At 37.5% G+C, this 72,089-nt stretch overlaps 1 pseudogene; it reads right to left on the bottom strand.

Moving 5' to 3' along the window:
* Positions 1-32,421: 32,421 nt before the first annotated feature.
* Positions 32,422-49,103, bottom strand: LOC121210028 (serine/threonine-protein kinase BLUS1-like; annotated as a pseudogene).
* Between the last annotated feature and the right edge of the window lie 22,986 nt (positions 49,104-72,089).

Here is a 72,089-nt window from a genome sequence, read left to right as displayed (position 1 = left end):
ACATAGAGGAGTTCATGGATGAGAACGACCACGACACTCTCTGTCGCCACATCCACTACTCTGCCTCGAAGTGCTGGTACGCTTTGGTCCCTGATTTAGCCACCTACGACCCGAGCCGCTCCAAGGCATCAACTCTCTTTCCCTCTTTGAGGTACCTACACGCCATTTTGGCACACACTTTGATAGGAGGTCGAAAGAGCACCGACGTCTCAACACTCACGACGCGTACTTTCTATAGAGTATGGCGAACGGGCATGTACTCGTCATTCGCCACCAGACAGAGCAACATCAAAGGGGGGTTATCTCCATTGGCCCCTACGTGACTCGACTGGCACGACACTTAGGGCTCCTCAGCACAGCAGCCCAATGATCCTCCCTTACTCTTATTGGCCAGATGTCCCCACAAGGCATCTCAAGCATGCTTAGTATGAGGATGATCGAAAAGCACCGAGGAACCCACCCTCCTCAGTATCGCATCGCCCAATCAGCTAAGGAAGGAGACCCTGAGGACATTACTGATGATGTCCCTCCACGTCATGAGGATCCACCGTCTCAACCACCACCACCCTCCCGTTCAGTTCATGTGGCGACTTCATACGCTGACATCTCTGAGCGCCTCACCCGATTCAAGCAACAGCGTTTTTAGCGCTTCGATAACATTGATGCTACTTTACAGCAGATTTGTCAACCCTTCCACATCTCATCGCCACCCCCACCTCGCAAACCACCTAGCAATGAATATGTTTAAAAACTTTTATTTATAATTTTATGTTTTTATTTTTATTCTATTTTACGACTACTTTTTATTTTTTCTTTAAGCTTATTTCTATTAGATTTTATAATTTTTATTTTACAATTATCAATTTCTGCTATTCCATTACAAGTAATTATGCTTCCTTATATTTCCTAAAAAGTTCCTGATTCTGTCACAGTTATAAAGAGCTCCTCAGCTCATCATCACATAGGAACTAAAAACTACACTGGGAAAGGTTCTCCACGACTACCATGTCCTGCTCGACCACGACCATAGCTACCACCAGATATAATATTCTTTTGGCGCAGAACTTATGGACTAATGAACCTCTACCACCACTGGAGCATCCTCCTCCACTCTCACGCTGATTACTTTCCAAAACTCCAGTTCGAGGAATTCATTCATCATTCAGGAAGTTTCACTTCTCTCCCTATCTTATGATTATATATCTGTCTTTTTCAAATATCAATCTTTGTACATTGAGGGCAATGTACATCTTAAATGTGGGGGGTCTTTTATATCACCATTAGAAACCCCTAAATATTGTATTATTCTCACGTGAATTACTCATATCACTATTAGAATGAATTTTAATGAATTTATGATTTTATTGATATGTCTTGAATTAAAACATAGGCATTTATACGTTGATTTTTTAAACTTTAAGATGTTAGAGAATCAAGCATGATAATTTGATTTTTAAGGAATTAAAAACTTTTAGGTTGTTTCCCTAAGTTTAGGTATAATCTTGAGTTGGAATTCATAAGTTTAAACATTAAAAAGTCATAATTTTTGTGAGATCTTGAGCCTTTAGAGCATCTATTATTTCTTTCATGCTCACTTTCATTATGACCGCATCAGTATTGAATTGTTATTCTAGAACTTGCTTGATTACGCATGTTAAGACCACACCATTTGATTTGATATGTCAAAATGATAAAGGCACTTAGGTTTAACCCACTCACTCCATAAAACCCTACCTGTAATATCCCGAATTAGGGCCTAATCGGAATAGTGGTTTCGTGACCATAAATCTGAGATAGAAATAATTATTTTATAATTATTTTTAGGTTTATGATATGATTTCATGATTGTGTGAAAATTTCGTGATGAAATTCTATGCCTAAAGTGCTTAAATTGAAAGTAGGGACTAAATCGAATAAGTTGCAAAACTTGCATTCTAGAAGTTTTTAGTATGAAATTGTTTTGGAATATTAATGAAGAGGTCTTAAATAGAAATTTGACCAATTTTAAGTTCATGGACAAAATTAGGACATGGAAGGAATTTTTGGAAAGTTTAGTAGTAAGGGTATTTTGGTCATTTAGTTGTTAAAATGAATTAAAAACAAAATTAAAAGCCAATTTTTGTCCATCTTCTTCAATAGGCCGAAATTTCAAGGGTTCTCCATAGCTAGGGTTTGTTTCAAGCTTCCAAGCTCCATAGTAAGTGATTCCAAGCCCCGTTTTTAATGATTTTTACGATTTTGAGATCCCGGTAACTCAATAAAGCTTATGTTAGCAATAATTTAACCTAGGGTTTATATTTGGAAAAATACCCATAGGTGAAATTTGTGTATTTTGATGTTTTATGATAGAATATGAAGTTTTAAATTATGTTAGACAACTTGTACTACTAGATTTTAAGCAAAAACGAGTAAAAGGGCTTAATCGGTAAAAATACCTAATAGTCACAAGTACATGTTAGAGTGAGAATTTGATGTTGCCATAGAAGAGAAAAGTGATCAGCATGTTGTAAAACATAATAATAAGGAATAAATTTTAATCCCGAGCCTAGGGGAAAAAATGTAAATATGCAAAAGTTTAGGGGTAAAATTGTAATTTTGCCAAAATTTGAGTTAAGGATTAATTTGATAATGTGAGTATTAAATAAGCTAAATGTGTTATTTTAGATCAAGAAAGACGTGGAATCGACCTCAATCGAGGAAAAGAAAAGATTGTGGACTAAATTGCAAAATCTTTGTATTTTGGTACCAATGTAAGTTCATGTGTAAATAATGTATCATAATGGTTATTTTTAAGTTATTGATGTTAATTATATGTTATGCTGAATTTTATTATGAAATGTATGCTTTGTGGTTAATTTCAAATAATATGTAAATTATGTGAACTACTTATTAAATATAATTGTTACCGAGTATTGATTTCGGCATTCTACGGAAGACGGCAAGGATAAGTGTTCGAGGAAAAATCCCGTTTGAACCTTAGGAATAGATTAGGATACAAGTGACATGTCACTAGGATGATTGAGCATCCGAACTCGTTGAGTTGAGTCCGAGTTCACTTATGGATGCGAATGTTCGAACTCGTTGAGTTGAGTCCGAGTTCGTGAGATGTAATTAGGCATCCGAACTCGTTGAGTTGAGTCCGAGTTCACTTATGGATGCGAACGCCTGAGCTCGTTGAGTTGAGTACGAGTTCGCTTATGGGCGGGTTACATGATTGCTTGATTGCATATATGGCACTTATGTGCAAGTTATCCATGTATCCGAATTATATTCCGATGTGTTCAACGGGTAAAGTTCTACTCAATGGAGGAATATTCGAGATGTAAAGAGAATTATTGGTGAGTGATGTGAAATGGTTATTTTGGACAGGTATGTATTTAACCCTCGGGTTGAGTATTGATACAACCACGATAAGGTAATAAGATGATGAAAAATGATTAAAAATGTGATATGTGTTTTAGTGATACATGCTAATGTTGATTGGTATGACTGTTTGTTATGTTACTTATTATTTGCATATGAACTTACTAAGCATTTATGCTTACTCCCTCCTTACTCATTGTAGTTTTGGACAAGCCAGCTCAGGAGTCGGGATAGGTCGAAGGCTCAGTCACACTATCCGGAAGACTTTTGGTAATGGCTTGTAAATTTAAGTATGGCATGTATAGCAATATACTTTTTTTTTGTGTAAATGATCTTATGGTATGGTGATGGAATGGTTGAGGAAATGCTTGATAATGATAAATTATGAAAATATTTAGTTTAGCTTATATTTGATGTTAAGGAAAATTATTAAGATACTTAGTGCATAAAAACTCATAAAAGGGATGAAATTTGCCATAAACAGAATACTGCAGCAACACTGACGCGAGTTTAAAAATTTACTAAAAATCATAGAAATTTAACTTGGTGATGGAATACATATCAAATTGAAGCTTATTATGTCTAGTTTCACATGAAACAAATGAAATAGGTAAAGGAATTATATGTTACAAGATATTTGAATTTTTGTGAAGGGTCATAGCAGTTTCTGAATCCCCTGTTCCAAATTTAGAAATTCACCATAAATTGTAAAGATATAATTAGGTAGTGTATTTTATATTCTCAGAATCCTTGTTGAGTCTAGTTTCATTAGAAACAAACCTCATAGTCATATGGATTTTTTACAGAGAGAAATGTGGTTCGTAGTAAACAGAGGTCAGACCAGTCAAGTCCTGAAACAGGGGTAATTTTAACTAATAAACTGTACTAATTGGCCCAACCAAAAAATTCTAGAAAAAAAATTAGTAGATAGGTATATGAGTCTATATTTAGGGAAAATTTACAGATCTTGATTTCGAGATTCGTAACTCGAGATATGATTTTTCTTGTGACTGTGATGCAAGTACCTTAAAAGCTGTGAATGTAGAAATAAATAATCCAAAGTTCTAAATATGTTAAATTAAGCTTAGTAACACCTCATACTCGACTCCGGCGACGGTCTCGGGCGTGGGGGCATTACATTTAGTGGTATCAGAGCAGGTTTAGTTGGTTCTCGAACTACGTGTTGTATGTACGGATTTTGCTATACATGCCATATGTATGAATTGTGATAGTGTGACGACTTCTGACCTTTTTAAATGATTTTTATATAGTAAATGGATCCCGATCCAGCTGTGGCAGATGAAGTAGAGAGTAATGCGCCAGCTCCGGCTGAAGGGGCAACGCCGACTGAAAACCCACCTCCTACTGTTGGTCAGGGAGGAGGAGAAGAGATCGGGAAGCCTTTCTCCAAATGATGAGTGCATGGTACTCTGAGTTCGTTCGTACGAACCCAAATGTACGACCTCCCCCACCTCCCCCAATTCCTCAACCTGTACCCCCGATGCCTCAAGGTATGGATATGATAAAATTTCACAGAACCCCCGTTGACAGAATTCGTAAACAAGGGGCTGAAGAATTTAGAGCAAATATTGATGATGATGCAGAGAAAGCAGAGTTCTGGCTTGAAAATTCTATCCAGGTATTTGATGAATTATCTTGTACACCTGAAGAATGTTTGAAATGTGCTACATCTTTGTTGAGAGATTCAGCCTATAATTGGTGGAAGACTTTGATTTCGGTGGTACCGAAAGAGAGGGTAACCTGGGAATTCTTTCAAGAAGAGTTTCGGAAGAAATATATTAGTGAAAGGTTTATTGATCAGAAATGTAAAGAGTTTCTTGAGCTGAAGCAAGGTAATATGACAGTCTCAGAATATGAAAGAGAGTTTGTTCGATTGAGTAAGTATGCTAGGGAATATGTTCCTACAGAAGCCAAGATGTGCCAACGATTTGAAGACGTGCTCAACAAAGACATTAAAGTATTTGTCGGGATCCTTAAACTAAAAGAATTGGTAGTAGTGGTTGATCGAGCTTGCAAGGCTGAAAAACTACTTAAAGAAAAGAAAAAGGTAGAGGCTGAGACTAGAAATTGGAAGAAAAGACCGATGAGTAGTTCATTTTCACAGCAACCTAGAAAGTCAAGGAATATGAATCCTCGTTCCCAAGCTTCAGCTGGACAATCATATGGGAATTATAAGAAGCAAAATGTGGGTCCTAAATCTCAGATACTTCTGTAGCCAGTGTAGGGAACTCGAGATTTGTTAAACCCGAGTGCCAGTGATGTGGTAGAAATCATTTTGGTCCGTGCAGAGAAAATGAATGTTTTCGATGTGGTTCTCCGGATCATTTTATTAGAGACTGCCCAGAGAGAGCTGAGAAAGAAAAATTTCAGAATGTAAAAGCTAGTGGTGCAGGCTCGAGGGGAAGGTATCCGAGAAAAGTTGAAAGTGAAACAAGCAGTAAGAATATAGCCAGGGATGCACCGGTTAGACTTGAAGGAAGGGCTCCGGCTAGAACTTATGCTATTAAAGCGCGTGAAGATGCTTCCTCACCTGATGTGATTACCGGTACATTTTCTCTCTATAATGTTAATGTTATTGCTTTGATTGATCCCGGTTCTACTCATTCATATGTGTGCATGAAATTGGTGTCTAATATGAATATACCTGTTGAGAACACAGAATTTATGATTAGAGTGTCGAATCCGCTAGGCAAATGTGTGACTGTTGATAAAGTATGTAAGAAATGTCCTTTAATGATTCGGGATCATTACTTTCCGACCGACTTGATGTTGTTGCCGTTTGATGAGTTTGATGTTATTTTGGGTATGGATTGGTTGACATTGCATGATGCTAAAATAAATTGCAAAGAAAAGGTTATAGAATTAAAGTGTGAAAATGGTGAAACTCTGCGGGTTGAATCAGATAAATCAGAGGCATTGTCTAGTGTGATTTCTTCAATGTCGGCTCAAAGATATCTGAGAAAGGGTTATGAAGCTTATTTGGCGTATGTAATTAATACAAAAGAAGTTGAAAAGAAAGTTGAATCAGTGCCGGTTGTGTGTGAATTTGCGGACGTATTTCCAGAAGAATTACCGGGTTTGCCTCCAGTCAGGGAAGTAGAATTTGGTATTGATTTGATATCGGGAACAGCTCCGATTTCGATTGCTCCGTATAGAATGGCACCAGCAGAGTTGAAGGAATTAAAGTCGCAGTTGCAAGAGTTGACTGATAAAGGTTTTGTGAGACCGAGTTTTTCACCTTGGGGTGCTCCCGTGTTATTTGTGAAAAAGAATGATGGTTCTATGAGGTTGTGTGTTGATTATCGATAGTTAAACAAGGTGACAATCAAAAACAAGTATCCGTTGCCAAGAATTGATGATTTGTTTGATCAGCTAAAAGGAGTGACATGGTTTTCAAAGATTGACTTGAGATCTGGGTATTACCAACTGCGGGTAAAGGAGTCGGATGTGCCTAAAACTGCTTTTAGAACAAGGTACGGTCATTATGAATTTTTAGTTATGCTATTCGGGTTGACAAATGCTCCTGCTGTGTTTATGGATTTAATGAATCGCATATTTCGGCCATACTTGGACAGATTTGTTGTGGTGTTTATAGATGATATTTTAATTTATTCAAAAGATGAGACAGAGCATGCTGAGCATTTGAGGATAGTTTTGCAAACTTTGAGAGATAAGCAGCTGTATGCTAAGTTTAGTAAAAGTGAATTTTGGCTCCGGGAAGTTGGATTTTTGGGTCATATTGTTTCAGGTGATGGTATACGGGTTGATCCTAGTAAAATTTCAGCCATTGTTGATTGGAAACCACCGAAAAATGTAACTGAAGTTAGAAGTTTCTTGGGGCTAGCTGGGTATTATCGGCGGTTTGTAAATGGATTTTCTATAATTGCTGCTCCTTTGACTAGACTACTCCGAAAGGATGTTAAATTTGAATGGACGGAAGAATGTCAACAGAGTTTTGAAGAATTGAAAAAGTTATTAACTGAAGCACCAGTGTTGGTACAACCCGAATTAGGTAAAGAATTTGTGGTGTATGTGATGCTTCTCTAAATGGTTTGGGGTGTGTACTCATGCAAGAAGGAAAAGTGGTGGCTTATGCTTCGAGGCAGTTAAAACCTCATGAGAGGAATTATCCTACTCACGATTTGGAATTGGCTGCAATGGTGTTTGCTTTGAAGATTTGGCGACATTATTTGTATGGTGAAAAGTGCCGAGTATATACCGATCACAAAAGTCTTAAATACTTGATGTCACAAAAAGACTTGAATTTGAGACAGCGAAGATGGTTGGAGTTATTGAAAGATTATGAGCTTGTTATTGATTATCATCCGGGAAAAGCGAATGTGGTTGCCGATGCTTTAAGTAGAAAGTTGTTGTTTGCTTTGAGAGTTATGAACACTCAGTTGAAAATGTCAGATGACGGTTCGATTCTAGCAGAGTTAAGAGCAAGACCGATGTTTTTACAAGAGATTTCTGAAACTCAGAAAAATGATCAAGATTTGCTAGCCAAAAGAAAATAGTGTGAAGCTGATACGGGATCAGATTTCAGAATTGGTTCTGATGGGTGCTTAATGTTTAAAGATCGGATTTGTGTACCGAAGAATGAGGAATTGATTCAAAAGATCCTACAGGAAGCACATAGTGGTTATTTCTCGATTCATCCGGGTAGTACGAAAATGTATAATGACTTGAAGAAAATGTATTGGTGGAATGGAATGAAAAGAGATATATCAGAGTTTGTGTCCAAATGCTTAATTTGTCAACAGGTGAAAGCTGAACACCAAGTACCTTCAGGATTACTCCAGCCTATTATGGTTCCTGAATGGAAATGGGATCGGATTACTATGGATTTTGTTTCAGGATTGCCATTGACTCCGGGAAAGAAAGATGCCATCTGGGTAATAGTTGACAGACTAACTAAGTCGGGTCATTTTATCCCGGTACGTACGGATTATTCTATTAACAAGTTGGCTGAACTGTATATTAGAGAAATTGTTAGATTACATGGAATACCATTATCGATTATTTCAGATAGAGATCCAAGGTTTACCTCGCGGTTTTGGCAAAAGTTGCAAGACGCGTTAGGTACGAAGTTAAATTTCAGTACTGCTTTTCATCCACAAACTGATGGACAATCAGAAAGAATAATTCAGATTCTTGAAGATATGCTTAGATGTTGTGTATTGGAATTTCAAGAAAGTTGGGAAAGATACTTACCGTTGGTGGAATTTGCTTACAATAATAGTTATCAGACGAGCTTGAAAATGGCACCTTATGAAGCATTATATGGTCGTAAGTGTCGAACGCCATTGTATTGGACTGAACTCAAGGAAAATCAGATTTATGGAGTTGATCTAATAAAAGAAACTGAAGAAAAAGTGAAGATAATTCGAGATTGTTTGAAAGCTGCTTCAGATAGACAGAAATCTTATGCAGACCTAAAGCGAAAGGACATTGAATTTCAAGTTGGTGATAAAGTATTTTTAAAGGTGACTCCGTGGAAGAAAGTCCTTAGATTTGGACGGAAGGGCAAATTAAGTCCGCGTTTTGTTGGGCCGTATGAAGTAATTGAAAAAGTTGGACCGGTAGCATATCGGCTAGCATTACCACCTGAATTAGAGAAGATTCATGATGTGTTCCACGTATCTATGTTACGTCAGTATCGTTCGGATCCTTCACATGTAGTTTCACCGACAGAAATTGAACTACAACTAGATATGACCTACGAAGAAGAACCGATTAAGATTTTAGCTCGAGAGGTCAAACAACTAAGGAATAAAAATGTTGCACTTGTGAAGGTGTTGTGGCAAAGGCATGGAGTAGAAGAAGCTACATGGGAATCCGAAGAAACTATGAGAAATCAATACCCACATCTATTTACCGGTAAGATTTTCGAGGACGAAAATCCTTAAAGGGGGGGGAGAGTTGTAATATCCTGAATTAGGGCCTAATCGGAATAGTGGTTTCGTGACCATAAATCCGAGATAGAAATAATTATTTTATAATTATTTTTAGGTTTATGATATGATTGCATGATTGTGTGAAATTTTCGTGATGAAATTCTATGCCTAAAGTGCTTAAATTGAAAGTAGGGACTAAATCGAATAAGTTGCAAAACTTGCATTCTAGAAGTTTTTAGTATGAAATTGTTTTGGAATATTAATAAGGAGGTCTTAAATAGAAATTTGACCAATTTTAAGTTCATGGACAAAATTAGGACATGGAAGGAATTTTTGGAAAGTTTAGTAGTAAGGGTATTTTGGTCATTTAGTTATTAAAATGAATTAAAAACAAAATTAAAAGCCAATTTTTGTCCATCTTCTTCATTAGGCCGAAATTTTAAGGGTTCTCCATAGCTAGGGTTTGTTTCAAGCTTCCAAGCTCCATAGTAAGTGATTCCAAGCCCCTTTTTTAATGATTTTTACGATTTTGAGATCCCGGTAACTCGATAAAGCTTATGTTAGCAATAATTTAACCTAGGGTTTATATTTGGAAAAATACCCATAGGTGAAATTTGTGTATTTTGATGTTTTATGATAGAATATGAAGTTTTAAATTATGTTAGACAACTTGTACTACTCGATTTTAAGCAAAAACGAGTAAAAGGGCTTAATCGGTAAAAATACCTAATAGTCACAAGTACATGTTAGAGTGAGAATTTGATGTTGCCATAGAAGAGAAAAGTGATCAGCATGTTGTAAAACATAAGAATAAGGAATAAATTTTAATCCCGAGCCTAGGGGCAAAAATGTAAATATGCAAAAGTTTAGGGGTAAAATTGTAATTTTGCCAAAATTTGAGTTAAGGATTAATTTGATAATGTGAGTATTAAATAAGCTAAATGTGTTATTTTAGATCAAGACGTGGAATCGACCTCAATCGAGGAAAAGAAAAGATTGTGGACTAAATTGCAAAATCTTTGTATTTTGGTACCAAGGTAAGTTCATGTGTAAATAATGTATCATAATGGTTATTTTTAAGTTATTGATGTTAATTATATGTTATGCTGAATTTTATTATGAAATGTATGCTTTGTGGTTAATTTCAAATAATATGTAAATTATGTGAACTACTTGTTAAATATAATTGTTACCGAGTATTGATTTCGGCATTCTACGGAAGACGACAAGGATAAGTGTTCGAGGAAAAATCCCGTTTGAACCTTAGGAATAGATTAGGATACAAGTGACATGTCACTAGGATGATTGAGCATCCGAACTCGTTGAGTTGAGTCCGAGTTCACTTATGGATGAGAATGTCCGAACTCGTTGAGTTGAGTCTGAGTTCGTGAGATGTAACTAGGCATCCGAACTCGTTGAGTTGAGTCCGAGTTCACTTATTGATGCGAACGCCTGAGCTCGTTGAGTTGAGTACGAGTTCGCTTATGGGCGGGTTACATGTTTGCTTGATTGCATATATGGCACTTATGTGCAAGTTATCCATGTATCCGAATTATATTCCGATGTGTTCAACGGGTAAAGTTCTACTCAATGGAGGAATATTCGAGATGTAAAGAGAAGTATTGGTGAGTGATGTGAAATGGTTATTTTGGACAGGTATGTATTTAACCCTCGGGTTGAGTATTGATACAACCACGATAAGGTAATAAGATGATGAAAAATGATTAAAAATGTGATATGTGTTTTAGTGATACATGCTAATGTTGATTGGTATGACTGTTTGTTATGTTACTTATTATTTGCATATGAACTTACTAAGCATTTATGCTTACTCACTCCTTCTTACTCATTGTAGTTTTGGACAAGCCAGCTCAGGAGTCGGGATAGGTCGAAGGCTCAGTCACACTATCCGGAAGACTTTTGGTAATGGCTTGTAAATTTAAGTATGGCATGTATAGCAATATACTTTTTTTTTGTGTAAATGATCTTATGGTATGGTGATGGAATGGTTGAGGAAATGCTTGATAATGATAAATTATGAAAATATTTAGTTTAGCTTATATTTGATGTTAAGGAAAATTATTAAGATACTTAGTACATAAAAACTCATAAAAGGGATGAAATTTGCCATAAACAGAATACTGCAGCAACACTGACGCGAGTTTAAAAATTTACTAAAAATCATAGAAATTTAACTTGGTGATAGAATACATATCAAATTGAATCTTATTATGTCTAGTTTCACATGAAACAAATGAAACAGGTAAAGGAATTATATGTTACAAGATATTTGAATTTTAGTGAAACAGGGTCATAGCAGTTTCTGAATCCCCTGTTCCAACTTTAGAAATTCACCATAAATTGTAAAGATATAATTAGGTATTTTATTTATATTCTCAGAATCCTTATTGAGTCTAGTTTCATTAGAAACAAACCTCATAGTCATATGGACTTTTTATAGAGAGAAATGTGGTTCGTAGTAAACAGAGGTCAGACCAGTCAAGTCCTGAAATAGGGGTAATTTTAACTAATAAACTGTACTAATTGACCCAACCAAAAAATTCTAGAAAACAATTAGTAGATAGGTATATGAGTCTAGATTTAGGGAAAATTTACGGATCTTGATTTCGAGTTTCGTAACTCGAGATATGATTTTTCTTGTGACTGTGATGCAAGTACCTTAAAAGCTGTGAATGTAGAAATAAATAATCCAAAGTTCTAAATATGTTAAATTAAGCTTAGTAACACCTCATACTCGACTCCGGCGACGGTCTTGGGCGTGGGGGCGTTACACTACCTTCACAATTAACCCTTTGTGAACCCCCTTGAGCCTAACAACTCATTCATTAATTTACCCTCAATATTAACCCATAACTCATCATTGTTGAAATCCCCTAAATTATTTTGATCCCTATTTTTGTCGAGATTTGAGTTGGAATAGTTGTTGAGCTATGTTTTATTCTATTTTGTAATTTGACTTGTTCTTACAAAAATATATATATATACACAAATGTATACGTATTAGTAGTAGTGATCTTCTGAGTTAAACAAGTTAAATTCCATTTTCTGAGAAAAAACTCCGTTGTACACAATTGATGACTAGTCATTTTTCTAGTTAGGCAATTTTTTAATTCAATCTCAATTCTAACTCTTTCTTTGAGATTGTGACCACACCCTCTAACCAAAGCCATGTTACAACCCTCTAAAGACCTTTTGCTTGATGTTTCATCTCAATTTATAGGGGTGGAGATTTCATATTCATGCAAGCCTATGGTAATGACTTTTCATTATTAACTATTGAGTGCTTCATTTATTGTCCTTAAACACCTCGAGTGATTTGAGTGAATCTTTAGTGAGGATGTGAAACTCTGTGATATTTTGAATCAAAGGTAATTACTTAGATGAGGGGCGACACCTATGCTTTCATGATAAAATGTTCAACTTGGAATGTTTGAAACTTTGATGTTCTTTTAGTCAAATGTTCAATGTTTGATTACTTATGAATTAGTTTGAGATATTATTCATAAGAATTATATAGTTAAGAAGAATTTATTTTGATTGTGAGTTGAGGGTTTTGCTTGAGGACAAGCAAATGCTTAAGTGTGGGGGTATTTGATAAACTGTAACTTATACATATTTTTACCCCATGCTTAACACATTTTATGGATAATTTTTTTCTTAGATTTGGTGAATTTGATGCTCGTAATGCTTTAATTTCATGTTTTATACTTAGGAGAGCATAGGAGAGCGAAAGGAATGAGAAACGGGCCAAAAATAGAGAAAATGGGCCAACGTACGAAATCAACACGGCCTGGACTTCCTCACACGGGCAGACCACATGGCCGTGTCAATTTGGTAGAATCGAAGCATAACTCACACTGGTAGACCACATGCCCATGCCTATTTAACAGGCTTGACCACGGCCTGAAGTAATCGCACATGGGCGTGTCCCTGTCGAGCCCAAGCAGAGTTCTATTCGAAAAAGGCCATTTTTGAGGGCTCTTAGGCATTCCAAAGCCTATAAATACACTCTAGAAGAGGAGAAGAAGAGGACGTAGAGGAGGAAGCAAGGAATTGCTCAAGGAAAGCGGATCGATCCATCTCAGAAGCCGGATTCACCATCAAGACTGAAGATCTCCCTTCAAATTCCCTCAAGAGTTTTGGGTTTTCTTATGTTTTGTTATTTTTATTCTTTTGAAATGTTTTCTTTCATTAGTATGAACTAAAACCCCTAAATACATAGGAGAATGAAACCTAAGACGGATCTTGTTATTATTATCTAAATTGTATGATAAATATTTAACTTGTTCTTAATTATGTGTTCTTAATTCTTGTTTTGATATTCCAGGATATTGATTCAAGTTAAGCTCTTATTTAGAGGAGGAATAGACCTTGTCTAAGAGTAAATTTTTCATAATTAAGCAGAGTTGATTGCGTGCCTAGAGATAGGGTGACAAGATTTTTTCGGATTAGGGTGAAACCTAATAAGGGGATCCATAGATTGAGTTAATGCAACCCTAGGGTGTTAATTAGAAAGAGATTTCAATTATTCAATCTAGGGTTAGACATTGTTAGTCTCGAGAGAGATAATAATATAACTTAGGGATCTCTACGGAACAAGTTGAATGAATAAATCGTCCGATTTAGAGTCAAATAACAAGTGAAGTCTAGGTGGATTTTTCCTTAGGTATTGTCTTAATCAATCGAGTTTTCCAAAAAGTATTTTCCCCAAATTTCTTTTCTGTGATTTCTTAGTTTAATTAATTAGTTAGATAAACAAAACCCTTTTATTGTTTAGGCTAGATAATAAAAAGAAAGTTGATACTAGTACTTTTAGTTCCTTTGGGTTCGATAATCCGGTCTTGCTAAAGCTATACTACTGTTCGATAGGTGCACTTGCCTTCATCATGATAATAGTTAGCTTCAAGCATGGTTCATTATAAATATTTAAAACCTGTCACGAATATCAAGTATCAATGAACTGAATAAATCGCCTGTGGTGATATCGTCTATGTTGACTGAGAAATATTTGAGAAAAGGATATGAAGCCTATCTCTCTTTTGTGTTGAATACTCAAGTGTCTGAGTTGAAGATAGAATCGGTACCAGTAGTTTGTGAGTTTATAGATGTGTTTTTGGAAGAATTACCTAGACTACCTCCAGTGAGGGAAATTGAGTTTGGAATCGAATTGGCACCGGGCACGACACCCATTTCTATTGCTCCGTATAGAATGGCCCCGACATAATTGTAAGAGTTGAAAGTACAGCTGCAAGAGTTAACAGATAAAGGTTTTGCGAGACCTAGTTATTCACTGTGGGGCGTACCAGTGTTGTTTATGAAAAAGAAAGATGGGTCGATGAGGTTATGTATCGACTATAGACAGCTCAATAAGGTAACTATGAAGAACAAGTATCCTTTTCCAAGGATAAATGATTTATTCGATCAGTTGAAGGGAGCCACGGTGTTCTCCAAGATAGACTTGAGGTCTGGTTATTATTAGTTGAGAGTTAAAGAGAAAGATGTATTGAAGACTACTTTTCAGACGAGGTACGGGCATTATGAGTTCCTCATCATGCCCTTTGGTTTAACTAATGCCCCAGCGGTGTTTATAGATTTGACGAACCGCATTTTCCGGCCATATTTGAATAAGTTCATAGTGGTTTTTATCATGACATATTGATTTACTCGCGTGATGAGGGCGAGCACACGAAGCATTTAAGAACTGTGTTATAGACCTTAAGAGACAAGAAATTATATGCCAAGTTCAGTAAGAGTGAATTTTGGCTTAAGAAGGTCAGATTTTTAAGACATATTGTGTCGGGTGATGGGATTAGAGTTGACCCAAGCAAGATCTCGGCTATTGTTGAGTGGAAAGCACAGAAGAATGTGACTGAGATTCGAAGCTTCTTGGGCTTGGCCGAGTACTATAGAAGGTTTGTTCAAGGGTTTTCTATGATCGCTACTCCAATGACAAGGCTTTTACAGAAAGATGTCAAGTTCGAATGGACAGAAAAGTGCCAACAAAGTTTCAAGAAGTTAAAGGCTTTGTTGACCGAAGCCCCAGTGTTAGTGCAACCGGACTCGAGCAAGGAGTTTGTGATTTACAGCGACGCCTCCTTGAATGGTTTGGAGTGTGTTCTTATGCAAGAAGGTAAGGTTATAGCCTATTCCTCAAGACAACTAAAGCCATATGCGAGAAATTACCAAACCCATGACTTGGAACTAGCGGCTGTAGTGTTCGCGTTGAAGATTTGGAGACACCATTTGTATGGTAAGAAATGCCGAGTATTCACCGATCATAATAGTCTTAAGTACTTGATGACTCAAAAGAAGTTGAACGTATGGCAACAACGATAGTTAGAGCTATTAAAGGATTATGAGTTGATCATTGACTACCACCCAGGAAAGGCGAATGTGGTCGCCGATACATTGAATAGAAAATCATTATTTGTGTTGAGAGCATTGAACGCCAATTTGGCATTGTTAGATGATGGTTCGATTCTGGCTGAGTTGAGAGCTAGACCGATGTTTCTGCAAGAAGTTCGTGAAGCTCAAAACAATGACAAAGATTTGCAGGTTAAGAGAACTCAGTGTGAGTCGGGATTGAATCAAATTTTTGGATTGGCACCAATGGATGTCAAATGTTCAAAGATAGAGTTTATCTCCCCAAAGATAATGAGCTTATTCAGAAGATTCTACGAGAAGCACATAGCGGTTGTTTGTCCGTCCACCCAGGTACTGTGAAAATGTACAACAACATGAAGAAAACGTACTGGTGGTCGGGAATGAAAAGAGACATTTCAGAGTTCGTTTCTAAGTGTCTAGTTTGTCAGCAAGTGAAAGTTAAACATCAAGTACCTTCAGGTGTACTTTAGCCCATCACGGTCCTCGAGTGAAAGTGGGATCGAGTTACGATGGACTTCGTGACAGGTTTGCCATTAACCCTAAAGAAAAAAGGATGTTATTTGGGTTATTTTGGATAGGCTAACAAAGTCGGCACATTTTATTCCAGTGCATACCGACTACTCCCTTGAAAGATTGGCTGACTTGTATATTTCTGAGATCGTGAGGCTACACAGGGTGCCCTTGTCAATTATTTTGAATAGGAACATGAGATTTACCTCGAGGTTTTGGAAAAAGTTACAAGAGGCTTTGGGGACTAAGTTGAGTTTTAGCACGGTATTCACCCGTAAATCGACGATCTATCAAAAAGAGTGATTCAGATTTTAGAAGATATGTTGCAGTGTTGTGTTCTCGAATTTCAAAGTAGTTCAGAAAAGTACTTGCCATTGGTTGAATTTGCTTATAACAACGGTTATCAAGCAAGTTTGAATATGGATCCTTATGAAGCTTTGTATAGGCGAAAGTGTCGAATAACCTTATATTGGACCGAGCTTAGAGAGAGTCAAATTCACAGGGTTGATTTAGTCAAAGAGACTGAAGAGAAAGTTAAAGTGATTCGTGACTGCTTGAAGCCCACCTCGGATAGACAAAAATCCTACGTGGATTTGAAACAAAAGGAAATTGAGTTTCAAGTTGGTGATAAGGTATTTTTAAACATATCTCCATGGAGGAAAGTCCTCAGATTTGGTAGAAAAGGCAAGTTGAGTCCTCGTTTCATAAAACCTTATGTGGTTACCAAGAGAGTAGGGCCAGTTGCCTACCAATTGGATTTGCCACTGGAATTGGAAAAGATTCACAATGTGTTTCATGTGTCCATGCCACGTCCATATAGATCAGAACTTTCGCATGTGATTATGCTGTCAGAGGTTGAATTCATCCGGACATGACTTATGGTGAAGTACCTGTCAAGATTTTAGCTCGAGAAGTCAAACAATTGAGAAATAAGGGCATAGCACTTGTGAAAGTTTTGTGGCATAGACATGGAGTTGAGGAAGCCACATGGGAACCCGAGGAGACTATGAGAGATCAGGACCCAAACTTATTTCCCGATAAGATTTTTGAGGACGAAAATCCCTTAGGGGGAGAAATGTAACAGCCTGATTCTGGGGCTAGTCGAAATAGTGGCATCGGGACCAAAAATCTGAAGTAAGAGAAATTATTTTATTATTGATATAGAGTCGTAGCATGTTTATATTAGTGCATGAAAATTTTGGTAAGCTAATTTTAATGTTTGTGAGCCTAATTGCGAAAATGGACTAAATCGCATAAAGTGCAAAAGTCCTAATTTGATAGCTAAAGTTGTTATTTTATTAGAGAATCAAAATTAAGGGATTTTAAAGGGCAATTAGACCCTTTTAAAGGACCATAGTCGGCCATAGAGTCAAAGAGGAGACAAAATTTAAAAATTTGGTGGGTTAGGTGACTTAATTTGACTAAAATAGAAATAGATAAAAGAAGGATGATATCATCCCTTTTCATTTTCTTCCTCCACCAAAATTTTCAGCAAAGAATAGGGTTGAAGAGCTTGAAATTTCAGCAACTTTAAGCCTTCACAAGTAAGTGATCCTAATGACTTTTCTTAAATATTTTTGTACTTTTGAGATCCTTGAAGCATGATATTTCAAATGAGGGTACTATTTTGCAAAATGATTGAGAGTCTAGGGTTTTTCCATGAAAGGATTTGTGATTTTTGCTAAGTTTTTGTGGAAGAAAATGGGTCTTGGGTGTCTTATAAACAACTTTTGTGAAAGGTGTTAGCATGAAAACACCTAAAAGGACTAACGTGCATAAGTTGTAAAATAGATAATAAATGTGCGAATTATGGGAATTTGGAGTTGCTATAAGAGTCAACGAGGTTTGGCTAGTCTTGAGAAATAAAGAAATTCGATAAAAATCAATTTTTGAGTCGAGGAGTAAAATGGTCATTTTGCAAAAGTCTAGAGGCGAAATGGTAATTTAGCCCAATTGTGAATTGTTGAGTGCTTAGGTTGATAAAGTGACTTAATAAGTGCATTTTGTTATTATAGATCAAGAAATACCGAGTCTAAACCTAGACCAGGGGAAAGCCAAGCAAACTGATTAAATCGGCTAGCCGCCACATTTTGTAATCCGAGGTAAGTTGTATATAAATAATACAAATACATTGTTAATTATATGTGCTTGATTATGAATTTGAGAATGTATAATGATAAATGAGATAGTAGAATTTCCATTGGAACCTTAGGAATTAAATTGGATATTCATGCCATGACATTTGGGTCATTCCTGTGTGAGCTAGTGTAAGACATGTCTAGGACATTCATCGGCCACATTATGAGAGCCAGTGTAAGACCATGTTTGGGACATTGCATTGGCATTGAGACAAGGGCTAGTGTAAGACATGTCTGGGACATGCATCGGGCTCGAGACATAAGTCAGTGTAAGACATGTCTGGGACATGCATCAGCTACGAGATCATAGTCAATGTAAGACCATTCTGGGACATGGCATCGACTTGATATATGAGCTAGTGTAAGACTATGTCTAGGACATGGCATCGGAACCTTACCCTATGCTTGAGGCTTATGTAATATCCGATAGTATTTCGAATGGTTCACCGGTGAAAGTTATGTTCTTAAGCTAATGAGGAAAGTATAACCGTGTTGTGAGTGGTACAGGTACCTAATTGGTACGTATGAGATATGAGCTCAATATATAATGTGTGACTTGTATGGATGGTAATGAGTAAGTTATGCTTATGCCTACCTTGGTCTTATGAGCATGTTGATTATTGATAAATTGTTGTTGTATACTTACTTATATGCAACTTACTAAGATGTTATACTTACTCCCTTCCCTTTTCATTTCCTTACAGTGCCGCCTAACTAGCTCAAGGATCACCGTAAGTCAGAGATATCAATCACACTATCAACCGAAGCATTCGGTATAGTTGGATTTATATTTTTGAATATGGCATGCATAGGACTTAGACATTATTATTTTGTGTCATTGAGGTTTGGCCACATGTATTGGCTTGGGTTGGAAACCCTTCAATTTGTATTAAGCCTTGAATGATAGCTAACATTCATTTTGAATTTATAAAAGATGCATTATCATGGTTGAATGAATGTCTATTGTGGCTGATTTGGTTATAGGAATTATGCTTGTTTTGGTATTGGTTGGTATTTGTATAGAACTGCATATGTAAGGGTGGTAATGGGGCTTGGTAAATAGCCTTATATTGTCCACACGGGTAGGCACACGGGTGTGTGTCTAGGCCATGTGTGAGACACAGCCAGCACCATGGGCGTGTTGTCCAGCCATGTGTAGGGGTGAGCAAAACTCGATTCGACTCAAAAAATAAAAAAAAATTCGAATTTCGAGTTAAACGAATCGAGTTATTCGAGTCATCTCGAATTTTTTTCCGAATTTTGAGTTCGAATCAAGTTGAGTTTTCGAATTCAAATAACTCGAATAATTTGAATAATTTGAATATTAAACTATAGTATTTTACATTTTTACCCCAAACTCCCAAACTTTTTTACTTTTCCCTTAAAACTTTTACTCCTTTCCACTCTCCCCCCAAAACTGTTACTCCCCTTCTATCCCAAACCCCCAATCTACCCAAAATCTATTTTCCACCAAAATTTTATTCTCCCATTTACTTTTTCTCAAAATTTTAATCCCAAAAACCCTCAAAACTTTTTATTTTCCCCCATATTTTTTACTCATTCCCACTTTCCCCTAAAACTTTTACTTCCTTCCAATCCCATCTCTTATCTTCCCCAAATCCATTCCCCCAATTTTTTTTAATATTTTCCCTCCAAAATTTTACTCCCCCTATTTACTTTCCCTCAAACTTTTATCCCCAAAACTTTTTATTTCCCCCCTAAATTTTTACTTCTCACCTTTTACTCTCAAATAAAAAATCAAAATTATCTAAAAAATATCACTAAACATAAATAGTAATAATTTTATTTATATCTACTATTTATATTATTAAATTAAATTTCACATTTTATATTATTTATATTATTAAATTTTTTAGTCATATTGAATACTTATATTAAAATTAAATTATTAATTATGCCATTAAATATTCATGTTAAAATTTTATATTGGTATCAATTTCACATTTTATCTTTAAAATAACTTTTATTAAAAATCACATTTTTACATTTAATATATTTTTTAATTCTAAAATACATAGTGACAAGAATCTAAAGATAATTGAAAAAAACTAAGCAAGCAAACCCGTATATAAAAGATTAACGAATAACTTATGAGGTGATGAAAGTTAATAAAAATTTTGATTAATGTGGACAAATTTATACGATGGGTGACAGTGGTTACAAGAACCAAAAATTATTTTTTTAAAATTTAGCTCGAACAAATATATTCGATTCGATTCGATTCGAATTCCATCTCACTCGACTCGAATCGAGAAAATTTCAAATCAAATTAGGATGACAAAATATGATTCGTCAACTCGATTAACTCGAAATTTTTTCATTTGATTCGATTCGATTCGATCGAATGCTCACCCCTAGCCTTGTGTCCCCTGCACATAAAAATTTGAAGTTAGTATGCATGATAGTAAACACACGGGCAGAGACACGGCCATGTGTCTCAGCCGTGTGAAGGGCACGGTTTAGCACACGGACGTGTACCTTGGCCGTGTGACCCTTATGAAATGCTGACGTTAGAAATAGAATGTCTAGGTTTGTGCACACGGGCTAGGACACGGGCGTGTCATGGCCGTGTAAAGGACACGGGCCAGGGACACGGGCGTGTGCCAGGCCGTGTAAAAACCCCTGCAGGTGTGCATTTAGAATTAATTCCACATGGGTGGAGGACACTGGCATGTCTCTGTTTTGCTTAGGCCATGTGAGACACATGGGCCATTAGCATGGCCATGTTGGAATGGTCACACGGGCGTGTTGCCGCTCCCACACGGCGTGTGCCCATGTGTCAAGTGACATTTCTCTATAGTTGGAAAAAGGACCCGGATTGGTCCCTAATGATTTTTGATGTGTGTTTTGAGCCTCGCAAGCCCATATTAAGAATATATTGATAAGTTTAATAAAGTTTTAAATTTTCCAAGTCGTGAAGAATCGAAATTGGTTCTAAGTATGAGTTCAAGTTAGGTAACTCCTCGTATTCTGCCCCGGCGTAGGATACGATTATGTGGTGTTACATTGAGCATCTGTCTGAGGATGAAACGCGATACTAAAATGCAATCGAGTACCTAGAGCTTCATGTAACTTGCTCCAAAATCGTGACGTAGACTGCAGATCTCTGTCATAAATAATAGGAACTAGTACCCCGTGTAATCTGACAATTTCAGTGACATATAACTCAGCTAATCTTTCAAGAGAATAATCTGTACATACTGGGAAAAAATGTGCAGACGTCATTAGACGATCTACGATAACCCAAATTGCATCTTTCTTTCTCGGAGACAAAGGCAATCTTGACACAAAACCGTGACACGCTCCAATTTCCACTTCGGAATCATAACTGGCTGTAACAAACCAGAATGTATCTGATGTTCAGCTTTAACTTGCTGACATACTAAAAATCTCAATATGAATTAAAAAATCTCTCGTTTCATACTCGACTACTGGTACATTTGCTTCAAATAAATATACATCTCATTGCTACTAGGATGAATAGATAAACTACTATTATGAGCTTCATGGAAAATCTTCTGAATAAGATTTCAATTTCTCAAAACGAAAAATTTTCCTTTGAAGTATAAACTATCATAGGATCCAATCTAAAAATCTAAATAAGGAGTCGATTGAATCCGTTTCCGTTTAGCTATCAATACATCATCGCACTTCTGAGCTTCATAAATCTGTGGTAAAAACATCGGTCTAGCTTTCAACTCAGCTAAGATCAAACCATCATCAGACAATGTCAATCACGAATTCAACACTTACTTTCTACTCAAAGCATCAACAACTACATTAGCTTTCCCCGGATGATAATCAATTATCAAATCATAGTCTTTTAAAAACTAGAGCCATCTGTGTTGTCTCAAATTCAAATCTTTTTTGTGACATTAAATACTTTAAGCTTTTATGATATGTGAAGATTTTACATTTTTTTTTCGCACAAATGGTGTCACCAAATCTTCAAAGAAAACATAATTGCTGCAAGTTTTCAATCATGTGTCAGATAATTCTTTTCATACTACTTTAACTGTCTAGAAGCATACGCTATCACTTAGCCTTCTTGCATCAAAACAGAGCCTAAACCTTTTAAAGATGCATCATTTTAATCACGAATTTTTTACCTGATTTTTTCTGAACTAACACCAATGCCTCACTTAACAATGATTTTAATTGATCAAAGCTTTTTTGACAATTCTCAGACCACTCAAACTTAACATCTTTTTGCAATAATCTCATCATCGGTGTAGCAATCATCGAGAATCCCTTAACAACCTTCTGTAATATCCGACTAATCCTAGAAAACTTCTAACCTTAGATACATTTCTTAAAGGGTTCTAATCAACAACTGCTGAAATTTTGCTCGGATCAACTATGATGCCCTTGGCTGATGTAACATGTCCTAGAAATCTGACTTCCTGAAGCCAGAATTTGCATTTGCTATACTTAACGAATAATTACTTTTCACACAAAGTTTGCAAAACAATTCTCAAATGCTCGGCATGCTTAGTCTCATCTCGTGAATAAATAAAAATATCATCAATAAATACCATAATGAATCTATCTAAATACGGTCTGAAAATTTTGTTCATCAAATCGATAAATATTGCAGGTGCATTAGTCAAACCAAACAACATCACAAGAAATTTTTGGGCACATCTAAATCTTTAACTCACAATTGATAGTAACAAGAACAAAGATCGATCTTTGAAAATATTGTTGCACCTTTCAATTGATCAAATAGATCGTCAATACACGGTGACGGATACTTGTTATTGATCATGAATTTTTTGAGCTAGCAATAATCAATACATAATTGCATAGATCCGTTCTTTTTCTTAAAAAAATAGAACAGGTGCACCCCAATGAGAAAAATTGGGTCGAACAAAACCCCCATCTGACATATCTTACAATTGCGCTTTCAATTCTTTCAACTCTGTAGGTGTCATTCTGTAAGGAGCTATCGATATTGGAGATGTTCCCAGTACTAACTCAATAGCAAAATTAACCTCTTTGATCTGTGGTAACCCGGGTAATTCCCCTGGAAACACAACTGGATACTCACATACCACTTGAACTGATTCTAGCTTCAACTTATAAACTCTAGAATCAAATATGTAAGCAATGTATGCATCACAGCCTTTTCTAACATATCTATGTGCTGACATAGCTGAAATCACATTAGACATATTATCCAGTCTATCTAATTCAATCTAAAGCTTTTTACCATTCTGACACTTTAACATAATAAGCTTTCATTTACAGTTTACAATAGCATTATACAGAGTCAACCAATCCATACCTAAAATAACATCAAATCGACTAAAAAGTTACAACTGTGTACCTACTTTAGTGGTTAGGTGTTCTGAAAGTGTGTAGGAGGTCCCAAGTTAAAGTCCTACTTTTGGAAAATTTTGATATTTTTCTGATCTAAGCCTTACGTTTTGGGAGTGGGCGTATATTTAATTATTTGTAAAACCATATCAGAATGAGCCTGCTGGTTTGAGTGGTAAGGGAATCTATGAGTTGTATGGAGGTCCTGTGTTTGAATTCTTGCGCGAGCGTGGGAGTTTATTTTTATTCATTTGACCGAGAGAGTTTTTGTCAAACAGAAATTCTGAGGAGGTTGAGTAGTGGGTTAATGGGAGTATTTTTGGGGATTTAGGGATAGCTGTTATCATTTTTTATTTTTTGTTAGTTTCCCCAAAATTTTTCCATAATTTTTTACATCAACTTTTGTGCTTCTCTATTCTGTCAATCCTCTTTTCCTGTTTTCATGTCTTTCATCTTCCCTTTAATTTGAGTACTTGTGGCCTTGGGATTTTGTTTATTGTCGTAAGTCTTACTCGAGTTACTAGGGGGATTCCTATTTACCGCTGTTCTAAAGCTGATGATTTTTTTCTTTAGTTTAATTTCTGGGTTTTTGTAGCAGCGAATCGCGAAGAATGGGGCTCTCCTCTTGTGGGATTGTAGACATAAGGTTCGGTGTGTTGGGGTAAGCATTAGACATTTGATTTGAGTTATCGTTGGTTTGAGTTTTCAGTTCTATCATGTCTTGGGACTAATTTTGAGCAATGATAAGTCAACTTTTAGGTTTTGGAAGGCTCGAGTGTGCTTTTGCATCGAAATGATACCAGAAGTGTACCCGAAGTGTAGACAAATAAGGTTCAGAGAAAGCTAAAAAGTAACACTGTCGATGCTACACGGCCGTGTGGTTGGCTGTCTGCGATGACATGGCCGTATGATCGATGAAGGTCAAGCCATGTGCAAGGTACGACCATATGATGGCTGGAGTGTGGCCGTGTGGGCCTACACGGGCATACCACACGGGCGTGTGATAATTGGGCTAGGCTGTGTGATTCACATGGGCTAGGCCAATCTGGGCATGTGGGCCACAAGGGCAACCCACACGGGCATGTGGGCCCATTGTATCAAAATTTTTCGTAGAGTTACACGGGTCATCCGAATTGACTTTTGCCCTACCTTGGGTTCGGTAAAGGCTTACTAAACCCCAAAACTATGTGTTCTATAGACTAATGTACTGTTATGAGCATGCCTATGTTTGTATATCTGTTATCTGTTAATGAAAGCACGTTAAGCATGATTAATCTATTAACTCTGTATGCATGTTCTGTTACTGTGATTAGGGTGGGATGATACATATATTGGAGGAAGTTTTCTGAAAGGTAGATTATGCCTAATATCTAGCAGCACAACTACATTATAATTGATATGTGCCGCATCAGTACAGCATGGTGTGTAGGGTTAGGTGGGTGTTTTAAACCCCACATGGTGTGTAGGGATGGTCAGAGATTGTGTGTAGAGGATGTGGGTAAGATTTTGTTATCTGATTTGCATATTTGTAACTGTATTTGTATCTGAAATGGGCTCAGGCCCGATTTTGTATCTGTATCTGATATGGGCCCAAGCCAGAATCTGTTTCTGTCTAATTGTGATATTCGGTGTGTATGTGCGTGCTAAATTCTGTGGGGTTACACATTGAGTTTACGTAAACTCACTCTTTTCTGTTTATTCTATACAGGTAATCCATAGAGCTAGGCGAATCGGTGCAATGGAGGACTCGATGGTGACCACTCGCCAAATCTATTTTATTTGTTCTAGTTTTTATTTAAGTTTGTGTGAAGATCTGAGAGTTTGTATTTTCTGGGACTCTCTGAACTATTTTAAACTGCTTGGCTTTGGTTTTGGGGTTTTAGGTTTTAACTTACTTTTCACTATGACGTTTTCACTTACTTTTCACTATGACGCCTTTTATCTAAAAGGATGTTTTCTAAAAATATCAAATGGTTTTTCTTAAACTTAACAATTTTATAAGGTTCCGCTAAAATCACGGTTTACCTTTAAATGACCAAATGAAAGTGAGCTTTGAAATTAATAAGAGCGATAAAGGCTAATGAATTGGAAAGATATGGACTTAATGACAACGTTTTCCAACCCATTTCATGTGACACCTCTGGATTATGCCATAACGTCTAGGCCGAGTTTAGGGTGTTACACAACCCTAAATCATGAAAGGACAGTTTTTACAAACCATATCAACTAGGACATACTGACTTAGAAGGTTCGTTACTTTAATCACAAATCTAGTGGATTCAACAAGTAACTTCTTAGTTGATGCTAAATTCATGCATACATACGTATTTGTTGATCTCGGATCAACCAAAGCATTAACACCATTATCATAAATAGAAAATGTATTGGTAATAACATCTAGTGGTAAAGCTTCTTCTCGTGCATGAAACGCGTAAGCTCTAGCCGATGCTCGTGCCTTAAATCTCATAGTAGAGTCTTTTGTTATAGTACAGATATTGCTTGCATTTATAGGGTTCTGATGTGGTCTACCTCTTGTGGCAGTGTTGCTTAGTCGAACAGTCTAAGCCTTTTCTTTCTCTAACCTCTCTGGGTAGTCTTTGAGATAATACTAAAACGAACCACATTTGAAACATGACCTATTTTTCAATCTGTACTCACCAAAGTGTCTTCTATTACATTGTTGACAATCAGATCGGCTGCCCTTGCTGGTTGCCCTTGACACTACCCACACTTGCTACAGAAGTAGCCTGAGGTTTCGGACTCGCATGCTGTTTACCTCTATCACTACTAGAATACTCCACTGAAGCTGTCGAGCGATTATGATGTTCTTTCGATCTCTTTGATGATGACTGATATGACTTTCCATTTGATCTCTTTCTTGAACTTCTAGCTTTATAATAAACTTTTCTCTTTTCTTTTCTAAGCTCTTTGACTTTATGCGCTCGTCAACTAAAACGGCAAGTTCTTTCAATTAAAGTATCCTGACTAAAATTGTGACAGCCCTAAATTGACCCTAGTAGGAAAGTAGTTTCGGGACCGCTAAACCGAGTCACCGAAGTATTTGAGTATAATATTTATTGTCTAAAATATGTGAATATGAGTGTGTGAAAGTTTTGAGCTTCGATTTGGTCAATTGCATGTGAATTTAGTTAATAGGACTTATGTGTGACACTTTTGAAATGTGATGGGTTAATCTATAAGGATCTATTAGTGCATGTTATGAAAATAATGGGTTTGCATGTCAAATTTCCACCTATGACAAGTAGTGGCCGGCCATGCTATGGGTTAAAATGTATTATAAACATTTTATGTTAGTGTTTTATGTTAGAAATAATAAAATAAAGAACATGGGTAATAAAATAATAGTGGTTAGTAGGGGAGAAACAAAAAAATTAGCTAGGTCGCTCCTCCATTGCCGTGAATTGAAGGAAGAAGAAGAGGGGAAGTTCGGCCAAGGTGGTTCTTTAGATTAAGGTATGTTCAATGTTGCTTTTGGAGGTTTACACATCCTTTGGAGGGTTAGCCTACTTCTATTTATCTCATGGATGAAATTGGGGTTGTTGGAGAGTTAGGATTCGGCTAAGAGGCTTCAAAATTTTAGTTGATGCCTTGATACTACTAGCATGTTAGCTATATGGATGTGTTAAGTTACTTGAAATGTTAGATAAATTTGAACTCCCTACCAAATTCTTTAGGCAACCCATGTTAGAAATTTCGGTATTGAGATGTCTAGATCTTTCGGCCATTGTAGCTATGGAGGAATAAAGTTTTTGTTTCTTGTTAAATTGGATTAATCTTGTTGTATGAGTGCTTGAACAAACTATGATTAAATGGATGCATAGATTCAAAGTGGGAAGAATTGGCTATTATATTTGATGCTAATGCCGAATATGAAGATGATGAACTTGAATAAATAATATTCAGCTAGCATGATAAGTTATGAAATATTAAGTAGATGATATAATTGATTGGTGAAGTGGCTAATAGGGATTTTTAATGAAATTATGCCAAGGCCGAATGTATCATGAAGTAAATAAAAATGCTAAATGTGCATTATGTGCTTATATGTGTATTCGGCCAGGGAAGTTTGATATGAAGCTTTGATAGGTTTGAGAGATGAATGACCGAATGATCTATAGGTTATGTATGGATGAATTTTATGCATATGTGTGTGTGGCATTAGTAGTTAATGGCATTCGGCATTGTTTAATTAAAATTAGAAATGAATGCTTGAAAGTTAAATAGGTCGCTCTAATGACCAAATATGCTAAAAGCTAATATATGGACAAATGATACGAATGAATTGGTTTTTCAAATGTATATGGTTGCCGTATGTATGTGTTTGATTGAGAAGTAAATTTGTTTGATTTAGCTCAAAAGCTTAGAGGATCAAAGTTGGATAAGGGAAAGGAAAAAGTGATCTAATAGCCGTTGAAATCGTTCGACAACATCCGAGGTAAGTCTTTGAGTAATGAAATTTAGCTCACGATTTAATAAGGCAATTATTTGTCTATGAGCATAATAATTAACTCGTGACTTGACGATTCTACTTGAATTACATGGTAAAATAAATAAGTAAGGTATTTACTTGTAGCCGAATGGTTATAGGAATCTTGTGGATTAACGAAAAGGGATTATGTTATTTGTGTGGGATTAATGAATCGATCGATGTATGGTTAGTAAACATGCTGTAATTGTATTCGAGTATCAGGAATGATATCCAGATGTGATATGATATATATATATGCATATACGTGTGAATGCTAATCGGGGTCTAAATCCGAGCTTGGTCTCGAAGGGCTTTTGAGCCAGTGCTAATAACCGAACTTAGTTTTGAAGGGCTTTTTAGAGCTAGTGTCATAACCGGACTTAGTTCCGAAGGGCCTTCGAGCCAGTAGTCTAATCCGAGCTTGGTCTCGAAGGGCTTTTGAGCTGGTGCTAAGAGTCGGACTTTATTCCGAAGGATGTTGCACCAGCATAATATTTGAGGGTGAAAACCCGTAAGCGTTCTTACGAGAAATCATATAATACATGCTGGAATAATTTTAATCACATGCGCTACTTACTGTAAGACAACCAGGTAAGTAATTTACCCTTGTTGAGAATGTGAATATACTTCAATTATGACTTTGAAATTCGATGGGAATGCTTAGCACATTATTTAAATCATCCGAACGTTTATGATCTGATTATGATGTATGAGTTCCGAATATGAGAGTTCAATGTCATAGTTATGAATGTGTGTGCATATGCATGAAATGGACAGGGACATTTGAGATGAGAGCATTCGGTTGTGGATTGGAGTTGGCCGGATAAATTGGTTTCACCTTTGTGATATTAATGATAAAAGTGATATCTCAGTTATGTTTCTATTCGGCCAAGGGATGAACAAATAAACTTGATATTATTATGCCATCCCTTTAAATGATTTCATTGCTTAAAACTTACTAAGCATCGAAATGCTTATTCTCTGCTTTAATTCTCTTTTTTATAGATTTTGCTCGTCAGCTATCGGACTCGGGATTGTCAAAGTTGAAGTCGTCTACACTATCTAAGCCACTTTTTGGTACTCTTTTAGTTCAATTTTGAAAACGGCATGTATAGGGCTGACCCTTGTTGTTAATTAAGTACCCTTTTGTAATGTGTATTCGTATAGCCATGCGAAAATGGCTCGTATATTTCGAAGTATAACATTATGGTCTTGTGATATGGTTATTAAGTGGTGTGGAAATGTTTGGTAATGACTAGCCATTGGAATGGCCAATCATGGTCCTATTGGTGCTACGTACGTCATGGCTAATCGGGATTACCCTTGATAATAATGTATGTCAATTTGCTAGTTGATTCATGGAAAACTATGAAATAGGTGAAATCTGCCTTAAAATAGGTGCTGACAGCAGCAGTGATGTGAGTTTGAAAAATCACTAAAAATAGTAGAAATATAATTAAATAATTAAAAATTATGTAAACGAACCTTGATGAGTCTATTTTCATATGGAAGAAGCGAAACGACCATATGAGCCGTATTTTATGAGATGTTTAAGTTTTCATGAAACAGGGCCAGAACGATTACTGGATCCCCTGTTCTGACTTTGAAAATTTACCATAAATTAACCAGAGACAATTAGAAGTCATGCTTCATATGTATAGATTCCTTTTTGAGTCTAGCTTCATTAGAAACAAACAGCATAAGTATTGAAGCTCTGTACAGGGAGATATCTAAGTCGTAATGCATGAAGGTCAGAGTAGTCGAACCCAGAAACAGGAGAGACTTTAACTAATAAACTGTACTAATTGGCTCGACCAAAATTCTAGAAACAAATTTGTAGATGGATATATAAGTCTAGTTTTAGGGAAAATTTACGGAATCAGTTTTCGAGTTTTGGAACTCGAGATATGATTTTTAAGGTGACAGTGACGCAGTTAACCAGCTTGTCTGGAAATTTTAAAATGAACTGTGTAAGTAAATGAATTAAGTCCGTTAGCACCTCGTGTTCGACTCCGGCAACGGTCTCGAGTACGGGGTGTTACAAAAATCTTTATGTCTTCATTTAACCTATCTTCAAACCGTTTACACTGGCAACTTCGGTTGGTATACACTTCCGGGCATACTTACTCAGTCTAACAAATTCCCTCTCATACTTGGACACTATCATTTGGCATACTTATATACTCCTTTCGGAACTTCGTTTGAAAGGATTCGCAATCTATACACTCTCTCGGTACCACTAAAACCAAAGTATTCCACTATTGATAAGTTTAGTCTTTCAGTAAAGGTAAATCACATTTTACGCACTCTATATATGTACAAAGCAACTCCTCGAAAACCCTGATAGTATTTTCTAACCAGAAATCGGCTTTCTCTGGGTCATCTTCAGCTGTAGATTTAAATTTCTTAGCCCCATATTTATGAAATTTATCAACTAGCAATTTACTAATTCACATTGGTTCCCAACCTTGAGGAACTACGGGGACCAGTTTGGGGACAGGTGGGAGTGGAGGTCGTTGAGCCATCAGGTTTTTTCATATGAACTCGGTAAACCATTCAGTCATCATATGGAAGAAGGCTTCTTTAGCCTCTCCTTCCCAGCCCTCAGATACGAGCCTAGTGCCACTTGATGCTGCTCCATGAACAGAGGCTTGCGCGTTACTTTTAACTTCATCGAAGTTAGCACGGTTGGATGTCATTTGTATATGGAAACATATTTCAAAACATGTCAGGAGTTATCACACTATCACAGGTTATATAACAGCTTGTATTTCTAGACTAGTGTATGCTATGTTCTGTCTGAGAATCGACTAAATCGTAGCTTTGATACCGTTAAATGTAACACCCCTAACCCGTATCTGTCGCCAGAATAGGGTTACGAAGCATTATTGAAAGAACTTAACTTAAAATCATCAATTTCCAAACATTTCATATACCGTAACATAATTCATTCAAACACATGATTATTTTCCCTTACTTGAGCCCTAGAGGCCTTAAAAAAAATTTAGAAATGATTCGAGACTAACGGTCCATTTGTTTGACTGAAAATGATTTCTAGAAAATGATTTCCGAAAAATGGCTTACTTTTCTGGAAAAGCTAATATTTTCTGGTGTTTGGATGAATCTGTGTAAAATATTTTCTATTGTTTGGTAGATTTTCTAAATTTTTTTTATAAAAACTGTTTTAAATGAAACAAACATACATTTAAGAATTTATTATCTTATTGTTTGATTGAGTTTATTTTATATCTATTAAATTTATATTTTACGCAATCATTTATTTATAAATAAATACATCAAATTAAACATTAAGAATCAGTGCCAAAGAAAAGGATTCAAAGAGAAAAAAATCAATTAAAGAAAGAAATCCCATAGTCTAAGAAAATAGATTACACAAGAATATGTATACACAAGAATACATAGCTTAGACACATCGTCTATGCACAAAAGTCCATAATTCCATTTCCTTACTAGTCATTTACATCCAACTACTGTGTATGACTTACAACAAGAGAGGTAAATAGAGAGATGAAGGATACAAATAACTAAAATATTTAACACAGACAATCATTCTTATCGTCAATGGGCCCATTTGGATGGAAAGTAGAGACAGCACGAGCAAACTCTTCGAAACCTAGAATTCCATTATGCTTTGTATCAAGCAAGTCAAATATCTACAGTGAAATCAGAAATATATTGACAACAACTAGGGCAATATTATGCTAATAAGAATTGTTCTTTCAATGATGGAGGCATTATTAATTAACATTAGATATAAATACCCGATCAACAATTAAACTCTTCTTTTTGTTTCTTTCGAATACTACAAAGATGAGAGGGGAAGAACCAACTCAAGACAAAGAGTAATCATCAAGCCAAAAAACTTGACAAACATAACAAAAGGTATCAATTGTATAACAAAATGGGAACTATGAAAAAACAAAGACCTTGTTGATCAGCCCATCATCTATAACAACATTGCTTATATTCTTGAAAAGCTTATAAAGTGCTTCTATTTCACTTACACTAATTGCTATGAAAATGAGCAAAAAACAAATTTTAGTAAAATGACACAAGAACTAAAATAACACAGGCAAACACTGAACAAATGTTAAATCAAGCTAAAACATTGAATTTATCACATAAGAAATATAGAAAAATATATAAAAAGAAGAGAAAAAATGATAACATAAAAATGGTCTCTCTTGCAAGAAGTTCAAGACCAGCAAGACCTCTTGATTGCTTGTACAAATCATTATCACATCATTGCAGCAATGAAGCAAATAAATGCTTCAATCTGTCTATGCACTGCAACATGATATCTTTTCACATGAATCACTCCATACCTAGGCAGTAGCAAAAGAGACCAGAAATCCCATTCATGTTATTCTTTCCATACACTCAATCATTCTAAAAGCAAACAACAGGACTAACCTTTTAACCATTTCCTGATTATGCAAAAATGGTAACTTTGACGCACGTAAATGCTTTTATAGAAAGCCCAGATGTATGGATAAAGTGAAGTTTTGTGTCTCAGAACAAATGTTGCTCAGACCAAGATCACGAGTCCTTGTAGGTTCAAACTTATGAGTCATGACCACCCCTTGCCACATGAAGCAGAAAATACTTGTGTACACTAAGATGTTGTGCTTATACAACATTGTAAGGGGACAATGGATTTAAGTGAAATTCTAAGACCTTAACTTTAGGTGAAGACTAAACACTAACTTGGAGTTATATCCACTTCTAGGCTGCAAGACCTTTGGTGCCATCTTAAAAAGAAAGGATAAATAGGAATATCAGACTATTGATATTCAAAGAAAAAAATAATTCTATCAATGGCATCATAGTACATAAAGAGCTGAAGAGAAAGGTAATAGTTGGATAGATTTGACAAAAATAACTAACCAACAAAGAGTCCCAACAAAGGTATTTCTAGAACGTTATCTATCTCCTGCATCAAACATGCAAGTTGAAACACCAAAGTCAGCAAGCTTTACTATGCCATTGTTATCAAGTAGTATGTTTCCAGCCTGTAATGCCAATTAAATAAAACTTATTAAATAAAATAATGGTGAATTCAATCAGATGACATAATGCCAACTTTTTTGAGGCACTGATCTTAACTTCCCTATGAATATGTCCTTGTCGATAAAGGTAATCCATAGCTTTAAGAGTTTCTTTTAGAACAGAACCAATAGTAGGCTTTGCGCAACCATCTGGATATGTTGACTTCATGAGGTGCAAACAGGAACCCTCTGACATGAAAGGCATGACTACCCAAAGATTATGGTCAACCACAAAAGAACAATATTCCCGAATAACATTTGAGTGATCAATCAAACTCATTGTTTGAGCTTCCCGACGGATATCATCTTGGAAAATAGCATTAAGAAAGCCTGTTACGAGCCAATAAATCACATGAAGAGCAGAAAATATGGATCGAAATATATCACTCAAGGTACTACCAATTATTAAAACCTCTAAACAATATCACAAACGATCCCAATAGCTAAAAAAGATTTTTGGTACACATACTTAAGTGATTTTATTACTACCGAAAGGAGAAAATTCCCATAGAATGATCAATATTAATGAAACAAGCAAGCATACAAGATGTTTAGTACACATGAACTGGATCTACGGCCTGGCCTAGACTGAGAGGAAACTAGGGAAAGGAAAAGGAAGGTTTCTAGTACAGTACTGTGTCCCTTATTTAGAGAACATTTTAACATGATAAAATCACACCACAAGCAAGTTCGAACTAAAAGAAATGAGCTTCAATAATAAAAAGTAAGAATATCAGGATTCCGTTCAACTCGACCAAAAACAATAACTGAAATCCACAATCAAATCAAATTCAATCAAATGAGATCCCTATCCAAAACTAACTAAAATCAAATCAAGTACGCTCATTTATTTGACTAGAGATAATTAAACTAGTAAAAGAAATTTTTGAGAAAAAAACACAGACCAGATTACTGTCATAATGATCAAGATCCAAGCATTTCATAGCTACAATCTCGTTAGTAGGAAGGAAGATCGCTCTATAAACAGTAGCACTGGCGCCATAACCCACCTCTTCTAGAGGCTTGTAATCGTTAGGATTCGCTGAGTAACTCTGACTTCCTCCCATTCTCCATAAAACCTAAAGCATTAAACCACATTTTGGAAAAAGAACCAAATCACTAGCAGTTGAGAAATCGACGTTGAACATTGGTGGCAGAGTAATTAAAGTAAAAGAATCATAGTGAAAATTAAAAAGTTGGCAACGAAGACTAGAAATGGATAGGGCTTTTTTCTTTTTGTCAATGAAACTACTGCTGGTTGTTTTTGATACAGAGATGAATCCTGGGTGAGGGATGCAATGAAAGGAAGGAGAAGGAGAAGGAGAAGAAGAAGGAAAAAGCATTTCAACTTCTGATGCTGGGATGTGAATAGGAAAAACTTTGGAAAATGTCTTACCGAATTAGAAACAATAAGACATTTTCCCCAAAAAACACCTTCTTTTCCTTTGTTTTGTAAAATGTCTTACCATGGAAAACTATTTCCAGCCAAACAAACATCAGAAAGTGCCAAAAAGCTTTTACGGAAAAACTTTTACAGGTAAACAAACGGAGCCTAAATCGGAAATATTTAGAAATTCATGGAAAAAGATAAAAAAATTTCACACTGTAAGGGTTACACGCCCGTGTGGCCTGGTCCTGTAACTTACACGGCTGAGACACACACTTGTGTCATAGGCCGTGTGGACATCTGAAGTGTAACGCCCCAAATTTGGGCCTAGAAGTATTGGGCCTTGAGTATGGGTCCGTAAGGAGGTTGTATATAAGTATTTAATTGTGCAAGGAAATGATACAATTAAATGTCTGCTTTAGTGGTTAATGGTCCTAAGAAGTGTTGGAGAAATCTTGGGTTCAAACCTAAGCTTTAGCAAAAATTTTGTTTTATTAGTAAATCCCTAGCTTTGGGCCAATAGGCTTATAGTTAAATTTGGGTAGACCATGACACAAAAAGCTTAGTGGTCTATTGGTAAATGGCGTGTGGAGTGTACATAGGGTCTGAGGTTCAAGTCTTAAAGTCGGTAGAAATTTCATTTTATTTATTTAAGTGAACTCAAACTTTGGCTTGTGGGCCTTATAAATAATTGTAGGAGGAAGGTGACACAAGTGAGCTTATGGCCTAGTGGTGGTGGCATGAAATGGCTATTGTAAGAGCTTGGATTTGAATCCTATAGAATGCAAAGGGATATTTCATTTTATTTCTTCGTGGTGAGAGAGGTGGAGTTAGATTGAAACTCTGCTGAGGGAAGTTTGAACTAGTCAAGGAGTGGATCATGGAGGAGATAAAAGAGGATTTTTAGGAGAAAAAAGTGGAGTTTGAGTTGGTGTGGTATTGTGTCAAATTTGCATAGGAGGTACTCAGAATTTTAAATGAGTGTCGTTCCTCAAGTTTCAGTTTTGTGTGTCTTTCTTTTGGCATTTGGTTTTTGTGCTTTTTGGTGCCAAATTCTTCTATTACCTCCTCATTCTGCCTATTTTCTTTGTTTTTCCTTCCCTATCTCGAATCACTACTTCCTTGGCCGATTAGACACTTAATTTTTGTGCCAAAATCAAACTTTGCTTCTTTCCCTTAATCTCTTTTCATTTGGTTGGCCGAACCACTGCTCTCTTCTCACCTCTACTACTTCTCAGTTTTCTTGGCTGACTACTCTTCCTCCCAATTCTTTCAATCGGTTTCTTCTTTGTAGATTGGTTGTTGTTTTTCTATTGTGTTCTCAAGTGGTGTTACTTTGGCTGAATATCAGCACTCTCCCTTTCTACTTCGGTTTTTGACTTGTACGAATATTCTGGGATCAAGTGGTGAGTATTGATTCTTTGTAAATCTTCTCCTCCCTGTTGGTAATACTATGTTTAACCTTGTTCTTTATTTCTGTTCAATGGTTAGGGACGAGTGGTGTTAGCTTTACTCCTCTGTTCTAGTGGGTTAGGACAATTATCTATTCTCCCTAATTAACCTTGCGGTTTGGTAAGTATTCCCTTTATCTTGCTCAAGTCATTCATTTGAGTAAGGGTTAATAAGGTTGGTTGTATTCTTATCGGTATACGATTGATTGTGCGTTGGAATTGATGTAGGTTTGCTGCTCAAGGATTAGCCACTCTCTTTGTCAACAAAGATGTGTAACCATATACCATGTTCGCTAATCGGCTGAAAAGCTAAAAATGTGTGTGTTGCTTACTCTGCTATGACTGTAGATTGGCAAAATGCCAAAAAGCCAAGAATATGGCGTATGGTGCCACAAGAGCGTGCGATTGCGCGTGTGGTGAATTGAGCTCACGGAACGTGGGCGTGCGGCGAGGAAGGCCACCATGAGCGGATTTGTGGGCTTAGGCTGTAGTGGGCCACTGGAACCACGAAATAGGTCGAATAGGCCCAATTGGCCCGTGGGCTGCTTGTGTCAAATTAGCTGCTAGGTGGAATATGGTTGGGCTTGTCATGTCATGCACATGACCTAGGTTATTTTGGGCCTCGATGGGCCGAAATGGGTCGTGTGGGCCGAATGGGCTCGTGGGCCCACACGGATAAAATCTGCGGTAAGTGACTATTAATGAACCGGGCTATGGTGTACACATAGCCGCATCTAAATTTGGACTAAATAGGCCACAAAAGCGTGTGGGCCCACTTGGCCAAGTATGGCCTTAGGTCCATTTGTACAGTTATGTCTGTTTAGATTACTTAAGTCGCTCGAGGCGATGATGGACCTTTGGTTGGGTCGTTAAGACCCTAATTTATAAAATTACCAAAATACCCCTGATTTGTAAAATTACCAAAATGCCCCTGATTTGTAAAATTATCGAAATACCTCTAATTTGTGAAATTACAGAAATACCACTAATTTGTGAAACTATCGAAATACCTTTTTTGTAAAATTACTGAAATACCCCTGCTTTATGAAATTACCGAAATACTCCTAAGTTGTAAAATTATCGAAATACCCCTGACTTGTGAAATTGTCGAAATACCCCTGATTTGTAAAATTACTAAAATACCCCTAATTTGTGAATTTATCGAAATACCACTAATTTGTGAAATTATCGAAATACCTCTTTTGAAAATTACTGAAATACCCCTGATTTGTGAAATTACCGAAATACTCCCAGGTTGTAAAATTATCGAAATACCCCTGACTTGTGAAATTACCAAAATACCCCCGATTGATAAAATTACCGAAATACCCTCGTTTTGTAAAATGATCGTAATACCCTTATAAGGTAAAATAATGATTATGCCCTTATGTTTCATATGATTGATGTGCTAATGATTTACATATCTAATTGTACTAAGCACGACTTTGCATACACGTAATGTTTATGACATGACATACTGCATGGGGTTGGGATTTTGATATGGATGAAGTACTGTACTGGTGACTATGTCACATTCACTGTTACTGGTGGCTATGCCACAATTACTGATACTGGAGGCTTGCCACATTTACTGTTTCTGGCAGCTATGCTGCATTATTATTACTGGCAGCTTTGCTGCGATATTGGTGTGCTGGCTGGGTGGATCGATTTATATCCCCACATGGTGTGTTGGTTGGTACGGGTGGTGTGCTGGCTGGATTTGGGTGGAATGCATAATTGCATTGCACTGTACTAATATTGTATTGGGCTTAGGCCAACACTGCTACTATATAGGGCTAATGCCCAAACTATTTTGTTACTGTATAGGCTATGGCCCAGATTGTACTGATACTGGATAGGGCTCAGGCCTAGACTGTTACTGCATGCGTTGCTTACTGTTTTAATGATAGGGGATTACACATTGAGTTTTCGTAAACTCACCCTTTCTTTTAACTGTATAGGTAATCCTCAGCTTTAGACGGTTTGGTGCTGCAAGGGACTCGGAGGTGGCCACACGTTTACTGATGTTCTACCTTTGACTTTATTTATTTAAATTTCATATTGGGTTTTTGGTTATGTAATAATGCCATTTTTGGTTTTAACTTTTATTTGGGCTTTGATTTCTTATTAAACTGCTAGTCTAGGAAAACACGAGTTTTCAAAATAGTCACTGTTTTCTAAAGAACACGAGCTTTCAACAACAAAGTTTTCAAAATGCTTCCACGGTTTAAATTGAAGTAATATGGATGACAAACATATAGAAAAGGTTCATGAAGAAGTTTCTTTTGATCTAATTGAGCATGGATCAATTGATAGAAAAGTCTGGTTAACAATTGGGTCACCAAACCTTCCCACACGAGAAGAACTAGCCCAATTCGGCATGACACTTGTGAGCAGCCTAAAAACCATTTTTTGGGAAATTTATAAGAGGTCCCTACAGTTTTAAATGAATCAGAAATTAACCCACAAGATTTGGCTTTGAAACCATCCACCCTACTTGATTCAAGCAACCAACATCAATTCCTTTCCACAATATGTGGCTGGCTAAGCAAATGAGTAAATGGGGAGATTTTTCACAATTTTTTTAGTACACTCATCCACCAACCTTCACTATAAATACCCACATCCATTCCCCATTTCAAAGTATCCTTACATCTCTTACTCATCTCTACATATATCCTTTATTCATTTCTCTTATTCCCTCTCTTCATCTCCACGCATAGCATCCCATATTCCTTTTTTTAGCCAGTAAAATTTTGATGTTACGTCTCAAAATAGGGTCTAAAAGTTTTAAGGTTATTTTAGGAATTTTAGCCTTAAAGTGTTCGAAATTCTGTGACATGGTATCTCGATAATGTTTTCAATTATGGTTTTCAGAATATTAAATCAGCTTTTTGAAAATGAGTTTTAAATAGCTTAAATTTTGAAAATAGGACTGATTTGTAAAAAAGTCAAAATTGTTAGTCTTTATGAAGCAATTAAACCAAATTTTAAAAACTAACTTATTTCTTCCTTCCCACCTACAATTTTTCACATTAAATATTCCCTAAAACTAGTGTTTTCGTCCCTTGATTCTCTCTTGCTATTTCAATCAATTTTGAACTCCAATTCCTAATCCTTTTTTATTTCTATCACCTTTGAATCTTCAACCTCTATAAAAACCAAGAAAGTCACCCAAAAACTTCATTACCTACATCATCTTCTCCAAATGTGGATTTTTTTAAAGTTCTGTCAAGGCTCATTTTTCTTCCATCAAAGGTAACCATTCGAATTTCTATGAGTTTTAAATATATCTAGTCCCTTAAACTAAACTTTTAGCCATTAAATTGCATGTTTAAATAAAAGCTGAAAATCGGGCTCTAATTGATGGATAAAATCGTGGTTCTAAAGTGTTTTTCAACTTATTTTAACATGATTAGAAGGTTTGTAAACTTTCTTTGAAGTTTCATTAAAGATTTCTTGAGTTTTAATGAATTTTCAGAAAATAGTCATAAAACATGTCGAAATATTTGATACTATGAATTGAGTATTTTATTGTAGTTTAAAGGTTGGGAATTAGTCATAGATGAATTATAAGATGAATAGAATTGGTTTTAGGTGAAAAGATTAAGTATAGATCGAGATATTCAAATTTAAAGTTTGCAACGTTATAAGTTTCGATTACATGGGAACATAGCTTAGGCTTATGTTTTTGATTTTTTGTGGTGAGTTCTTAGTTGATTATTGAATGCATTGTTGTGTGAATTGTTGTGTTGAAGTTTCAGATTCGATAGAACCTTCTACGTGTAGAGATAAAAGGCAGGGAAAAGCTAGTTTAAGCTTTCAGCTTTTCGGCGAAAGCGTAATTGGTGAGTGTTTGGAATAATTACTGTTGGACATGATGCAATGCATTATGTGTGCAACACCCCAAACCAGGCCTAAACGTTATGTCTGAATCAGGCGATGTCACATTGAAGTGTTTTTCGAAAAATGTTATATCGATGAAGACTCTTACTATATATTTAACCTTTTGGTGTGTTTCTGAGTTATGTCATCCTTTTCAAAACTTGCGTCACTATCCAAAAAGTATTTTCTTCAAAATCGGCATTCATTTCAGAAAATATCATCTTATAGCGGAAGCTTTTTAAATCTTGTTGTGTAAACATGGTGTTTTGAAAAGCATTTATCTTTTTGAAAATTCGCATCCTACTACTAACAGATATAATTCAAAATAAATAAAATCCCAAATTAAAATTTAAAACTTTTAAGAGGCCTTATTACATAAAAATACCCAAATTTAAATTACTTATAAATTAAAAATCTAGTATAAAGGCATGAATGGATGTCTGGCCACCTTCGAGTCCCTCGCAGCATCGATCCGCTTAAGGATTACCTACGCAGATAAGCAGAAAAGGTGAGTTTATGAAACTCAATGAGTAATCCCTTAATAAACCAGCAGTCAGTCATATAATAGGCAATTACAGTCTGGGCTTAAGCCCATTTCAGTAATAGTTCAATTTCAGTTAGGGCCTTACCCTATTACAGTATCAGTATTAGTATGAGCCTTAGCCCATTATAGCGACAGTAACAGTACAAAACACAAACAGAAATCGTACCCATCTAGCCTCTACCCTACACTCCATGTGGGGATAAAATCAACCCACTCATCCTTACACTCCAAAAATAGCACCGATTGTGGCACTAAATAGTGGTTGCAGCGGAGCTGCCAGTATAGTATAAACTTGTCCTCATACAACATATCATAATATCATACATGTATGCAATATATATAAAATGGCATGCTCGATTACAGTTCTACATACATAAGCGCATAACAGTCATTTTACCTCATAGGGACAAGATAGTCATTTCTCAATTTAGGGTCTAAGTATACTTACCGACCCAACAGTAGGTCCACAGTCATCTCGGATGAGTGCAACCTTAACAGTCCAATAATGAAAATAGGCCCAAAGCCCATAATGCGAGCCCATGTAGGCTCACACGCCCGTGTGGCTCACAAAGCCCAAAAATGGCCTTGGCCGTGTGAACTACACAGTATGGCCCAATAATCTCCACACATTCATGGGGTTTACCCGTGTGGGGCCACAAGCCTGTGGGGCCCACACGGTCCATTCAGGCCTAACGTACCCTACAACGGCCTAGGGCCATGGAATCTCTTATGGTGGCCTCTACGATCAAACGCCCACGTTTTATGTGTTCGGATTGCCAGACGGACGAGCGTACGCCCATGTGGCATCAAAGTTTACATTTTTCGCCTTTTTGTCGATCTATAGTTTAGGTAGTGCTTTACATACCTGGCCTGCTTTTTCACCTAACCCCACGCGAGCACCCTAGTTACCTAATATTTGATCAAAAAGCCATTCCATTAGTCACCACACAGGCAAGTTAATCTTAGCCTAAAACAAGTTACCTAATTTCCAATGGGACTATTCATACCCTTAAACTAATAATAGAGAAACAACTCCTTTCCTCTAATGCATCAACAACGGTCATCGGTCCCTTGGTCGACTCATGATCAAATAATACACCATCTTGTTAAAAACTAATCTTCAAAAAACCTAGCAGTGAAGGAATGAATACTTATCAAAAATCAATGAGAGGCTAAAAAAAACTACAAGAAGATGATAATTTAACGTTAGAAGAAAGAGTATAGGGTGTCCAAAAATTCAACAAATAAGGAGTCCAGAATTCGGCTAAACAAAGCGTAAGGGAGAAAGGGGAGAGGTAAACTGCAACGACAGATTGGGGAAAACAAAGTCAGAGAAGAAAAGTGGAAAAACTAGCATAAAACCTCAGCAACATTCGGTCCTTCAGAAAGAAAAGATAACAATCGCCCCAAAGAAACAAGCGGTACAGAGAGGAGTAGAAAAGAAGAAATCGACAGCAATGGGAGACAATATTCAATAGAAACAATCCATGAAAACAAAAGAGTTGGGGAAAGGAACAGTCGGCAAAAAAACAAAACAAAATGGAGAGAAAAACCACTGAAAATTGAACTCTTGAGGAACCAGAGTTAAAGTTCAGCACTAACACTTCCATATCCTCAAATTCCCTTATTTTTCTCCCTAAAACACTCCCTAAATCCCCAACAACCAAAATTTTCTTAATAATCCCTTAAAATTCAGCCACAACCATCCCCCCACAACTCAACCACTTAGAATTTCGGTCAAACACAACTCTTCCATGACCAATCAATAAAAATAGATCCAATGTTGGTACAGGCACTCAAACTCTAGACCTCTTGTTCATTAACACTCCTTTTAACCACCTTACTAGCAGGCCTATTCTGTCATGTTTTACCCACATTTATCTATAAGCTTACAGACTAGGGACAGTTCTTATTCCTTTAAAAGCAAAACTTTTTGCACCTGCCCAGGCTTGAACCCAAGACTTCTCAGACACTTCCCAGTACACTTAACCACTAAAGCAGACATGCATTTGTGTCACTTTTTTACACAAATAAATATTTATGAGCAACTTTCTAACTATCCCCATACTCAAGACCTAATACTTCTAGGAATTTGGGGCATTACAATGTGGGAATTTAGTAGTAGCCTAAACCCTTACTTTAAATTTCGAGTGTAAGCTTTCTCATACCTACTTTATCTTGTGAACAAAGTGCTTATGTGTTTGTGAATATGTGAAGTGAAATGAGATGCTATAACATGTGATATGTGGTTATGATAATTGTTGTGAAAGTGTAAATCTGTTCATGTTATGTATATGTTAAATGTTAGTAACAGTGTTTCGCTAAAGATGCAAATATGCAGTGAATTGTACACAGATAATCGATAAGTGATATGTGTTTGACTTCGGATATTTTGGCCTTGTGATCTTAAAACCGTTGGATATAGTTGGCATTCTATAAGATTGTGAGTACTCACCTATATGTATAGTGAATTTGGACGTTGAGGCCTTGGGACATGTTGGAGGGATAAGGGAATGTAAGCTAAGCTCCATTCAACGAGACATGTGAGGGGAAATAAGGAGAGTGTTAGCTTTATCCTTCACTTTTGGGACATGTTTGAATCTATGAGTCTATGTTTGGTGCGTTAAAGATCTGCATATCCGATGAGTGATGATAGAGCTCACTTTTATGTTTCATAGCTCAAGTGTCAAATTATCTTAAATTATGAATTTGTATGTATTGTGATATGTGTTTATATGACGTGTGACCATTATGCAATTTATCTATAAACTTGTTGTTGAATATTGTGACATATACTTAAATGTTTGGTAATTATATGTGTAATAGGATATATGCTTAAAAGTGAATATGTTTACTATGTAAAAGAACTAATAATAATGCACGAGTAAGTATATTATGACACTAAAGTTGGAGTTCTTAGAGTTATGCTATATAGTTGTTTTTTTGAATGCTTGATAAACTGTTTGCATGATAGTTGTTCTAAGCATTTACTGAGCTTGTTAAGCTCACACACTCCCTTTTTTAACCATTGCAGATTAGTTGTGTGCTGGTGTGAATGGTGTGGTTTTTGAGAGGTGATCCAAGAAAGTCTATTTATTATTTCGTAGGTGTCCTATATTTATTTACATTTTAAGGAATGAGGCAATGTGGTAGACTCATTATAGCCCTATTGATTTCTAGACATTATGTTGGTTTTTGGTTCAGTTTATAAAGATTACATGTTATTGTTATGCTTGGGTTCTTGAACTTGAGGATGGATTGACATTACTTGCTCGAACATAATTTATTGATATTGACATGTTAGTTAGGCCATTGAATGATTATTTGTCAAAGTAATTGATGCATGATGTTTAGGAACTAATATATGTTACATTTTTGAGGTCTGGAGCAGGGGTATCAATAATTAGGTTTTAAAATCAATACGTGAGTGTTTCGAAATGTGCAGCAAGTCGTAATATAGATTTGGTATCGATACCTCGGCCTGAGCATCAATAATCGTGGTGTACTTATCGATAGCTTGCAACAGGTACTGATATTTTTCGATGTTTTGAAATTTGGCGAGAAACAGTATGCTAGTTTGGTATCGATTTTCCAGGTGGCATCAATACCACTTAAAGGAAATATCGATAACAAAGAAACAATATCAATGCCTACGTAGCATTTTTGGAAAAAATTGCTAAGTGGTCCAATGCTTGAGATACATATATTTTATGTTTGTTTGTCGTATGTTAGTATGGTTAAATGCTAAACTAAGCTTGCATGACTTGATATTCTCATAAATGCAAGAATAATTAAAGTAAAATGAAATTTCATGTATTTCAACTTTGATTACAATGAAATTGATATGAGACGGTGGTGTGGCATCTTTGTATTCAGCCTGATGTCTAGGCAGAGTATGGGGTGTCACACTTGAGAAGATTATCTCTTGGCTGGTCACCTTGAAAAGCCATTAGCAAAGGAGCAATACAAGGATTAGAGGAAACTTCTTCAATTGTAGTTCACGAGACTGCTGAATCAAACAAAGTTTATTTTTCCTTTACTTTGTTACTTTAATTAGATCATGCTTTCAATGTGCTTTGTTGTATTGTCATCAACAATGGTAGCTTAAAACTGTTTAGCTAGGATGATTACATCAATTCAATGAAGCTTGTTTAAATCATGTTTATAGTGTTTGTGCCTTAGTCATTAATGTTTTCAATTAAACTCAAGCATTTATTTCATTCATATATGATTGGATGCATTAGAATTAGTTGAGCGATCTGAACCAGACAACAACTAATAGACACAATAACTGAGCAGCGCATGCTCAATTTATATTCGACCCAGAATAAATTAAAGGTTCATAATAACTTGACCGAACTTTATTACCTTACACGAGTTTTAGTTTTATGTGATTAAATTATTTCAAACTGACCCAGTCCCTGTTACTTCACATGAATTCTAAGAAACCCTTAGTTTAATATGATCAGTAAAATGCATATTTTACTAAGTAAAAGATTCTGGAAGGACTTAATTTCCTTTCAAGCCCATGAAAGATCAAGTTGCCATGGAATATTTTTCGAACACTGTTAAACATGATAAAAATAAATTAGAATTGAATGATGTAATTATTCTAGCCTATTTATGTTATTGATTGTTGAAGTTTGTGCTTTTGCTGCTAAACACATCTCATACATTTCTTTTGTGTTTTTGCTGCTAAACTTATCTCATACATTTCATTTCATACTTTTCATTTAGACTAATTTGCATTAGGGATCATTTTACATTAAGTAATTTATTTTTATATCAATCACTCAAAAATTATTTTGTTTTTCTCACCAAATTGTTAACTTTAATTTTACAATTAATTGGTTAACATACACAGTCCTTGTGGAGACAATAACTCTTTTACTTACTTATTACTTGATAACAACTATGTGCACTTGCACAAACCAGGTGTTACAATATGCTCTATCAAAGATTCAGCCAAACCTCAAAGCTTGTCTTAATCAGGGCTTCGCCCAAGGGTGCATTCGTAGACTTTAAGTACTTAATAAATTCTAACAATTTCCTTTCTTGGGGTTTACACTATAAGCCTTAGTTCAATTAATAGTACTTGAGTATTACACCTTGTCGAGTGGGATGTTACAATGTAGTCCTACCAGAGCATGTTTCTCTTATAATTACCTGGCAAACATTATTGGTTATCCAACCTTGTTGACATTCCCTCGTATGAGGTCTCTTTTCGGTCTACTAACTTTTTTGGCTACCTTTTTGAGGATTTCTTAGTTAGAATTTTATCCTATAGTCACTTATTTTGTATCTGCTTAACAATGTGGCATTTGCGTCTTCTCTAATGGACTCTAATTAGTGGGCACTATACTTACTATCTCTTCTAAGGAAATTCTCTCTCCCTCCACGTGTGAGTGGGTTAAAACGCTTCCCATGTAACACCCCTAACTTGTCTCTGTCGTTGGATTAGGGTTACAAAGCTGTAACACCCCAAACCTGGCCCGGACGTTATGGCTGAATCTGACGATGTCACATTGAAGTGTTTTTCGCAACGTATAATATCATTGAAAATCCTGTTCTATATTTTAATCTCTTTGTGATCTTAACGAAGATTTTAGGATGTCTCGTTCATTTTCAAAATATGAGTTTTTTGTCAAAAAGTTATACATTTTAAAGTATATTATTATTATCTTATTTAAATTGTTACTACTTGCGGAAGCTTTTAAAACAAGTTTTGTTTTCGTAATGTCTTTGAAAAACATTTATATTTTTGAAAACCCGCATCCTACTGCTAGCAAATATAAATCAACATAAATAAAACCTCGAATTAAAGATTAAAAATTTAAAGAGGACTTACTACATTAAAAATACCAAAGATAAAACTACTTATAAATCAAAACCCAATGAGAAAGTTCGTATGGTTATGTGGCCACCTTTGAGTCCCAGGCAGCATCGATCCGCCTAAGCCTGGGGATTACTTGTATAGATAAACAGATAGGTGAGTAATGAAAACTCAGTATGTAATTTGATATAAAAAAAACAATCAGTGAGCATAAACAGTCAGGGCCTAAGCCCAATTCAGTCATTGTTCAGTTTCAGTCAAGGCCTTAGCCCATTAAAGTATCAGTATCAGTTTGGCCGTGAGCCCATATCAGTGACAGTAAAGTACAGATATGCAATCATTAGATCCTACCCAACTAGCCTCTACACTCCATCTTCATCCAACCCTACATTCCATGTGGGGATAAAATCAACCCACCTATCTCTACACTCCAAATAGCACCAGTTGCGGCACTAAATAGTATTTGCAGCAGAGCTGCCAGTACAGTACACTTCCTCCAATCATAATAAAACCCATCCCTATGCAACATATCATGCATCATGTCATGTTGTGTCATAATATCATACATGTATTCAATATGTTTAAAATGGCATGCTCTATTACATTCATACATCTCATAAAAGAAATTTCAGCCTCAAAATTTTATTTGATCAGAACAGATTAAGGTATTGTTGTCACATCGCCTCCTCAGGTTCCCACGTGGCCTCCTCAGATAATTGATTTTGCCAAAGGACCTTCACCAACGGAATAGACTTCTTTCTTAAAATCTTTACATCACGGTCTGAAATCTGAACCGGATCCTCCTAAAAAGTCAGATCTGGCCTAACCTCAACCTCTTCAACCAAAATAACATGCGTAGGATTAGAACAGTAGTGCATCAACATAGAGAAGTAGAACACATCATGAATCTGATCCAACTTTGGAGGTAACTCTAACTGATAGGTAACTGGTCCCACACGTTTCAGTATGCGATAAGGCCCAATGAACCTAGGGCTCAACTTGCCCTTCCATCCAAATCTCAGTATCTTCTTCCATGGTGAGACCTTGAGAAAAGCGAAGTCCCCCACAGAATACTCAATCTTCTTACACTTCAAATCTGCATACAACTTTTGTCTGTCTGATGCAGCCTTCAGTCTATCCCGAATTAGTCTAACTTTATCCTCGATATCAGAAACTAACTCAGGGCCCAAAACACACCGCTCGCCCAACTCAGTCCAACACAAAGGAGTACGACACCTATGACCATATAATGCCTCGTAAGGTGCCATCTGTATGGTAGACTAATAGCTACTGCTATAGGCAAACTCTGCTAATGGAAAATAGTCCTCCCAATTGCCTCGGAAATCTATCACACAACTCCTTAACATGCCCTCCAGTATCTGAATCACCCTCTCTGACTAACCATCTGTCTGAGGATAGAACGTAGTACTGAAGTCCAACCTTGTACTCAAAGCCTCGTGTAACTTTTTCCAGAACCGAGACGTGAAATGAGGATCTCTATCAGATATTATGGAAACCAATACCCCATGCAGTCTTACAATCTCAGGCATATACAGTTTAGCCAACTTCTACAAAGAGTAATTGGTACGAACTGGTATGATATGGGCGGACTTGGTCAATTGATCCAAGATGACCCATACTAAATCCTTTTTAGCAAGTGTTAGGGGCAGCCCACTAACGAAGTCCATAATCACTCTCTCCTACTTTTAAAGTGAAATTTTAACCGGCTAAAGCAACCCTGAAGGTAACTGATGTTCAGCCTTAACCTACTGACAAGTTAGACATTTACCCACAAAGTCCATAACTTCGCGCTTAAGACCCGGCCACCAATACAACTCCCAAAGGTCTCGGTACATCTTATTTCTACCAGGATGCATAGCATAAGGACTACTACGCACCTCTCCCAGTATAGGCTGCCTCAAATCAGTATCCTTCGGTACACAAACTCTCCAACGGAAACAGAGCACCCCTTCACTATTCAATCTAAAACCTGATGTGTTACCACCCTCAATCTGTCGGAATTGAGAACCTAGTGACTCATCCTCCAACTGTTTACCCTCAATCTGCTCAATCCACTTCAGTTTAACTTGGAGCTCAGCCAACAAGCTACCATCATCAAATAAGCTGAGGTGAGCAAACATCGCCTTCAGATCAGTCATAGCCCTACGGCTCAGTGCGTCGGCCACCATATTGGCCTTCCTAGGATGGTATTCGATCATACAATCATAGTCTTTAAGCAGCTCAGTCCATCTACGCTGCCTAAGATTTAGCTCCTTCTAAGTGAGGAGATACTTGAGGCTCTTATGATCGGTGTAAATGATATACTTCTCACCGTACAGGTAATGCCTTCAAATCTTTAGTGCGAATACCATCGCAGCCAACTCCATATCATGCGTCGGATAATTTGCCTCATGAGTCTTAAGCTAATGAGACGCATATGCAACTACCTTACATCCTTGCATCAACACACACCCCAACCCAACATGTGATACATCGCTGTAAATAGTAAACTCTTTCCCAGATTTTGGCTGTGTCAAGACAAGAGCCTCAATCAGAACTTTCTTAAGCTTCTCAAAACTCTCTTGTTGTGCATCAGTCCAGTTAAATGGCACACATTTACGCAACAATTTAGTCAGAGCTACAGCAATCAATGAAATCCCCTCAACAAATTGTTGATAATACCCTGCCAACCCCAGAAAATTGTGAATCTTTGATATAGTCTTAGGCGGCTTCCAATCCAGGGCAGCTTCAATTTTCTGAGGATCAACCATAATCCCTTCAGCAGATACCATATGTGACAGCCCAAAATTGACCCTAGTCGGGAAGTGGTTTCGGGACCGGTAAACCGAGTCACCGAAATGTTTGAATGTGATATTTATTGTCTAGAATATGTAACTATGAATGTGTGAAAATTTCAAGCTTCGATTTAGTCGATTGCATGTGAATTAAGTCAATAGGACTTATGTGAGAAAATTTTAAAATGTGATAGGTCAATGCGTAAGGACCTATTAGTGCATGTGGGAAAAAAGGGGGGGACTTGCATGTCAAATTCCCCCTCCTAATAAGTAGTGGCCGGCCATGCTATGGGTGGAAACATGTTGGGAACATGTTGGCCTAGTGAGGTATGTAGGATAAAATATAATAAGAAGTATGGGGAAATAAAGAAATGGAAAAAGGAAAGGATGTGTGTAATTGTTTCTTCCCCTCCCCATTGCCGTGAAAGTAAGAAGGAAAAACAAAAAAAAAGTGTCCATCTTCCTTCATTTCCCCTTGGCCGAATGTTCTAAGGAAGAAAGAAAAACAAGTTGTGTTTTTTTTGGTTCTTCTTGGCCGGATTGAAAGAAAGAATTGGGGCAAAAACATTCGGTCACTTGAAGCTTGAGAAGGGGGGGATGGGTGAAGAAAACTAAGTGTTCATCTTTGTTTCTTCTAAGCCGAATGTGAAGGAAGAATAGGGGAGAAACACCACTCGGTCATCCTAGGCTTAAACTAAGGTAAAAAGTTTATGTTAAAATTTGATTTTGGGAATGAATAAAGCTTTCGGCCATAGTAGTCAATAAAGAATATGGCTGTTGTTTCATATTAATTTGGACGAATCATGGTGGATGGGCGTTTGAGCCAAACAAATGATCATATATATGCATTAGATGCTAAGTAGAAAGAATCGGCTATCATGTTGGATGCTATTGCCGAATATGAACTTGGTTATATTTGAGTAATGTATGTGTTTTGAGTTGATGGCATGAAAAGAAGGCTTAAAATGTGTTATAAACAAATTATATGTTAAACTAAGGTTTGCTAAATTACCATTTTTCCTTGCCGAATATGTGCTTAATTAAAGAAGAGTTTGTGTTGAATGTTTAAATAATTTAGATAATTATTAATCTAAGTCTAAGCTAGGTAAAGTAAATGATTGTGGCTTAATTGTTTTAGGGCAAGTGGCTATTATGGTGAAATGCAAATTCGGTCATGGAATTTAATGTATTTCTTATTGAATTTTGATAAATTTTGTTATAAGAAATATTAAGGATGAAATTGAGTTGGCTTTTTAAATGGCATTAGTTTTTGGTATTAAGTTGAATTGGAAAGTTGATAAATGTGTAAATATGACTTAGGGCTTATATAAGCATTCGGCATTAGCTAAGGAGTGAGAATTTGATAGTTGATGTATATGTAAATGGGTATGTTAATTGAATGTGATTTATTTGGTGATAATCGTAGTGGTTAAACTAGTTAAATTATTGATTTAGCTCAAGGAGTTAAAGGAGGTGAATCGAGCAAAGGCAAAGAAAAGGTCATCGAGTAGCCGAGTTGGAACCGTCTTACCCAACACGAGGTAAGTCGTTAAGCATGTAGTTGGTATTATTTCAAATGGTCATAATGTTTATGTATTGATACTGAATGGAATGAATAAATATACATATATATATATGCATGTACGTATGTGATGATGAAATTGTTGAATGAAAAGAAAAGAGGTAAGATGTACTGAGTTGTTGATCTCGGCACTAAACGTGCGGGTATAACCATTTATGACCATGAGATTGGCGCTAAGTGCGCGGGATTAAATTGTACAGCACTAAGTGTGCGATTTGACTATGTTGCACTAAGTGTGCGAAACGAATATGATGCACTAAGTGTGCGAATTGACCATGCGGCACTAAGTGTGCGAGTTTGACTATGTAGCACTAAGTGTGCGACTTGATTACGTAGCACTAAGTGTGCGAGTTGAAAATATAGCACTGAGTGTGCGGACTCAATATACATTCGTGAATCATTATGGACACTATGTGTGCGACACCATTGAGTCGATCGCGGACAGCGGATCGGGTAAGTGTCCTGAGTACATGGCTAATAGGTGCTATGCTTATACTTGGTGTTGAGCCCGGTAAGTTTGAACCTATGTGACAAATATACTTGAAGTCACGTACATAAAATTTATCGTAGGATGGGTGAAAGGCCGTTTAGTCGTTTGATTGTAACGAAAATAAATTGATTTATGAAAATGCTTCAATGTCCTATTGATGAGTATATGGAATGTGAATGCATGAATTGATATGAAATTGAATCGATAGGTGGGAGGAACTATGGTATGGTTCGGTATGGATGGAGTAAATTGTCTCGTTCCATTTTGTTTCCTCTTGTGATAATGTTATTGATGGATGGTAGTACATTGCTTATGACTTACTGACTTATAAACTCACTCGGTGTTTCCTCGTCACCCATTATAGGTTGCTTGGACTCATCTATTTTTTGCGGGGTCAGGTCGTCATCGAAGTCATCACACCGGATAGCAAGTTTTGGTACTTTCTTCTTAGTTAGCTTAGAAGAACATTTTGGCATGTATAAGCTATTACGCTGTGTTTGAACTTTGGCATGTAAACTTTAAGCCATGCGAAAATGGCACGAATGTTCGATTGAGTTGGATCAAGGGTAGGCATGAAATGGACCTAGTTACTTTCGTAACAGATGCTGGCAGCAGCAGTGTCATGAGATTGAAAAATCACTAAAGATAGTAGGAGAGGAATTAATTGATGAATAAATTATGTAATCGAAGCTCGATGAGTCTGTTTTCATGAGGAAGTAACGAAAAGATCATATGGGCAGTATATTAAGAGATAATCAGATTTTTGTGGGACAGGGCCAGAACAGTTTCTGGATTCCCTGCTCCGACTTTGGAAATTCATTATAAATTAACCAGAGATAATTAGGGGTCATACAATATATGTATAGATTCCTCTCTGAGTCTAGTTTTCATAGAAACAAACGGCATCAGTATTGAAGCCCCGTGCAGGGAGATATTCAAGTCGTAATGGGCAAAGGTCAGTGTAGTCGACCCCTGCAACATGGGAGACTTTGACTAATAAACTGTACTAATTGGCCTGACTAAAAATTCTAGAAAAAAATACATAGATGGGAACATGAGTCTAGTTTCTGGGAAAAATTACAAAACTGATTTTCGAGTTACAAAACTCAAGATATGATTTTTAAAACGACTAGTACACAGATTGGGCAGTGTCTGGAAAATAAATTTTATAAGGGGTTAAAGTCAGTTAACACCTCGTGTTCGACTCCGGTGTCGGTTTCGGGTTCGGGGTGTTACATTTGATTGGTATCAGAGCTATGGTTTAGTCGGTTCTAGGACTACCATAGCACGTATGAGTCTAGCTATACATGCCTTAATGTTAATGTTTAAAAGGGTGATGACTTCTGACGGTTGAAATGTTTTTGTTTTGATTAGTAAATGGATCCCGGTGTAGAAAGAACCCTAGCGGATGACGTTGAGAGCGTAGCGGCTGCTCCTGCACAAGGGACGCCGCCTGTTGAACCTCAGTCATCTGCGAATAATCAAGGTGAGGGGGCTAAACAAGCCTTCTTTACCATGATGAATGAGTGGGTCGCGCAAAATGCCCGAACCAACCCGGCTGTCCAACAATTCCCAAATTTGAATAATCCACCCCAAGAGCCTGTAATGCCATCAGTCGCTGATCCTGTGAGGCTGAGTAAGCCACCTGTAGACTTGATTAGGAAGCGTGGGGCCGAGGAGTTTAAGGCCATAGTAACTGATGATGCTGAAAGGGCCGAGTTCTGGCTTGATAACACCATTCGGGTGTTCGATGAATTGTCATGCACACCTGACGAATGTCTAAAATGTGTTGTATCTCTGTTGCGAGACTCAGCCTACTATTGGTGGAGGACCTTGATTTCCATAGTCCCGAACGAGCGAGTAACTTGGGACTTCTTTCAAACGGAATTCCGAAAGAAATTTATTAGCCAACGGTTCATTGATCAGAAGCGTAAGGAGTTCTTGGAACTCAAGCAAGGCCGTATGACTGTATCTGAATACGAACATGAATTCGTAAGACTCAGTAGGTATGCCCGGGAGTGTGTAGCTGATGAGGTTGCTATGTGCAAAAGGTTTGAGGAAGGATTGAATGAAGATTTAAAGCTACTAATGGGTATTTTGGAAATAAAAGAATTCGTAACACTAGTCGAACGAGCCTGCAAGGCGGAAGAACTTGGAAAGGAGAAGAGGAAGGCTAAATTTGAAGCTAGAGATTATCGTAAAAGATCGACGGGTAAAGCTCCATTCTCAGCTGTAAAGAAGTTCAGGGAGGACATTAATAAGTCGAGGGCGACTGCGGGAATTTCCATCAGGGCAAGACCATCGATGGGCTCCCGAGCTACTTCGGTAGCTAGTGTGGGCAATAATCGTCACGAGAAACCTGAATGTCCCCAATGTGGAAGACGACACCTAGGTGAATGTTGGGGCAAGTCTACTAGCAGGGCCTGTTACGGATGCGGTTCGAAGGACCACTTCATTAGAGATTGCACGGAGCTGGATGAGAAGAATAAGATTCAAGGTGCAAGACCCAGTGGAGTGACATCTAGAGGTAGACCACCGAGAATTTTAGAAGGCAGGGGTGGTAGTCAGAGGGGGGCCTCTGATACGGCCGATCGCGCCGAGAACCGTACTCCTGCTAGAGCATATGCCATTCGCGCACGAGAGGAGGCATCCTCCCTCGACGTCATCACTGGTACCTTCACTCTCTTTGATACTAATGTGATTGCATTGATTGACCCTGGTTCTACTCATTCATATGTATGCGAAACCTTAGCAACCAGTAAGACTCTACCTGTTGAGTCTACTGAGCTCGTAATTCGAGTATCAAACCCTTTGGGTCAATGCGTACTTGTTGATAAAGTGTGTAAGAGATGCCCTCTAATAATCCGAGTTGAGTCTGCGGACTTAAGGGGGTTGCCAGCTGTAATATCAGCAATGTTGGCCCAGAAATATGTAAGGAAAGGGTGCGAAGCATACCTCGCGTATGTACTTGATGACAAGGAGTTAGAAAAGAAACCCGAATCGGTGCCGGTGGTTTGTGAATACCCGGATGTTTTTCCTGAAGAGTTACCGGGTTTGCCACCTGTTCGGGAGGTAGAGTTTGGTATTGAGCTTGTACCTGGAACTACGCCAATTTCAATCGCTCCGTATCGTATGGCACTAACCGAGTTAAAAGAGTTGAAAGCTCAGTTGCAAGAATTGACGGATAGAGGTTTCGCTCGACCGAGTTTCTCACCTTGGGGTGCACCAGTATTGTTCGTGAAAAAGAAGGACGGAACCATGAGGTTGTGCATTGACTATCGTCAACTGAATAAAGTGACGATAAAGAATAAGTATCCGTTACCGCGTATTGATGATCTGTTCAATCAATTAAAGGGAGCATCGGTGTTTTCAAAGATAGATTTGAGATTGGGTTATTATCAGTTGCGGATTCGAGATTCAGACGTACCCAAAACTGCTTTCAGAACGAGGTACGGTCACTACGAGTTCTTAGTGATGCCGTTTGGGCTCACTAATGCCCCTGCGGTGTTTATGGATTTGATGAATCGGATCTTCAGGCCGTATTTGGATCGGTTCGTAGTTGTGTTTATTGATGACATCTTGGTCTATTCAAGAGATGAGACCGAACATGCTGAGCATCTGAGGCTAGTGTTGCAAATTTTGCGGGATAAGCAGTTATATGCTAAGTTCAGTAAGTGTGAGTTCTGGTTAAGAGAGGTTAGCTTCTTGGGTCATGTGGTATCCGCATCGGGTATTCGAGTTGACCCGAGCAAAATTTCAGCCATACTTAACTGGAAGCCTCCGAGAAATGTTACCGAAGTCCGGAGCTTTCTAGGGCTCGCCGGTTATTACCGACGATTTGTCAAAGGTTTCTCGATGATAGCCACACCAATGACGAAGCTACTTTAGAAGGATGTTAAGTTCGAATGGACGGAGAAATGTCAGAAAAGCTTCGATCAACTGAAAACTCATTTGACTGAAGCTCCAATTTTGGTGCAACCCGAATCGGGTAAAGAGTTTGTCATTTATAGTGACGCATCCCTACTTGGGTTGGGTTGCGTATTGATGCAAGAAGGTCGAGTTGTGGCCTATGCGTCGAGACAATTGAAGCCACACGAGAGAAATTATCCGACCCATGATCTCGAACTAGCCGCCATTGTGTTTGCATTGAAAATATGGTGACATTATTTGTTTGGTGAGAAGTGCCATGTGTTTTCGGATCACAAAAGTCTCAAATATTTGATGACTCAACGAGACTTGAATCTGCGACAAAGACGTTGGCTTGAGTTGTTGAAAGATTACGAGCTTGTCATTGATTACCACCCGGGAAAGGCTAATGTGGTTGCGGACGCCTTAAGCCGAAAATCACTGTTTGCTTTGCGAGCGACGAATGTACACTTGTCTGTTCTACCTGACAATGTGTTAGTAGCTGAATTAAAAGCCAAACCATTATTGACTCATCAAATTCGTGAAGCTCAGAAGGTCGATGATGAATTGGTTGCAAAACGAGCTGAGTGTGTTCCGAACAAGGAATCGGAGTTTCAGATTGATGATGATGGTTGTTTGAGGTTTAGAAGTCGTTTGTGTGTTCCAAGGAATTCGGAACTCATTCCGATGATTCTGAACGAAGCCCATTGTAGCCGAATGTCAATTCACCCCGGGAGCACGAAAATGTACAACGACTTGAAACGTCGGATTTGGTGGCGTGGTATGAAACGAGACATCTCCGACTTTGTTTTGAGATGTTTAATATGTCAACAAGTGAAAGCGGAACATCAAGTGCCTTCAGGGTTACTTCAGCCGATCATGATACCCGAGTGGAAATGGGACCGAGTCACAATGGACTTTGTGTCCGGACTGCCATTGTCCGCAAGTAAGAAGGATGCGATTTGGGTTGTTGTTGATAGGCTGACTAAGTCGGATCACTTTATCCCCGTGCGTACGGATCTTTCATTGGATAAACTAGCCGAATTGTATGTCTCTCAGATTGTGAGATTACATGGAGTACCTATTTCTATCGTGTCGGATAGAGATCCGAGATTCACCTCACGATTTTGGAAGAAATTGCAAGAAGCTTTGGGTACCAAGCTGCATTTTAGCACCGCTTTTCACCCCCAAACCGATGGACAATCCGAGCGGATAATTCAGATACTCGAGGATATGCTGAGATGCTGCATCCTTGAGTTTAGTGGTTCATGGGAACGGTATGTACCTTTGATTGAATTCGCTTACAACAATAGTTTTCAATCAAGTATTAAGATGGCACCTTATGAGGCTTTGTACGGTCGTAAATGCCGTACGCCATTGTTTTGGACCGAGCTTGGTGAAAGTAAAATTTTCGGAGTTGATTTGATTAAAGATGCCGAACAAAAAGTAAAGGTGATCCGCGAAAGTCTAAAGGCAGCCACGGATCGTCAGAAATCGTATCCGGATTTGAAACGAAAAGACATTGAATATCAAGCGGGAGATAAAGTGTTTCTTAAAGTTTCGCCTTGGAAAAAGGTACTCAGATTTGGCCGAAAGGGCAAGTTGAGTCCGAGATTCATTGGGCCATACGAAATATCCGAACGAGTCGGTCCAGTTGCGTATCGATTGATTTTACCCCATGAACTTGAAAAGATTCACGATGTCTTTCATGTTTCAATGCTTCGACGTTATAGATCCGATCCGTCACATGTGATTAATCCCTCAGAAGTTGAAATTCAATCTGACTTGAGCTATGAAGAAGAACCGATTTGTATCCTAGCTCGTGAAGTGAAAGAGTTGCGAAATAAAAGGGTTCCGTTGGTTAAGGTGTTGTGGCTCAAACACGGGATCGAGGAAGCAACCTGGGAACCCGAGAGCTCGATGAAAGAACGATATCCAAACCTATTTACCGGTAAGATTTTCGAGGACGAAAATTTCTTAAGTGGCGGAGAGTTGTGACAGCCCAAAATTGACCCTAGTCGGGAAGTGGTTTCGGGACCGGTAAACCGAGTCACCGAAATGTTTGAATGTGATATTTATTGTCTAGAATATGTAACTATGAATGTGTGAAAATTTCAAGCTTCGATTTAGTCGATTGCATGTGAATTAAGTCAATAGGACTTATGTGAGAAAATTTTAAAATGTGATAGGTCAATGCGTAAGGACCTATTAGTGCATGTGGGAAAAAAGGGGGGACTTGCATGTCAAATTCCCCCTCCTAATAAGTAGTGGCCGGCCATGCTATGGGTGGAAACATGTTGGGAACATGTTGGCCTAGTGAGGTATGTAGGATAAAATATAATAAGAAGTATGGGGAAATAAAGAAATGGAAAAAGGAAAGGATGTGTGTAATTGTTTCTTCCCCTCCCCATTGCCGTGAAAGTAAAAAGGAAAAACAAAAAAAAAAGTGTCCATCTTCCTTCATTTCCCCTTGGCCGAATTATCTAAGGAAGAAAGAAAAACAAGTTGTGTTTTTTTTGGTTCTTCTTGGCCGGATTGAAAGAAAGAATTGGGGCAAAAACATTCGGTCACTTGAAGCTTGAGAAGGGGGGGATGGGTGAAGAAAACTAAGTGTTCATCTTTGCTTCTTCTAAGCCGAATGTGAAGGAAGAATAGGGGAGAAACACCACTCGGTCATCCTAGGCTTAAACTAAGGTAAAAAGTTTATGTTAAAATTTGATTTTGGGAATGAATAAAGCTTTCGGCCATAGTAGTCAATAAAGAATATGGCTGTTGTTTCATATTAATTTGGACGAATCATGGTGGATGGGCGTTTGAGCCAAACAAATGATCATATATATGCATTAGATGCTAAGTAGAAAGAATCGGCTATCATGTTGGATGCTATTGCCGAATATGAACTTGGTTATATTTGAGTAATGTATGTGTTTTGAGTTGACGGCATGAAAAGAAGGCTTAAAATGTGTTATAAACAAATTATATGTTAAACTAAGGTTTGCTAAATTACCATTTTTCCTTACCGAATATGTGCTTAATTAAAGAAGAGTTTGTGTTGAATGTTTAAATAATTTAGATAATTATTAATCTAAGTCTAAGCTAGGTAAAGTAAATGATTGTGGCTTAATTGTTTTAGGGCAAGTGGCTATTATGGTGAAACGCAAATTCGGTCATGGAATTTAATGTATTTCTTATTGAATTTTGATAAATTTTGTTATAAGAAATATTAAGGATGAAATTGAGTTGGCTTTTTAAATGGCATTAATTTTTGGTATTAAGTTGAATTGGAAAGTTGATAAATGTGTAAATATGACTTAGGGCTTATATAAGCATTCGACATTAGCTAAGGAGTGAGAATTTGATAGTTGATGTATATGTAAATGGGTAGTGTTAATTGAATGTGATTTATTTGGTGATAATCGTAGTGGTTAAACTAGTTAAATTATTGATTTAGCTCAAGGAGTTAAAGGAGGTGAATCGAGCAAAGGCAAAGAAAAGGTCATCGAGTAGCCGAGTTGGAACCGTCTTACCCAACACGAGGTAAGTCGTTAAGCATGTAGTTGGTATTATTTCAAATGGTCATAATGTTTATGTATTGATGCTGAATGGAATGAATAAATATACATATATATATGCATGTACGTATGTGATGATGAAATTGTTGAATGAAAAGAAAAGAGGTAAGATGTACTGAGTTGTTGATCTCGGCACTAAACGTGCGGGTATAACCATTTATGACCATGAGATTGGCGCTAAGTGCGCGGGATTAAATTGTACAGCACTAAGTGTGCGATTTGACTATGTTGCACTAAGTGTGCGAAACGAATATGATGCACTAAGTGTGCGAATTGACCATGCAGCACTAAGTGTGCGAGTTTGACTATGTAGCACTAAGTGTGCGATTTGATTACGTAGCACTAAGTGTGCGAGTTGATTATATAGCACTGAGTGTGCGGACTCAATATACATTCGTGAATCATTATGGACACTATGTGTGCGACACCATTGAGTCGATCGCGGACAGCGGATCGGGTAAGTGTCCTGAGTACATGGCTAATAGGTGCTATGCTTATACTTGGTGTTGAGCCCGGTAAGTTTGAACCTATGTGACAAATATACTTGAAGTCACGTACATAAAATTTATCGTAGGATGGGTGAAAGGCCGTTTAGTCGTTTGATTGTAACGAAAATAAATTGATTTATGAAAATGCTTCAATGTCCTATTGATGAGTATATGGAATGTGAATGCATGAATTGATATGAAATTGAATCGATAGGTGGGAGGAACTATGGTATGGTTCGGTATGGATGGAGTAAATTGTCTCGTTCCATTTTGTTTCCTCTTGTGATAATGTTATTGATGGATGGTAGTACATTGCTTATGACTTACTGACTTATAAACTCACTTGGTGTTTCCTCGTCACCCATTATAGGTTGCTTGGACTCATCTATTTTTTGCGGGGTCAGGTCGTCATCGAAGTCATCACACCGGATAGCAAGTTTTGGTACTTTCTTCTTAGTTGGCTTAGAAGAACATTTTGGCATGTATAAGCTATTACGCTGTGTTTGAACTTTGGCATGTAAACTTTAAGCCATGCGAAAATGGCACGAATGTTCGATTGAGTTGGATCAAGGGTAGGCATGAAATGGACCTAGTTACTTTCGTAACAGATGCTGGCAGCAGCAGTGTCATGAGATTGAAAAATCACTAAAGATAGTAGGAGTGGAATTAATTGATGAATAAATTATGTAATCGAAGCTCGATGAGGCTGTTTTCATGAGGAAGTAACGTTAAGATCATATGGGCAGTATATTAAGAGATAATCAGATTTTTGTGGGACAGGGCCAGAACGGTTTCTGGATTCCCTGCTCCGACTTTGGAAATTCATTATAAATTAACCAGTGATAATTAGGGGTCGTACCATATATGTATAGATTCCTCTCTGAGTCTAGTTTTCGTAGAAACAAACGGCATCAGTATTGAAGCCCCGTGCAGGGAGATATTCAAGTCGTAATGGGAAAAGGTCAGTGTAGTCGACCCCTGCAACATGGGAGACTTTGACTAATAAACTGTACTAATTGGCCTGACCAAAAATTCTAGAAAAAAATACATAGATGGGCACATGAGTCTAGTTTCTGGGAAAAATTACAAAACTGATTTTCGAGTTACGAAACTCAATATATGATTTTTAAAATGACTAGTACACAGATTGGGCAGTGTCTGGAAAATAAATTTTATAAGGGGTTAAAGTCAGTTAACACCTCGTGTTCGACTCCGGTGTCGGTTTCGGGTTCGGGGTGTTACACCATATGGCCCAGAAATGTTACCTCTCCAGAATTCACACTTACTGAACTTGGCGTACAATTGTTTCTCCCTTAGAATCTGCAAAATAACTCAGAGATGTGCATCATGTTCATCTTTAGTCCTCGAATACACCATAATGTCATCAATAAAAACCACTACGAATCGATCCAGATAGGGCTAGAACACTTGGTTCATTAGATCCATAACAGCCACTGGTGCATTCGTCAGTCCAAACGACATCACTAGGAACTCGTAATGACCATAACGAGTCCTAAACATTGTCTTAAAAACATCAGTCTCTTTAACCCTCAATTGATGGTACCCCGATCGGAGATCAATCTTAGAGAAAACCAAAGCTCCATGGAACTGGTCAAACAGATCATCAATCCTCGGTAGGGGGTACTTATTCTTAATTGTCAATTTATTCAATTTCTTGTAATCGATGCACATACGCATGGATCCATCCTTCTTTTTCACAAACAATACCGATGCTCCCCACAGAGATACACTAGGTTGGTTGAACCCTCGATCTAACAACTCTTGAATCTGAGCCTTAAGCTTCACAAGCTCCTTCAGTACCATTCTATAAGAGGCGATGGACACTGGAGCTGTACCAGGCAAGAGCTCAATCCCAAACCCACCCAGGTAATTCATCAGGAAAAACATCCAGAAAATCTTTAACTGTTCTGATATCCTTAACAAAAGAGACCTCAGAATCTGAAACACTGATGTAGGCTAGATATGCCTTATAGCCTTTACGAACCAACTTCTCGGCCCTTAATACAGAAATCACTTTTGACAAATAATTCCAATGCTCCCCAATTACAACTATTTCATCATCCTTCGCAGTTCCCAGTACCATCCATTTTGAAGCATAATCCAAGCTCACTCGATGTTTAACCAGCCAGTCCATTCCCAGAATTAAGTCAAATTCTCCAAAAGGAAGTTCCATCAAATCCGCCAAAAAGATAACTCCCTGAACCTCCAAAGGCACATCTCTGAACAGTTTATCTACCCTTACAAACTGCCCCAATGGACTCAACACAGTAACCTCTGTTGTAGTACTCTCAACCAAGATATCCAAAGTCTCAAACACATTACAAGCTATATAGGAATGAGTAGATCCTATATCTGTCAGTGCAGTGTAAGGTACATTATAGATAAGAACATACCCGTGATAACGTCTAGGGCATCTCTATCCTCTCGATGATGTGCAACATAAAACAGAGCTAGCTGCCTTGCCTCAGTATGACCATACCTCTGTCGGTGCCCTTTGACCATGGCCCATACCATTACTACCTTTGGCCTGACCACGGCCTCTCGGTGACTACTGAATACCTCTCGGCGGCTGTACAGTACCCAAACCTGTAGCTTGCATATGCTCGGGCCTCTGTGGATAATCTCTGATACGATGCTCCAATGATCCGCACTTCAAATATGCCCCAATCCTTTTCCAGCACTCGCCCTAATGGTGTCTCCCACAATCCGCACAAGGCTGCGGTCCAGAAGCAGCAACAGAGGCCCTGACTTTGACTGGCCCATCAACTCTGGCCTTTTTCTTAGGACTTAGAAAAGAACTTGAGGGCTCCGAATCCCTCTTACTCCTAACTCTCTCCTTCTCACAGTTCTGGCGCTCAGTGCACTTCACATCCTCGGCGATCTTTGCCTTATCCACTAAAGCAACAAAATCTCACTCCCTTTGTGGAGCTATCAGAACCCTTAAACCATCCCTGAGGTCGTCCTCGAATCGAAGAAAATGTTCATATTCAGTTGCCACCATCCCACGCGCATAGCGACTAAGTCGTAACAATTCAGCCTCATATTTGGCGACTGGTTTATCCCCCTGTGTCAGATTTAGAAACTCCCTCCTTCGAGCATCTACATAACTGGCACCCAAAAATTTTCTTTGGAAAGTGGTCTTGAAGAATTCCCAAGTCAGCCGATCGGGCTAATTGCCCTCTTTAACTGTAAGCTACCACTGGTAAGCTTCATCTCAAAGCAATGACACTGCGCCCTTTAGTTTCTGCTCGGGGGTGCAGTCGAGATCATCCATGATCCTCCCTGTGGCCTCGATCTAATACTCAGCCATATTAGGGGCAACTCCAGCAATACCCCTAAAAATCTTAGCTCCATTAGATTAGATTCGTTCCGTAACCGACCCATAGCCCACAGTAGCAGTATTAGGCCTAGTGACCCTCTCCAGAATTCGTAACATAGCTTGGGACAATGCGTCATCCCCAGCCACACAATCATGTGACCCAATTTTAGTCCCAAGTGAATTCGGTGCCTCCCTAGCTTCAACATTAGACATTTGGCCAAATGACGAAGATCCAGCCCGAGTGTAACACCCTAAACCCAGCCTAGAAGTTAGGCCCGAATCTGGCGTGTCACATTGAAGTGTTTTTCGAAAACCATGTTCTCATTGAAAACCCTTCTTACTATTCAAAACCTTTGGCCATTTTAAAACTTGTGAAACAATAATTCCCTTAAAACCTTACTTGTTGCAAAAGTTTACTTTTAAACAGTTGCGGAAATGTGATATTTTGAAAACCAGTTGTTGTTTTAGAAGATCGTGCCCTACTTCTAATAGATATTAAGCATACTAAATAATTTTCCCAAATAAAAAGTTAAGAAAATAAAGAGGCCTTAATACAACCCAAATCAAAAACCAAAGTGCTTAACTAAATAAACAACATAGGAAAACATGTGCAGTTGTATGGTCATCTCCGAGTCCCTCTGCGACACCGATCCATCTAACGCTAGGGATTACCTGCACAGTTAATAAACGGGGTAAGTTTACGAAAACTCAGTTTGTAATCCCCTTACTAGAGTAACAGTCAGTAAACAGACAGAATTCAGAATCAGTCTGAGCCGGAGCCTATTACAGTAACAGTGCAATCCAGTTCAGAGCATACATAGGCCAAAGCCCGTTACAATATCATTTGGGTCATGGCCCATAACAGAATCAATTGGGCCTAGCCCATCTTAGCCTCAATTGGGTCGAAGCCCACATCGTAATAATATCACAATAATATCATACATGCAATGCTGTGCAACCCACCCCAATAATCCAACCGCTACACATCAACTCCGTCCCCCGGTACACATCATGTGGGGATATAAATATCAACCCACCCATCCGGTACACATCAATGGTAGCCCGATTGTGGAACTACCTTCATTGCAGGAAGCTGCTAATCAAATATTAGGCTTAATAGCCATCGGTGGATCCACAGTCGTCAAGCAACCATGCGATCCTCATATACTTCCTCCGTTCCATAATTCCCAACCCATGCAGTATGTCGTGAATGTCATGTTCAATCATCACACGTGTATGCAGAATGACCATATGTTGTGAATGTCATGCTCAGTCATCACACGTATATGCAGAATGACAATACCCAATAACAGTCTTTTAAACATATATTAAGAGCATATCAGTCATACAACCACAATCAAGTCAATTAAAATGCAGTCATACATTCATAATCAAATCAGTCAAATTCGAAGTGTAAGTTGGTCATTTACCCTCAACGGAAAAATAATTATTTTACCCTACAGAGGTATGCAGTCATTTTACACTAGAAGGGTATTTCGGTAATTTTACACTACAAGGGTATTTTGATAATTTTACAAGTTTAGGGTATTTCAATAATTTTACAAATTGAGGGTATTTCGATAATTTTACTAATTGAGGGTATTTCGATACTTTTATAAATGGAGGGTGTTTTAGTAATTTTACAAATTGAGGGTGTTTCGATAATTTTACAAATCGGGGGTATTTCGATAATTTTACAAAGTAAAGGTATTTCAGTAATTTCACAATCGAGGGTATTTCGATAATTTTACAAATCAGGGGTATTTTAATAACTTTACAAATCGAGGGTGTTTCGGTAATTTCACAAATCAGGGGTATTTTGGTAATTTTACAAATCGAGGATATTTTCAAAATTTCACAATCGAGGGTATTTAGGTAATTTTACAAATCAACAGTATTTCAGTAATTTCACAATCGATGGTATTTCGGTAATTTTACAAATCGAGGATATTTTAGTAATTTCTCTTTATTATGGGTTTATTACTTACGTTGGCCCGATAACAAGTCCTCATTGGCTAAAGTGAACAGATACTATGCACCAGGTAAGATTCCAGAGAAGAGGAGGTGAGTCATTAAGACTGCTTAAGTACCAAGCTCTCTTTAGATCCAATCTTAGACAATCATATACCCATCGCTACACCTTAACCTTATGACTTGTCCACGGTCGCAATTAATTAATTATTTAAGTTTTATGTCTACTTGAGTAGTTACCAAAAACTAGGTCCACAACCCCTTTACTAAACACTAACAGATCCACACTTATTTATTCGGCCCCTTTAGGCCCAATCTCGTTCACATGGCCCATCTGGCCCAATCCCATTCGTATGGCCCATCAGGCCCAATCACATTCATATGGCCCATCAGACCCAACTACTTCCCATCTAATAGTTAGATTTACACAAGTGGGCCTACAGGCCCATTGAGGCCTAGAATAGCCCCAGCACACGAGAACGCTCATGGCGGCTATCAGCTTTTGCCGATTTCTAACAAAAAAGGGCATGAATACACACCTGTTTATGAGAACGTGCCGAAGTCCACGATCACCAACCTTGGCACATCCTGCATTGGGTCTTAATCACATTTTTTTCGTTTTCACCAACTCATCTGGTTCGCTCTATTTAAAGTCAGCTTCTCACCAATTCCCATGTTAGCTTCCTGATGCGGGATTACTTTCAACCATTAGGAAAATTCCTTATTTTCCTATGACCACCTCAACCATAGAGTTCCAGCCCAACTCCACCTCCCACACAGCTCAAACAGTAAAATAAATACTCCATTGGGAATTCCAAGACTTGAACCTTAGACCTCACAATTACACAACATGCCACCTTGCCACTCACCACTAGCTCTTTCTGTGTCATATTTTATCCTCAATTAAATATAAGGTTTATAAGCCAAAGTCCAGGTTCCTTTAAAAGAAAAACCAAAATAAATTGCAAGAGCCAAGACTTGAACCCAGGCTCCCTTGCAACCTTAATGACGCCACAACCACTAGACCACATGCTCCCTTGTGTCATTTATTTACCACAATAATTTAAAAGGCCTTCATCCAAGCACCCAGGGTTTTATTCACTTATTACCAAAATTTTTGCTAAAGCCCTCCAACACTTCTCAGGGCCATTAACCACTAAGCAGACATTTAATTGTGTCATTTCCTTGTACAGTTAAATGCTTATATACAACCTCCTTACGGACTCGTGCTAAAGGCCCAATACTTCTAGGCCCAAATTCAGGGCGTTACATCGAGCACCTCCATGCCTCTGTCGTGGCCTCTTATACTCCTTCAATGGGTACCTCTAGTGCTCATTATCGAATTACACTTTATCAGTGTTAAAAATTTTATGCATCAGTTTACAGTTCCAGTGTTTATTAACGAATATTTTATGAAAAATAATATCCGTAATTCAGAGTTCGTTTTTGCGGATCACAGTCTTACTACAGTTTTACCCTAAATAAAGTATTTTAGTACAGTCTACTACCTATAGTAGTCTCAATATTTCAATTAATCAAACAATAGTTTCAGAAGACTTATAGAATCAGTACTAGAGACTCGGTGTGCCACACATTCAGTAGAAAATAACATTTCAAAATACTTTCAAATCATTTTAAATAGTTCTTTTTGGAAATTTCAAGTTTTAGAAGAACCCCAAATCCACAGTCGAGTTTTGAAATATGACTCTGATACCACTAAATGTAACACCCGAAACTCGACTCGGATGTTATGGCTGAATCAGGCGATGTCACATTGAAATGTTTTTCGCAAAGTATAATATCGTTGAAAATCCTGTTCTATATTTTAATCTCTTTGTGATCTTAACAAAGATTTTAAGATGTCTCATTCATTTTCAAAATATGAGTTATTTTTCAAAAAGTTATACATTTTAAAGCATCATTATTATTATCTTATTTAAACTGTTAAAACCTGTAGAAGCTTTTAAAACAAGTTTTGTTTTTGTAATGTCTTTGAAAATCATTTATCTTTTTGAAAACCCGCATCCTACTGCTAGCAAATATAAATCAAAACCCAGTGAGAAAGTCCGTGCGGTTGTATAGCCACCTTTGAGTCCCACGCAGCACCGATCCGCCTAAGCCTGGGGATTACCTATATAGATAAACAGATATGTTAGTTATGAAAACTCTGTGTGTAATCCTATATTAAAAAAACCAATCAGTGAGCAAAAATAGTCTTGGCCTAAGCCCAAGTCATGGTTTAGTTTCAGTTAAGGCCTTAGCCTATTACAATATCAGTATCAGTTTGGGCCTGAGCCCATCTTAGTGACAGTACAGTAAAGATATGCAATCATTAGATCCTACCCAACCAGCCACTACACTCTATCTCCATCGAACCCTACACTCCACGTAGGGATAAAATCAACCCACCCATCCCTACACTCCAAGTAGCACCGGTTGCGACACTAAATAGTATTTGCAACAAAGCTGCGAGTATAGTACACTTCCTCCAATCATAATAAACCCATCCCCATGCAACATATCATACATCATGTCATGTCGTATCATAATATCATACATGTATTCAATATGATTAAAATGGCATGCTTTGTTACAGTCATACATCTCATAAGGGCATAATAGTCATTTTATCACATAGAGGAAATACAGTCGTTTTACCATAAAAGAGGTCTAGGTACACTTGCCGACCCAATAGTAAGTCCACAGTCAACTTGGATGACCTGTACGACCTTAACAGTCTAACAGTGAAAATGGGCCCACAGCCTATATGGCCAGCCTACACGTCCGTGTGGCCCACATAGCCCAGAAATGGCCTTGGATGTATGGATTACACAGCTTGTCCCACTATTCTCCACACCCTCGTGTGGTTTACCAGTGTGAGGCCCACGTGCCCATGGAGCCCACACGGCCCAATTTGGCCCAATACGGCCTTGGCCCATAAAATCGCTCATGGTTGGCCTCGACGATCATACGCCCATGTTTAGGCATACAGACTACCGTACGAGCAAGCGCACACCCGTGTAGTGTCACCGGTCACTTATTGTGGCTTTTGCCGGTTTACGGTTAGGGCAGTGCTTACACACTTTGATTCGAAAGTGTGCAAATGGACCACAAACGCTCCAAACCTAGATTCAAACACAATATACCATTAGTCCTTTTAACAACAAGATTAAACAATACCTTCTATAACACTTATTAAAATAGTTTCTTATCATTTGCCTTGGTATATCGACTAAGGATCACACACTTAATCCGTTGCAAGAGACTGATTTCAAACCTCTTTGGAGGTATCTTACCATAAAACCGAGACTTAATAACCTAAACCATATAATGATCATACCAAAAGATTGTACCAACCACATAACACTTACTGAATGTGCCACACTGAGAAAAGGAAAAGAAGTAATCGATTTACACCCTAACGCAAGCCGAAAACATATGCAACTACCGAGGCAAAGACTATCACCAACACGTCTCTAGCCATAAACGACAGCAAAGGAAAAAGTTAGAAGGAATATTACTACACAGAGAGAAAGAGAGAACAGAGAAGAACCATGCACCCATCGATTGGTCAAATAACAATCACAAAAACTGAAAAAAATGGAGAGAGAGAGAGATGCAGTAATCAGCCAAAGTATCAAGATGAAAAGGTGATAAGAAGAGAGATGAGAGAAAGAGGAGAAGTGAAAAGAAGAAAAGAGGAAATATTTGGACAAAACAAAAATAAGGTAAGGAATTTGCTAAAAGCCGAATAGATCAAGAGGGGAAAAAGAGGGAGTACTCGGCCAAAGAGGAAAATCGATTGGAAGTAGGAGAGAAGGAAGAAAATCGGTGAGTAAGGGACTTGAAAGAAAGAGCAAGATTGAAACAAACCAAAGCCGATTGGTACACCAAAGCCCCTAACAATTCGGCCTCCAAAGAAAAGAAAAGAACCAAGATGAATGACAGAAGCCGAAAGTGATTTTGCACAAGGCCAAACTCTTCCCCAAAGCCGAATTCTTTGAGTGCCTAAAGTTAAAATTCAGTACAACACTTCCTCTCCCTCAACTCCCCATGATTTCCTCCTAAACTCTCTCCATCATAATCTCTTCAACCTCCAATTTCAAACTCCACCCAACTCAATAGTGTTTCGGTCAAACTCTACTACCCACACGGTAAGAGAAACAAAATAAAATCCACCTTATGCATAGTAGGACTCGAACTGAAGACCTTTAATAATAATGACACTCCACTTATCCCTTAGACTAGCAGGCCATTTCTGTCATGAAATACCCATATTAATTTAAAAGCCTACTGACTAGAGACAAGGTTTATTCATACCAAAACAAAATTTTGTACAAGCTAAGGCTTGAACCCAAGACTTCTCAACTCTTCCCAAGACACTTAACCACTGAAGCAGATACACAGTTGGGTATCACAAACATACAAAAATAAATACTTTAAGATTTTTGGGGCGTTACAGAAGCATTACCATACAAATCAGAATGTTTTACATCAAAACAGAAAAAATTGTACATCTTAATATCAACAACTAACAATTTAATATAATCATAGTAAAAACACACATTCTGGCTTTAAATCGAGCCTTCGAGACCCTAAAAATAACTTGGGAACAATTAGGGATCAAATTGAAATAACATAAAAAATTTTGGGAAAACTTGGAAATTTGAGAAACATGGGTCACATGACCGTGTGACATACTCCATACCGTGTGGGCATCAGAAGTCTAGACACCCAGCCCGTGTGTCCGCTCATGTAGGTATTTAAAATAGGGCCATACATTCGTGTCATAGACCGTGTGCCAAACCATGTGTCCATTCGCTATTGGGTCACATGGTCGTGTCATAGGCTGTGTGCCAGACCATGCTACATACTGACTTAATAAAACGACCGTGTCGCAGCACGTGTCTCAGGCTGTGTGCAACATAAGTTAGCCCTAATTAAAATATCATCGATGAAAATAACCACAAATTTGTCTAAATACGACCAGAATATTTTGTTCATAAAATCCATAAACATAGCAGGTGCATTCGTTAAAATGACTGACTTAACTAAAAATTCATAATGTCGTACTTGGTCCTGAAAGCTGTTTTCGACACATCTAAATCTTTAACCCAAAGTTGATAGTATCCAGATCGAAGATCAATCTTTGAAAATATTATTGCACCTTTCAACTGATCAAACGAATCATCAATATGTAGCAATGGATATTTGTTTTCTATTGTAACTTTATTAAGTTGTCGATAATAAATACACAACCTCATTGATTTGTCCTTTTACTTAACAAATAATACAAGTGCACCCCGAGGAGAAAAACTAGGCCTTATGAATCCTCTATTTGTCAACTCCTGTAGCTATGCTTTCAACTCTTTCAATTCAGCTGTTGCCATTCTACACGAAGCAATTGATATTGGAGAAGTTCCCGATACTAACTCAATAGCAAAGTCAACCTTTCTGACCAGTGGTATCCCTGACAACTATTCCGAAAACTCATCTGTTAAATCACAAACAGCGAGAACTAATTCCAACTTCGATTCTAAAGTTATGGTATCTACTATATAAGCTAGATATGCCTCGCAACCTTTTTAGACATATTTCTAAGTTGTAAAAGCCGAAATAATATTGGCGATACTGTCACATTTGTCTGATTCAACCCTTACTATTTCACCATTCTGATATTTCAACATATTTGCTTTCGTCTACAGTTCACAATAGCATCATGCAAAGTCAATCAATCCATGCCAAGAATCACATCAAGTTTATCGAACAATAATAACATCAAATTAGCCAGAAAATTGCAATCCCAAATTTTCAGAGGATAGTTTCTACGAACTTTATCAACTAACACATACTGGCCTAATGGATTAGTTACTTTGACCACAAATTTAGTTGACTCAATTGGAATTTTCTTATTTGACACAAATGTCGTGCATATATACGAGTCTGTTGACTCTAGGTCAATCAGAGCATAAACATTAACATCAAAGATAGAAAATATACTGGTAATCACATTAGGTACTGAAGCATCTTCACAAGCTCGAATTGCATATGCCCTATTTGGTGCCCAAGCTTCAGATCGAACTGTAGAATCTTTCATTCTACTTTAACTATTCCCTGCATTACTACTGTTCCTAGATGGTCTCCCTCTCGAATGAGCATTACCAGATCGTATATTCTAGGCTTTATCTCTATCAGGCCTATCAAGGAAATCCTGAAGAAATGGTCAAATGAAACACATTTAAAACACAATCCCTCTTTCAGTCTACACTCTCCAAAATGTGTTCTATTGCATTGCTGACATTCTGGCTTGTTATCATGAACACTCCTCACACTCACTACAGAGGTAGCCTAAGGTCTCGAACTAGTTTGTTTCCCTCTATCCCTCTCGAAAAATTCAGATAGAGCTGACATGCAACTATAAGATTTTTTCTATTTTTTGCTGTAGAAGAAAAAGATTTGCCCATTGTTCATTTACCTATGTCTTGGACTTCAGAATCTGCTTTCCTTTTTTCTTTGGTAAGTTCTTCCACCTTATGTGCGCGATCCACCAAAACAATAAATTCTTTCAAATCACATATCCCTAAAACCAATCTAATATCCTCATTCGAACTATCTTCAAACCGGGTACACATAGCAGCTTCAATTGGAATACAATCCCGAGCATATTTACTAAGTCACACAAATTCTCTTTCATATTCAGCTACGGTTCTACGACCCTATTTTCATTCAAGAAACTCTTTTTCTACGACCCTATTTTCATTCAAGAAACTCTTTTCTCTTTTTATCAAGATACCATTGACTGACGTATTTCTTTTTTAATTCAACTTGGAAAGAATTCCAATTTACTCGTTCCATCGGTACCACTGCTTTCAAAGTGTTCCACCACTGATACGCTGAGTCTTTTAACAAAAATATCACACATTTTAAACAGTTATTGAAAGAACAAGATAGTTCATCAAACACTCTAACTGTATTCTCTAACCAGAATTTAGCTTTTTTCGGGTCATCTTCAGTCGTACCACAATATTCTTCTACCCCATATTTACGAATTTTATCAACTAATGGCCTGTTTCCACATACCTATTCCGAACCTTGAGGAATATGGTTGGGGTACGAAAGGGGTGAGGTTCTTAAGCTATCAGATTTGTTCAAATAAAATCAGAGAACCATTCAAACATTATATGGAAGAAGGCTTCTCATGCCTCACTTCCTCGTCCATAAAAAATGGGCCCACTACTAGCAGCCCCTTGAAAGGAGGCTTAAGCATTACTATCAACTTCATCGAAATCTGCTTGGTTGGACAACATCTTTATCTATATGAAAAACATAATCAATTTAAGTCAGGAGACATTACACTATCACATGTTATAAAATGGCATGTATTCTATACTTTATACACGTTACATTCAATCCGATAATTGACTAAACTATAGCTCTGATACTACTAAATGTAACACCCCTAACCCATCTCCATCACAGGACAAGGTTACATAGCATTATAGTACAAATCAAAATGTTTAACATCAAAATAGAAGTATTTATACATTTTAATATCAACAACTAACAATTTAATATAACCATAGTAAACATAGACATTTTGGCTTTAAACGAAG

This window comes from Gossypium hirsutum, chromosome A11 (genome assembly GCF_007990345.1).
Source record: "Gossypium hirsutum isolate 1008001.06 chromosome A11, Gossypium_hirsutum_v2.1, whole genome shotgun sequence".
Lineage (NCBI taxonomy): Eukaryota > Viridiplantae > Streptophyta > Magnoliopsida > Malvales > Malvaceae > Gossypium > Gossypium hirsutum.
The sequence above is the reverse complement of the archived record's forward strand: the minus strand, read 5'-3'. Positions and strand labels throughout refer to the sequence as shown.